Source organism: Puccinia triticina, chromosome 13A, assembly GCF_026914185.1.
Source record: "Puccinia triticina chromosome 13A, complete sequence".
NCBI classification, from domain to species: Eukaryota; Fungi; Basidiomycota; class Pucciniomycetes; order Pucciniales; family Pucciniaceae; genus Puccinia; species Puccinia triticina.
In genome coordinates this window covers 4,603,854-4,663,829 of record NC_070570.1, presented here as the reverse complement: position 1 = coordinate 4,663,829, position 59,976 = coordinate 4,603,854, and the positions used below count along the sequence as shown (strand labels likewise).

The following is a 59,976-nucleotide window of genomic DNA, read 5'->3' as shown; positions in this document are numbered from 1 at the left end:
CTGGTCTCCGGGCCCTTTCGCTTTCTTCTGCTGGACTGACCAAGGCCAAAAAATCGACTCTCGGATTTGTACCGGCACTTTTCGATATTGAAGAAAAGAACGAGAATGAAAATCAAGACTCTGATGGCTTAGAGGTTCAAGTTGGTCGGTTCCAAGAGAAAATACTAGACAATGGACCTTCAAACAGCAATGAAGATTTCAATATTGAAGGCAAACCAGTTGCGACAACATTGGAGAAGGTTAGCAATAATCAATCCAATGAACTGATTGTTTTTTTTGTGAAGCAGCTAACATACCCATTTTGCTGTTGTAGGTTGACTTCATTATTTCGAAAATCACTTCGTCGGCGGCACGACGATCCGAGTTTGACACGTGGTGCAAGAAACTCGACTACTCGGGGCCTGGCTTGATTGCGGGCCATGGGATTCGATGGAATATTAAATTCCAAAGCCGCGAACGGGCTTATAATGCTCGCCACGTGATCAACAAGCTTATCGACAACGAGAAGGACCGGCAAGAGAAAGACGATGACTCGAATTACTTTGACAATGTAGAGCTCGCTCGCTCCGATTGGGAAGTGGTGAGGAAGCTAAATGATACACTTTCTGTTGGTATTTTCATTTTGAATACATGATAGAGCGATCAAAACTGATTTCTGATTTGCTTGGCAGGAGTTTTATTTTATTACCAAAAGGATGGAAGGAGATATCTCCTCTGGTAGTATGATGCTAGGCGAATACTGGGGCATAACCTCGTTCCTCAAGAAAAAACTTGCCTCCAAAAATGAAGAGGAATTCCATCCTATGTTCGTCAAGATGCTTGAAAAAACAAGAACTTATGTCGATGAGGCTATCAAGTGCGACACAATTGTTCTTGCAACAATTTTAAATCCAAGTTACCGGCTTTTGATCTTCCGAGCGTGGTACCCATCCAATCACTCACATGCTGAGTCCCTAATTACCGAACACTTCAACATGAGAAAGATCGAATACGAAGCCAATCTGGTGATCAGTGAGCCACCTGCCTCGCTTGAACATTCTGAGTCAGACAAACAAAATCTTAGAAAGCGGGAACTTGAAGAGGTTGACTTGTTTCCGGAGACTGTTGAAACGACCCCCACCGACGAGCTATCGCTATACCTTTCGGGGAAATTCAAGCAGCCTACGTCTCAAGCACATGAGGCACTACAATGGTGGAAGGTTTGTAAAGCATATTCATACATTGTTCCACCGTCATAGTCAATTTCGTACTGACCTCAATCTTAATCTTAATAGGCCCACAGCCGTGATTTTCCTATCCTGGCACTCCTTGCGCGTGATTTTTTAGCTACCTGCTCAACCTCAGCAAGCGTTGAGAGGTGTTTCTCGGCAGCATCAGACACTTGTGGACGTGATCGTGGAAGTCTTTCTGTCCGAACCATTGAGAGGTGTGTGAGCTCCCACCAATGGTTGCTTCAAGGATTCAATCCAGATGGTGAATTTGAGCTTCCCAACAGTATATTTGTGCATGCCGAGCAAGAGCATGATCACATGAAAAAAATATGTCTCCCAGAAGAGTTGTAGTTTTCTTTGACATATATTACCTTTTTATTTATCCTATTTCTTCCACGCAGACCAAGAGTTTCCCAAAGAAACATAGTTTTTTTTATTTGTTTCTTTTTCTGTTTTCAGCAGGTATGACAGATACAGTACCAATAATGTATTGGTATTGTATTGCCTAAGAAATACATTACACAGTATTGCTTATCCATGTATTGGCTTTCCAATACAATGTATCTGTATTGTATTGGTTAGCCAATACATGACCAATGTATTGTATTGCCATGTATTGGCTAACAAATACAATACAGATACATTGACCATTATTGTATTGTATTGTATTGGTTTCACCGTTGCTACGGGGGGTAGGATGAGGGAGGTCTTTTCTGGTAGTGTATTATGCGCATAGTTATCGAAAATGGCTCGAATCCTATCTCTGGCAGGGGGTTAAAGCAAAACCATGAGCCCAAACTGTTTACAAAGTCGGTTGTTCAGAGGCATATGTGATATCAATCAATCTTGGAACTTGAAGCGTCGTCCTCCGTCTCGTAGTTGTCAGTCGGAGCTTGAGATATACTGGCAGCCGGACCTTGAGATATACTGGCCTCGTTCGGCGGCTCGCTGAGGATGAATTGCACCAATACCTTTTCAGGCATGTAATCCAAAGTGAGGAGTTTGGTTAGGCCGACGGCAATCCCAGGCAAGCTTGTGGTGTACTTCTCGGGTTCAAATCTGTCCACTTCCAACTTGATGCCTACGTCATGATCTGTCGGGTTAAGAGCCTGAATGTCGACCGTGTTGGCCGCCCTTCGTACGACCCAAACAGTGGTTCTATAGGTCCCGGCGCTGAGCTTGTGTACAACGAAGGATCGATGTACATCGGGTTTCACGATGTGCAAGTGCGAGAGTTTCAGCCCATCCGGATTATCCTCGACCTCGCCAAGTCTAAGAGCAGACAAGCAGATTCCAGTAACCGCGAAGAGGACGAGGAGATAGGTAAATCCAGTACGGGCTCTCATCTAATAATTGAAGCCAGAAAACTTATCAGAAGGATGAAGTAGAACACGGACAGAGAAATATCATCACACACTTTTTTCATTTATTTATTTGGGTAGGGCTATGGTTCCCGGTGGACGCGGACGGCGTAGTGGCAGAGACAAGTGATAATGGCTGAGCATGTTCATCCTTCCGAAGAGAGCAGGAGGTTACATGTAGACGATTGAAACATTTTCTTGGGACCTGTCCAAGGGGCACTGGTTGGTATCAAGGACAGAATGAAGACCCGTTTGGCAGCACCATGGGACTAGTATCCGTCCCGATTTGTCTGTGTTGACCTGGTCGATGAGCTGACTGAGTATCAGTACCATACTAGCCCAGGAAGGATAGCAATCGCGCCACCTGTTTTTGACTCCCACTTTTGTTTTGGACATCGGATTTCACAATTCCTATCCGGAGATGGCAAGATGCCAGTCGCAGTTCCTAACCTAGCATCTGTGCGTAAATAGCAGGAGCTTGCAATATGCTTGCAATCCTTTGCAATCGCAAAATTTACTGCATGTATACCCAAACTAAACACTACACTAGCAAAGTGTTTCTTCTCTAGACTTCAGTACCGAAGCAAATAGTCTAGTCTAGAAGGTCTAAAATTCCTGTTTCACCATAAACCTTTTTCCGGCGACACCTTCCTTCATTCACTTAATGAAGCTCCAACCAGAAACTTGTTCCGAACAAAAGGGACTCAACCTGCCACGGTGAAGAATCAAGTGTCGCATTTTTCCGTGCGACACCCAGACGAGCTCACGCGCAGTTACTGCGGAAGCGGCACAGTTACTGCGGATGCAACCCCAACAAACTTGTCTGGGTGTTGCAACACTCACTAAATTCCTCACCGCGTGAATGAGTATGTAACACAAGTGATGATCATAGATGGCAGAAGGAGAAGGCCTGATAGGCTTCTGACCTTCAGTTTATGTAGCCATCCGATTCCTCTCTTTAGACTCCAGGGCCCTCACTACCTCTTAATAAGGGAGTCTGTCTCCTGGGCTCGGTGTGATTGGCTTGATACTCACTTCTTGCCCCCCCCCACCAAGAGTGAAACCCCCTAGTATTGACAGCAGGCTCCCCTTATCAAGTTAGGGTCTGTCATCACTTGTGGCACAATGAGGATTGCACTCCGACCATCCCCTGGCAGGTTATGGACTTTGACCAAGTGTTTCACTTGCTCCACTCATGGATCTCCGCTACAATCCCGCAACCCCAAATAAATTCACGACCATCTGCTTGCTCCTTGGAGAACAATCTTGGGAGAGATTGCAGGTTGAATTGTTGCGTGATTTGGGCACACATGTGGGGACAAGAGCTGACCACAGCCAGAGGACATGAGGTGTTACACATTGTATTCAAGGGTTGTATGGAGTTATGGTGTTCAAAATTGAATTTGCATAAATCATAAAATCATAAATCTTTTTTGCAGTAGATTTTGGATTTATGAAATTATGATACACAATTAACTTTGAGCACCCCGCTGGCCTGCATAAATCCAAGGCACTACATAAATCCCAATCATGCCTTGCAAGTCGGAACGGAAGAAAGTCCTGGAGGGCATGGAAATCATGCTTGTCGGATCCCTTTGGAAGATGAAGATGGCCCATCAAGCATCCAAGGTGATCCAACTCAACCCAACACAACTCCTCATCTTCAACTTCCTTCTAGCAGCCGGCCTCCAGCTGAAGAAACTTCTACCCAACAAACTTCGACTGGTCAACTTCTATCTGGCTCTGGTCAAATTCCATCTCATGAGATCATCGATCACGCTGCAAAACAACATCACCCAGCTTCGTCTGAAACACTCAAGAAACCAACTGATGCTGCTTCTCAATCTGATTGACAAGCTTTGTTCAGCCAGATACATGGTCCCCAGGAGTCCTTGTCCCCGCATCGCTAGCCTCAGAAAGACCTATGAAGTCTTGATGAGTACAGGCGGGGATGTCTTCATGAGATGGGTAGGTAAATCTACCTAGTATGTGTTGATGCTGATGCTGATCTGATAACAACACAGGCACAAATGACCAGGAAAAGCTTTTTTTCTTTGGCCGACGCTATCAAGGATCACACAATTTTTTTCAACAACTCTAACCACCCTCAAGCCCCTGTTGAAATGCAGCTTCTTGTTGCTCTATCGCATCTTGGCCTGTACAGTAACGGTGGCTCCCCTCATATGATAAGCCAGTTCTGCAACATCAGTGGTAAGTATTTTCATCTTATCCATATATTTTCTGTTTGTTTTTTGATCCTAAAAGCCCTGCATACTTCATATTTAGAGGGATCTGTCGAGAACTATACCAACTGCTGTATCTTGGCCATCATCAAGACCTTGGAGAGTCGACATGTATACTGGCCAAATGCTCAAAAACAAGCCCAGCTCTGCTCAACACTTGAGGGAAAAACTGTATTCGATAACTGCATTGGATTTGTCAATGGGACAATTTTCCCCTTGGCTGCCGCACCCACAAAACACAAGGAAGATTACTGGATGAGAAAGATGGTCTATGCGGTCAACTCGCTGATAGTATGTGATTGGAAGCAGAGGATAATCTACGCAGTACATGGATGGTGTGGGAGCGCTCATGATCAAAGAGTTTACAAGAACTCAAAAGTATGCATGATTTTTTGTGTTCTCTTGGTTACTGTGCTGATTTCGACTACCTCCTCAGCTTTATGAACATCCTTGTTGCTTTTTCTCACCAGGCCAATACTTGTTAGCGTACTCGGCCTACACCGCGACCGATACCATTGTTCCAGCCTTCAAGCGTACAGCTGGACACGCACTTCCCCCGGAGAAGCAGCAATTTAACTACAAGCTGAGCCATAACCGAGTGATCGTTGAGCACACAATTGGAATGCTGAAGAGCCGCTGGCAATCACTCAAATTGCTATCAATCCAAATCCTTGGCAAAAAAACAGCCAAACAGCTCAATGCTTGGCTCCAAGCGTGTGTGGTGTTGCACAACTACCTGATTGACCTTCGCAAGGTTGAATGGGACGAGCTGAACGCCCGGGTACCTAATTTTGACCCTGCGGAGGGTGTGCCTGCCGCAATCAGATTTTCCAGCGCTTCTGCCAGCTGATTTCAACTCATCGCTAGGATCCTCTTTGTATCAAGCTCTCTCCAATATTTACATCTATCTGGATTGTTTTCACCTTTTCAGTCTCTCCCCAAAATCTCAATGTTTCTCAAGTCATTTACCGCACTCAGGCATTGCATTAGAAACTAGAAAGCAACCCAGCATGAATGAATTTCCATGAATATATCTAATCAGTTTTGAGAAAGTAAGAGTTAGAAACAGGTGCTATCTTCTGAGCAGTTTGAGCTAGACAAAGGTGGTAACTGGATATCTTGCAAGAAGGTTGAGCTAGAGAAAGTAAATGATGCATGGGAGGAAGTGGGTAGGTAAAGAAACCAGAGAAAGGAGATCATGGGGGGTTCAAAAGGCCTTGGGGCCTATAAGATTGTGCTGGATCATCGGAGGTGTCCATACGTTCTGGTTGTGCTGAGATGAGTTCAAATCGCCTCGGGGCCTAAAAATCTTTCCGTTGTAAGACTCAAAAGTGGTTGTGAAACCCTTTTGCTGAATGGAGAAGGGGATGATGGAGGTGCAAACTCTGCCCTTCTATACTATCAGATAACAAGACCCACCAAGCTAAGCTTGGCAAGTTTTAATCAAGTGATAGGTCTGGTCTAGTTCCAGATGAAGTTGTTTGATGACAGGTATGTGAGAGTTGAGAGTGAGTTCAGTGGTTATTTGCAAATATGAGGGCTGTGGTGAGGTATAGTGGTGATGGTAAGTGTGAAGGTGATATGTAAATAACTGGGGAGTACTGAGCTGAGGGAGAAACAACTGGGGGGGAGAGAGCTCCTTATATAGACAAATGTGAGGGATTTTAGCTACAAGGGGGACCCTGGATGAGGGATTTTAGCTGGTGGGCTCCGTACAAGTGGTGTCAGAAGATACTAAATACAGGCAGAAAGTGGGGTGAGAAATGAAAGATGATGTCATACTGATGCAAGGACCGCATAAACGAAGCAGGGAAATGTCAAATACAGGGGTACCTCATGCAAGGGGTGCATGAGTGGTGTCAGACTAATGCAAGGAGTGCAGAAATGGGGTCAGAAGACTGCATGCAGATGTAAGGAGTGCTTAAATGAGGTGGGGACATGTCAAATACAGAAGAAATGGGGTTGGTCCCCTGCATAAGCAGTGGAGATAAGAGGGATAGAAAAGAGTATGTGTTTGGCTGGGGCTGAGTATGTTTATACCTGGGAAAGGGGACTTGAGGGTTGTGACAGGTTGATGACTGGGGCTGGCCGTGTCCATGAGGGTCCAAGAGGGTGTAACTTCCAATTCAGCGGGGTTCCAGTGACGCTTCCAGTGGTGACTAGGGGTAAGATTGGCCGTAGAATCCATTTCTGAGGTCCATTTGGTGGTATCATGAGGCGTATTGTGAGTAATTATGTAGTATAGAAAAAAACTTTTGATTTTTCACTTTTCCGTCTACCACACTGTCATCCTGAGCGCCTCCTCGGGATCCAACCCAAATCGGATAAAGTCTTGAACCATCTTTGCCTGAGCAAAAGCGGCACCGGTAAAGCGCTCGGCTTTCTTGGCTTCCAAACTTGCTCGGATGCAAGCAATTTCGATCTCACGGTACTCAAGGTCGAGCTGCATTTGACGGGTCTGTAACTGGTTGCTCTCCGGATCACCTGATGCTCCAAGCCCTTTGCGCATTACAGATGCAAGTGCAATACTGGCATCCACCATCCAAGCGTCGGTGTTCAAACAATTGTGGTTCAACTCCATTTCCGCAGTCGTTTGCGCAGCCATCTCCTCACGAGTTGGAAAGATCTGCTCGGTGATTTGTTCAGCGTGTTTCGGGCGGCGCTGAGCTTGAGGTTCTGGGCGTTGAGAGGCAAGAGTTGACATTGCTGCGGCCCAAGAGGAGGGATTGGGTTCGGCTGGCATGCCGGTGCCTAACGGAGAGGCTGGAGTAGCACAAGCCGTTCCAGTCAACGTGAGGTTGGGCCCCGCGGTGTTGATTGGTGATGGGTTTCCACGGTCCGTTTGGCTCCATTCTGGTGGGGTGGTTGGACCTTCCTGGCTCGGCTCTAGGTTGAGAGCCCCAGCAAGGTTTTTGTCTTGATCTCCTAGCTCTTGAGAATCGAGGGGGATCGCCAAGGGCCTATCAATCATGATAGGTTCAAGCTCATAGTAATACTTGCATATTTTTTTGGAGTTCAGCCTCTGTGCGAGTTACTGCATCCGCAAGAATATCTTTGGCATTGCCATCATCGGGGTTGTCTCCAAGTTGGCGAGCAAGCTCATTGGCTTTGTCTAAGATACCCTGACCAGTTTGGTTTCTCCACTCTAAGGCCCGGCAAAACTTTTGCTCAAGGCCTGAGACCTATTATAGATGGCATGACCAAAATATCAGCTTGTGTCAGAATTTTTCATCATGGAGGAGTCCCAGAAAATACTAACCTGCTGTTTGATTCCACGCCACTGTCTTTCCTCAGCCCCGTTTGCAGTAAGATATGCATTGATCTGTTCAGCAACCTCCCGCTTGCTCACGGTACTGTTTTGCCAGAGATCATAGTTGCCTTGGTTGGTGAGCCATTTGACAATGAGATCGAGGGAGGACAGCCCATCCCGGTTGGAATCGGAAGTCCACAAGCGGTGAGGTGCTTGAGTACCAGGGGTATGATTACCACCACCGCGGGCACAGCCACCACGCCCTTGCAAGCCTTGCACACCTCGCGATGCACCTCGTCTTCCGCCTTGACCTTGAGATGTAAGAGTCTGCTGAGTTTGAGTTTGAGTTGGCTGGGTAGAATTGACATCCGACATATTTACTGTTGCTTGTGTGTTGTTTTAGAGTTGGATGGATGGACTAGGGATGATGAAGGGAGAAAGTGGGAATTTTTGATGACTTCTGATGTTGATGGGTGCACGACTTGGCAAGGAAAATTTTATGAAGAGATTTTATGGACAGGGGAGTGTCCGGGGGGTGCATAAATTTTTTGGGTGTTTTCTTTATGAATTTATGAAATATGCATGCATAAATTCAATTTTGAACACCATAAGTGAAAAGGTGGACATCCATATTACATGAGCGCTCTCATCCGGTCCGGAGGCTTTCAGCCCTTCAAAGTGTGAGTGATGTGCCCTAGCAATATTGACTGACAAATTGTGGATTACTCAAACCATTTGCATGCCACTGGTGATCATTGGATTTCACAGGAGGATTGATTTCAATGAGAATAATCCAGCTGAAATGTGAGATGAGGCTAAATGCTTACCTTGTCGTGAACCTTTTGGCTAACCTTGCAGCAAGTGTTTGCCCAAGCCGGATCAACGCACGTTGCGTCGCCCGTTTTGGGATCGTGGTTCGGATAATAAACTGGTTGTTGCAAAACCGAACAAGCAAAGTATCATTAGTAACTGAGTGCCGATGGAGGCCCACACCTGCAAGAAGACAATCACAATGCTGAGTGGCCGACGATTTCCAGCATGCCTGGTAAGGGCGGGCTTTGGGGCATCTGAATGCATTTGCAGCCCCGCAAGCAAGAGCAATCAAAAGAGTGATCGATATTAAAGAATGCATGTTAGAGTTGCCGGGGTAAACACAAGCTAGGGAAGAAGAAAGCGGCGGGGAAGAATCAGTGCTCTGGGAGCTAGTACTCCATCCTTGGATCACTTTTTAGCAGGGAGGGAGGGAAGAGTGGCAAAGAAAAACAAACTGGGATGAGGGCCGATGAAGGTATCTGTGGCAGGGTTTCGGAGTAGGCAAACAAGCGGTTTCGTGGTGGCACATTGAAGACGGCAAGCAGGTTCGTATAAGTATTTATGGGCCCGGAACGGACGGTGATATGATGTTTGTTTCCCATTGTCTTCCTTTGAGAACTGAACTGGGGAGATATCCTGCTTCTGTCATGACTTGCCATGGTCAGGGGACTATCCGACCCATCCGATTGGGTAATACACGGCAGTTGTGGGAAATGGGGAACTTGAACTTTGGGCTTTGAGTCTTATGTACACGGCAGTTGCGCGGATTAAGGTTTCGGCCGTCAAAACTGCCGTCAGAGACAACTGGTCGGTGAGATTTGTTGTAGCACGGAGACGTAATACGACATTACGTCCCATACTACAGTGGTTGACGTAAGTCATAGCGTCATGACTTACCATAGACATGGGACTATCCCATGTTACTCGACTCGACTCCTGTTTGTATTTACATAATCCATGTATATAAATACAAACACTATTTCTCTCTTTTGTATATCCTCATTCATTTTCCTTTGTCAATTCACTCGTATACACATTTTCCCACTGTCAGGCTCCAATAGGTTATGAGCATATTCTCGTCTTAAATAGTTATCTACGGAGTTCTGCTTAAAGTTTTACAGAATATAGTGCAATAGTTTTTTTCTCTTCTACGGATTTCTCTATTCTACGGATTTCTCTACTCTACGGATTTTTCTGTCTACACGTTTCACGGGTATCTCTACGGTTTTTTCTACGGTTCTCTTCTCAGTCGCATATTTTCGCCATTAGCATAAGTTTCAAAACAGTAACATCTTCTCCGATAGTCATACCTTTCACAAATGGCACCTGTCAACCGTTCCCCTAGCTCCATCGCCACCAGGTCCTCCGGTTTGGGTCCAAACGCAGGATCCAGCAGCAACGCCGCCGGTAAACGCGTAGCAAGCAGCCCCACGGGATCCGATGATGAACGAGAAACGGTTCGAGCAAGTCGTGACTCAGCTCCTCACATCAGTTCGACCTCCCGAGCCATACCTGTACCGGCCGCAGCCCCTTTAGACGAAGAAGAACCTGCCCCCGATTTTTCTTACGCGGTGGATAATCGTCATCGAGAACCCATCACAAAAAACGCATATCTTCGGTTCCCTGAAACCTTCCGGCTCACGTCAAGCGGGGCTAACTACCGCGATTGGCTCAAGGATGTTCAAGATATGGCCGATTTCAACTTGGAGTACAAAGAGTACTACTTCAAGGACTTCTCTCGACACCGCGTGGATAAAATTGCCAGGGCGATTCTCTTAATATCTCTATCCCGGGAAATCAAGGCCGAAGTCGATGGATTGGACAGCAGTTTCGAGATCATGAATGCTATACGCCGTTGGTTCACCACATTCAGCCGGGCAGCTCAGATGAATCGATGGGATGATCTTGAGTCTATTCCGTGTGATCTGTCGACCCCGGCTACTTCGGTCGCAGCCACCTATCAACGACGATTCTTAGATTTTACTGAATCTGGCGCCGTTCTTACCAAAGACTTTCTTTTTGGCGTACTTTTGCAAGGATCACTCGGTCACAATACCCCGCTACGACAAGAGTTCGACTATCGAGTCGATCAAGAATTGGCTGCAAGACGTCAAATACCTCTTCTTTTTGTAGAAATGATCGACATCCTGAACGACTGCCAAGAAAAGATCAAAGGCCGCGAAGCTGCTCAACAACGACGCATTGCTCCCGGTACCTTCGCCGCCGAAGCAACGGCTCAAGCTGAGCGAAGTATGTCCATCGAGAGCCACCCCGACAACGTGTACACCTTGGCTGGTCGACCAGCAAACTTCAAATCACCGGCCCCTTGACATTGCTTCCGGTGCGGTTCCGGCGATCATCTCATTGGCGTCTGTCCTGTACCAGCAGCGCCAAATCAACAATCCAACCCGAATCGGAACCATCATTATCCGACTCCACAATATACAGCTTACTACCCGATCCTAGCGCCTCCTGTTCCGTCTACCGGCTTCCACCCACTGCCGGCAAAACCGACTCCGTCTCCGACCTCGAACCTCCGCCCAGCGGACATATACAGGCCTGTTTACCCAAAAGACACCAGGGCGAGCTCGAGCCAACACCCAGCCGCAAGAGAAGCTGAGGTCGAGATACCGAGCGAACAACCTTCAGCTCAGAACATGGAGGTTGACGGGATTGATGGCCAACCGATGTTCAGCGACTTGAATTTTTCCGCTGTTTCCCCCTCCGTGTACGCTGCTTCCCCTGCCCTGTTTGATACAGGTGCTACCCACCACCTTACTGGTGACATAAAAGCTCTTTCGAATGTTCAAACGCTGAAATCTCCTGTTCCCCTTCGCGTTGCAACTAACGGACCCTCCCGTTTTATCACAGCGAAGGGAACACTAACTTTTCCTGGGGCGAATTCAACGCTTACGGTCATCAATGATGTGCTTTACTGCCCGCATGCAGCTCACACGCTCATTTCTCCAGCAGCTCTGCGATTAGCAGGTTTTTCTTTCTCCTTCGATTCCGACTCATTTCACATTTCGCACGGCAAGCGATTCTGGACCAGCTCAGTCCTCAACCCCGCTAATCGGAAATGGGAGCTGCCTGCGCCTATTAGGACATCTAAATCTTCCCCGGCGCCCTCTCTCTCGGCGACTGTTTATCAACCACTTGTGTCCTCTTCCCCTGTTCCCCACCCCACTACTGTCATTACTGTTCCATCCCTACCCTTTTCTCACTCGAAGCCCATCCCACCGCTGTCTGTCGTTTCTCACGCTGTAACTACCCCATCTGTGTCTTCCTCGTATGGTCTGTCTAACCCTTCCGCGCACGTTGTTCATAATCCCACCGCTGTATCCACCCCTCATGCGAATGATACTCGTAACGCTGTGCCATTTGAATTCTCGGTGCCGGTTGCTACTTCGCGGCCCTTTGAGTTACCTAAGCTTACTGCAGATGAAGCGCTGTTACTGCATGTGCACCGGCGTTTTGGGCACGCGAGCCTTTGTACCATTCGTCGAATGATGGCTCTTGGAGTAGCACTGGGTTTGCCTAAATCTCTGCCAAAAGGCGACATCCAATGTCCAGCTTGCATGATATCGAAAAGCGTGAACAAAAATACTCTTACTTCTGACCGACGTGATTTCCGCCCTATGGACGCCTGGAACGTCGATCTTGTGGGCCCGTTTGAGGTACCGGCGATTGGTGGAGGGCTCTACGTACTGACTATTAGGGATATTGGGTCAGGATACGCTGAGGTCAAAGTTCTGACGAAAAAAGCGAGGCCGCCACCGTACTGAAAGAAACCATACTCCGTCTGGAGCGCAGGACGGAGAAACCATTGAAAATATTACGATCCAATAACGGCGGCGAGTTCAACAGCAAGGCATTTGGTGAATTTCTGTCTGCCAAAGGCATTACCGCAGAACGAGCGGTTGCCTACCATCACTATCAAAACGGCACTATCGAGAGATTCAACCGAACCCTTCAAGACATGGGTAGAACCATCCTTCTCGACAGTACGCTTCCCAAAGAGTTTTGGGGTTTGGCTTTTGTATGGGTGTGTTATACCCTTAACCGCATACCAAATGCGGCCAGCGGTGACATCACTCCTTACAAACGTTTCTTCGGTATCCAACCGAACCTCGACCGTATGCGTCCCTTCGGGTCGGTGGCTTTTGTGCATGTACAAGCTGAGAAACGACGCAAACTGGATGACCGGGCTTTACGAGGTTACGCGGTATTCTACCTACCTGATTCTAAAGGCTGGGGGTTTTGGGTTCCTGAGTTGGGTTCCTACTGCCACTCTGCCGTAGCAACTTTCCCAAATTTTCCTAGCAACATCGAACTTTCGCCTTCCTTCTCTTCGGCCGACGGTTTTGCGTTACAACTAGGAAATTTCGAGGATGAACTTCTGGTACAGTCTCAAGACATACTGGTGGATATCGCAATCAATTTTTTACCGGAAATAATGGACGCTTCGGTACCCACGACATACAAACAAGCAATGAAGGACATCGACGCGGCTAGATGGAAATCTGTGATTGATGAAGAACTATCCAATCTAGACCGGCTTGCCGTGTGGTCCCTCAAACCTGTGCCCCCTGGGATCAAGATTCTACGGGCTAAATGGGTCTTCGTTAGAAAACTGTCGGCGACTGGTGAATTATTGCGGGTTAAAGCTCGGTATGTTGCAAAGGGATTCGCGCAAATAGAAGGCGAGCATTTTAACGGGACTTTTGCACCTACCGCCACGTTTGTGTCGATGAGGTTGATTCTTTCGGTTGCCGCACTCAACGGATGGCCGGTACACACTTTTGACTTTGTGGCCGCATATCTTAACTCCCCTATCGACGAAGAAGTCTGGGTAGCTGCTCCTGAAGGACTAAACGCACCAGCTGGGCACGCATGCCTACTGCACAAAGCGCTATACGGTACCCGACAAGCGGCTCGATGTTGGTGGCAACATTTGTCTAGCACCCTTCGCCGACTGGGGTACATCAGCTCACAATTCGACAGTAGTATCTATGTCCTCAGCAAGTCCGATGGACCTTCTGTGATCTGGATCCACGTTGATGACGGGATAGTCACCGGGTCCACGGACAAGATTCTTCGGGAACTTGAATCGGCTCTTTCTGATTGTCTCGAAATCAAATGGTCGTCGTCACTGTCGGATATTGTCGGACTCAAAGTGACACGCGGAACCAATAATTTCTCTCTGAGTCAACCTAAACTAATATCAAAACTACTCTTGTTACACTGGGATGGTATCAGCCATGCGAAAACCCCATTGCCCACTGGGAATCTGCCTCTGACGGTGACTTTGTCCAACGGCATCGACCCCGGGAAGTATCTTTCCATTATTGGTTTTCTCAGTTACCTATCGGCAGGATCAAGACCAGACATTACGTTCGGGGTTAACTTTCTATCACGTTTCTCAAAGTGTCCAGGCCAGGAACATTGGAACTGTATCAAACACTTGGTCAACTACGTGGCGGCTACGCAGGATCAGGTCCTATGCCTTCGACCTGATTTGAAAAGCCCCAGGCTAACGTGCTTCGCCGACGCAAACTGGGGGGGAGAGTTTTCAAGATCTAACTACGGCATTCTTATACTCTTCCATGGCTGCCCGATACACTGGATTGCGAGGAGGCTAGCTACTATTGCGTCTTCCACAGCCCATGCAGAATACATGGCTTTGGGACACGGAACGAAGCAGGCTCTATGGATCAGACACCTGCTCACTGACATGACCGGCACTGAGACCGTGGTTAGGATGTACTGCGATAATCAAGCAGCGGTAAAAATTTGCTCAGATGAAACCTCCAACAAACGAACTCGACACACAGATAGGGAATTTTATATTACTAACCAGGCGTTATTCCGCAAGCAAATCTCACTACAATGGATCAACACTAAACACCAGTTCGCGGATATTTTTACCAAGAACTTGCCTCCAGTCACTCATCAGTTTCAAAAGACCATAGCGCTCGGAGCGGTCTCGTCGAGTGGGGGGGTGTTGTAGCACGGAGACGTAATACGACATTACGTCCCATACTACAGTGGTCGACGTAAGTCATAGCGTCATGACTTACCATAGACATGGGACTATCCCATGTTACTCGACTCGACTCCTGTTTGTATTTACATAATCCATGTATATAAATACAAACACTATTTCTCTCTTTTGTATATCCTCATTCATTTTCCTTTGTCAATTCACTCGTATACACATTTTCCCACTGTCAGGCTCCAATAAGATTGACCGCTCACTAGCGGGTCTCCCGTCAACCGTCAAAATGACGGGCGAATTAACCGCGTACCCGCCGGCACTTGACTTCAGGCAAGTTTAACATAACTTGCCTGGGGTCGGTTTGCCGACAAACATGTTTGTCCTGACACCCGCCGGCGGGAACGCAAGATGCTGTCAGAACAGCCCTACCCCAAAAGGCTAGCTTAACTAAGCCTCTTGAACGGAGGGTCCGGGGGACCCCGCCCGGAGGGCTCTCCGCAGGAGAGGCTTATGAGTTATGTCTTGATTTAAGCAGGAGCAGAAAGGATCTGCTACACTAAAAATCCCAACCAATATGGAAAAACTGAATACACAGAGCTGTAGGCTCTGTTCTTGCAATCAATTTGAGCCACTTATCTATCTTGTAGCCAGAAAAACAACTCCTGGAGTCCCAAACAAGTGGAGCCTCATTTGGAAGACTTGTGCATTTTTGATCTTTTGAAAAGGTCAGCAGATTGAGATAGAAAAAATCTGAGTAGACCAAAATGTAGAGAAAGAAAAGTAGCATAGGGTACAGATAGGGCATATTGGTGGAGAGGCTGGGGGAGGAGCTATAAAATTTTTAAAAACCTCTCAGCCAAATGAACTTTCTGCTCCCGCGTAAAATTTGGGATAATGCACAAGTCCCTCCCTGCGGGAGGGGCGGCTTCGCCGCCAGCCACAGCGCTCCCACCAGGGGGGACTTGTGTTAAGTTAGCCAAAAGGGGCCCAAGACAACTCTGCTCATCGGAGCTCATCGGAGAAACGTCACCCTTGGCCCTTGAGTGCTCACCCATCCGCACTCCTCGATTTTTCCAAGTCCCCCGTCACCCTCCATCTCCCCCACCCTCAGCAACCCACAACCTCAGCCAACTCTCCTTGTGACACATATCTTCGGCCTTTTTTGGCCTGCACCAGCAGCTTCAACCAACCACCGCTCTATTCCTCTGACCCTATCAGTATCAACAACCCATGGGGCCCCCAACCGACGTTCTTATCAAGAAGACAAAGGTGATTTTGCAAACAAAGTAAGTCAGTTCCTCAATGAAACTTTGATCCAGTCCCTATACCACGGCCGATCCACCAGCTCTCAGAGAACTCCACCCGGCTCCATCTCAGGAAATTCCCCATTGACTGATCTTTACTCACACAACAACTAAATATCCGCTACCGAGGAGTTTGCTCGTCACTGCTGCGCTGGCCACCTTGACGAGCACGACATGATCCAAACCAACTCGGTTGAAGGAGTTCTCTAGAACCAGTCCACCATGTATCTTCAGCGGCTTCTTTCCCTCGGCAACCGCCGTCCGACTCAGCCAGTCGGCGACGGCCAGGATCGAGCCCAGGTTGTCGGACAGATGGCCCCATTCGGCCGCAAGGAAGCAGTCGTTATAGTCCAGCCATCGGATCATTGTCCCGATATTGAATGCCCCCCGGATTGGATCCAAGACAGACGCCGTCCCAGGAACTCGTGTGCCGTTCGGTACTACCGTACCCTCGACAACTGGGCCAAGCAGTTTCGAGCAAGTCAGAAAGCGGAGAGGCTCGAGCCCACATCCAAGTGTATCGATCAAGCATAGTCTGGCGGTTTCGTAGGCCAGAGCCGGATCGTCGAACTTGGGATCATAGACATGAATTTCTCTTCCTCTCTCACCTTGTCTCTTCTCTTCCTCTCTCCCCTTGCCTCTTCTCTAGCCAGCCATAAAAGCAGAACAAACAATCAGATAAGAAAAACAACCAAAAAACACCCACTGTAAACTGCAATAAAAACCAAAAAAAAAGTGCCCAGGTGGCCATAAAACCCAATTGAGCATGTCTTGTGAGTTGACCGGAGGGTGTGTGCCAAGAGCAATCGGAGAACGAGGGATTTTGGTGGTTGAAAAGTGGGCAAACGGCCCTGATCGATTTTGTAGGGGGGCTCGGGTTCGACGGCAAATTGCCGCTGGGGTCGAGCCACCCTTACTTTTGCCAGCCGCTTGTCCAATTGCACGTTGGCGAGGGTGCCGCCAGTTTGGCGGTCCACTTGACGGTTGACGGGAGACCGGCTTGCCAACGGTCGGCAATGAATGGGGGAGGTCCGTCAAATTGACGACCGAACTTTGGGCGCTTTGCCGGCGCCACGCAACTGCCGTGTAGTCGCAACCCCCTTCCCCGGACCGGATACGCTCTCTGCACCGGATAGTGCGGATACCTCGATCGCCGGTAGTACTCTCTTCGATGGTCAACAGGCACTCTCCCACCGAAACCAGCCAGAACCCAGCACCAGCCAGCACCCAACATGTCCAGCGCCAGCAACAGCAGCAGCCCCGAGCAGCAATGGCAGGTCGTCCTGCGCCAGTCGACCGGCAAGGTCGTTCTCTACCACTCCACCTCAAACAGACTGTCGGTCCACCACGCCCACCAACAGGATAGCGAGCTCCAGCTGGCAGCAGCATCCAGCTCGCTCTCAAGACTCGCCAAGAAGAACCAGCCCCCCCGCTACTGCCCCCTCTGTCTCCAGTCCCTCAACATCCAGCCCAGCCCATCCAGCAACAGCAGCAACACCCAGTCCAGCACGCCCAGCGCTCAGCCTGCAAACTCTGCAGCCCTCACGCCCTCCACCAGCACCACCATCCGCCACTTCCCCCGCCCAGCCCTGCCCGCGCATCAGCCGATCACCGACTCCCAACTGTCCACCCACACCGTCACCCAGCAGTCGTACTTCGATCTGCTCTCCCAGAGCAACAGCCCCCTCGCCAGCCGGCCCCTCTCACCCATCGAACTCTCCCCCGCCCGCTCCCCATCCTCCTCCGTCTCCTCCGATCCCGACCACCTCGCTCGCCCTCGCCACCCGATCCTCCCCGACCTGGACCCCGAACCCCTCGGTCAGGATAAACGCGTCGACGGATACTACGAGCGCTTCTTCATCGAGGTCATGAAGCTCGGACGGGGCCAGAAGGGCTCCGTCTTCCTCTGCACTCACACCCTCGACGGAAACGGTGCGCACCCCACAGCTTAAAACTGGCTGCTATCACAACCAGTCCACTGATTTTTAACCGTTCTTTCGACTTCTCTGTAGCCCTTGGCGATTATGCTATCAAGAAGGTGTGCGGTTTCGTCACTGATCATCATCATCATCATCCTCAGGTTTTCCCTGACTCTCCGGTCCACCTACCGCCCAGATAGCGGTTGGCCAATCGAGCCACGAACTGTGAGCGCGTGTTCCTGCCCCAGCACCACCCGCCGATCAACTGACATCTTTTTTTTTGAGATGGACAGCATGCATGTATTGAATGAAGTGAAATTTCTCGAAAGCTTGCGCCACCCGAACATCACCCAATACCACCATGCATGGATCGAAAAGGCCCAGCTATCGCGCTTCGGCCCGCGGGTCCCGGTGCTATACGTGCTGATGAACTACGCAAACGGGGGGACGTTGGCGGCGCACATCGCACTCCGGAAAGGCTCGAACGCGGCCGGGGCTGACTCGCGGTCCTCGGACGACGAAGACGTGCGGCGTCGGTCGCGCCAGAAAGCCCGCTTCCGCCAGCGGAGAACTAGCCCCAAAACGCCCATCCTGCCCGGCTTGATCGACTCTCTCTCCGCCTGGAAAGCCACCCAACGACTGGCGCCCCAGAACGCCGACAAGACGGGCGGGAGGGCCGTCCATCTCTTCGGCTTCGACGAGATCTTCAGCATCTTTGAGGATACCTGCCGCGGCCTCGGCTTCCTCCACTCCCAAGTCCGTCTCCAACCGTCCTACTCGCTCTATAAAAATGTATCCGTGCTTACCCTGCTCTGTTTTCGATAGGGCATCCTCCACCACGACTTGAAGACCGAAAACGTCCTGCTCCATTGGGCCTCCGAGGACGCAATGATGTGCGTCTCTTCCGTAACACACACCCACACACATCCAGAGCTAACCCGCGAGAAGGGGTGCGTTTTTTCTAGTCCAACGGCCTTGATCTCCGACTTCGGCAGCTCGATCTCCCAGTCAGAGAACTGGAGTCGGGAGCGAAGTAAGTAACCGTACCCTCCCCTCAAAGAAATGTAGGCCAAGATTGGTAATCCTGTGCAGGGACAACGTGTTTTATTTTCAGCGGGTAGGACGGGGACGTTGGATTGGGTGCCCCCGGAGTCGTTGAAGAAGGACCCAAAGACGGGCAAGTTACATGAGGTCACCCAGAAGGGCGATCTTTGGCAGCTCGGCCTCGTCCTGCATTGTCTCTGCTTCTTCAGGTATGATGTCCATCATCCTGCGTCCCTCACAGACCTTGCTGATGAGCACATTTCCCTTAGGTTGCCTTATACGCATTCGGAGGACATCGACCTGTTGAAGGACGAGATCACCCAATATCCAGGGTACTTGTTTGCTTACTTTCCCATCCCTGCTAGAAAGCCAGTTGACCTATGAACGGCATTTCGTCCAGATTTCTGATCCACGATTACCCCCCAGACCACGGGGGGACGAAGCGGAAGATGCCCGCGCCGGGCCAGCAGCACTCGAGCCGCTCGGACCTGCCGCGGCCGCTTTTGCAGCTGCTGTCCGACCTGCTCTGTCTCGACCCGCGGCTGCGACCGAGCTGCGAGCGGGTGCTGCGGCGGCTGGAGAAGCTCCGGGAGACGCTTCCGCACGACGCACTGGGACCGCAAAAGCCGGCCGCCGCGGGCGGGGCGGCCGGTGACGACGCGCTCGGCCCGGCGACGGGCCCCGCCTCGGCGCTCGTCAAGCGGCGCCGCATCTTCGTCGACTCCGCGGAAGGCGAGACGCCCGCCACCGCGCTTTCTGCACCCGACTTCGCGGCCCGCAATGTGCTCTCCGTCGGCCCGGGGCCTTCCCCGTCCGTCTATGGCCGTCCCCAGCAGGTAGGGACACACGCCCCGGCCCCGCCCGCCAGCTCGCATCGCCAGCCGGAGGACCACCCGCCCGGATCCCCGCGCTATCTCCCCCTCCCGAGCCCCTCCCCTCCCCGCGCCCCTCACCTCCTCCCCCGCCCATCCCGCTCCCAGACCCTCGTTCGACGCGGCTCCTGCTGCAGCCTCCCCGGCCTCACCTTCCTCGACCGCTGGCCCCGTCGCTGGGTCGCGGGGACGATCGCCCTCTTCATCTGTCTCAAAGTGCGTCGCCCCACTCCTTCTGCCAACCACTTCGTCCTCCCATATCGTGGCTCCTCTCTCATCAAACACATCCCTCTGATTGTGTGTTTGTGTGCCCGGGCAGTCTGTGTTCCTGGTCCGGGTCCTGAGCACCAAGCCGCTGCCCCGTCTTGCCGCATACTACCATCACCAGTCCAACACACCATCCCCTCAGGATCGTGATCCCCCTCTCGACCACTTGCTGGTGATGGTGTTGGTCGTCCTGAACACGCTCGAACTCTTGCTGTCAGTCCCTCCCACCCCCGCGCTTACTGTGTCTGCCAAAAACCACAAGTGACATGCGTTCCGCGGATGGCTCACGTTTCGCGATCCATGCAGGTGTCACCCGGCGGTCTCGGTGGGCCTCACCGCCGCAGAGGTACGTGCTCCCCTCCCTCCCCGTCTGCGCGTGTGTCGCTTCGACACGCTCATCCGCTTTTGTGGGCCCCTTCGGCCGCACGTGGTAGGTCGTGTGGGCTCTGTAAGGCCCGGTGTCCGCGGCGGCGTGCGAGCGCCGCTCTCCGAGCGCTGCCACGACGCCGGTCTCCCCGTCTGGGAATCCGTGTGACAGCCTTGATCCTTCTTGTCGGCGGACACAGGGAGTGGCTCTGGTCGTCCTTTTGCTTACAGGTTAGTGTTTTGGTCCGAGGGTATAACGGGATGGATCGATCAGAGGGATGCTGTAGGCACTGGTATCTGTTCATACACTCCAGCAAGAACTGCTTCGTAGTGGCCCATAAAGCAGGAGAACTCAAGTCACCGGGGAAGTTTGCTTGCTCCTTAACTCATTCATAGGTCTGGTTGCATCTCTGATAGATGCTGTGTTGGATTCAAGTTTGTCTGCCACAATGGGCCCTTATGTGAAGTGGAATCATACCAGATGTGTTGAGCAATAGGGGGGTCATGATTGAAATTTACAAAACTTTGGGACACATTTTAAGGTGTTTATGAACATTGGTTCTAACAGTTGATGTGGACTGGTTGATCAGGACTTCTTGCTGCTGTGCATTTTCCCAAAAGTTTGGAATTTTGTTCATAAGGGCCTTCAATTGAGCTCCAAAGTTCAGTACAATTCAAGGGTGAACCCCCCTAATGGATGTGTAGATTGTGTGTCTTGGCTATGCTGAAAAACCAAGGCTAGGTTAATGATAGGGTGTACTTGATCCCCCATCTTGACCCACACCCATCAGGTTCTGGTAATCATGATGATTTTTGATTGCAGATTTCTCTAAAACTGTTTTTTTTTCAGGGTGCATGCCAACAACCTGCCAGGTTGTCTTCAATTGCTTATGCTACACATCATTGAAACTGGGGATGGAGTGTAGTTGGAGGTCTGAGAGCATCTCCACCACGCAGGACTGAATCCCCAACTTGTGCAACTGTGGTGCAGTATTAGTCCCCTGCCCAAAGACTTTTCCACACCGCTGAGTTGCCAAAATAGTACCTCCAGGTCGTGAAAGGGGCTGCCCCCAATTCCCCCTGCTCCATGACCAATCCTTGGAAGGAGAGACCCCTGTCAATGGCCGGTACTGTCCCTATCACGAGAGATGCTATCGCCACTACTAGTATTATAAACACCACCTTTGTATCTATAAACTCCTTTGTTAGTGTCAATAGTGCCGTCATAATTGAAATCTTTGGTAGGGTCATCCCAGTACTGACCAGAAATTGTCATACATCTCACCACCCCAGCCATTGATGGCCAATATCAATGTACAGTCAGTAGAGGAGAGATCTCAAACCAATATGTTGTATTGGACAAATGAGGAAAACTCAGAACCCTCTCTCTTCTACTCGGACCAATCTAGCACCATGGAAAAACTGAGAGTAGGTGGTAGGTGACGTGAAGCTAACTCCAGCCTTGACTCCAACCATACACTTATGTAAAAGTTGTAGAGCCCCCTGATGATGATAAAGGGACAATTGTTATTCAAGGGGAGTAATGTTGGAGTACCACTGGCATTTCAGCATATTTTACTGAATGTCACCTGACACCCATTCACATTGATTTTTTCATGATGTCGTTGTATCAGTCAGAGAGGAAGGGCAGGATTCCTCTCAGACCGAGGATATGGGATATGGTTGAGTGGAAAGATTTGGAAGAATACAGGCCGCGGGGCTGCATCAGAAAAATCTGTCTGTTGGATTTTCAGCCTAGCCCACCTGCAAGCTTTTTTGCTATTTCTGTAGGACTAACCAGGCTAAGGAGGAGAGAGCTCCTCTCAGAGCAATACATAGAGTGGGTAAGGACTGGAACCCTCTCCCTTCCTCCTGTAACAATCTAGCTTTATTGGTTGGGAGAGGAAGAAGGATAATTGATATTGAGAGGTATGTATTGATTTCCAGTACCGGACATTGAGAGGTACATATTGATGGCTGGTACCGGACATGAAGAGGTACTTGTTTAGGGTGTTCAAAGTTGACTTTCATAAAATCATAAAATTCTAAGCTGAAAAAAATATGTACACCCAAACACTCAAATTAGAGCAACATTTCTAAAATGGTACACATAAAATTGTCATTTGAAAGTTTTATGATTTTATGATTTTATGTAATTAAAATTTTATGATTTCAACTTTGAACACCTTAATTGATGTCTGTTTGGTACTGGCTATCAATGCATATTAGTCCTCTCAATGGCAGTGGAAGCCATTGGTAGTACAATTTGACTTCTGTTTAGCGGAGTATGTAGATACAAATTAGCTTGGTTGGTACACACATCAAGAGTGTATGTGGATGTTGAAGTTGGGGATATTGGGGTTTGTGTGCAGTGAGGAGTGGAGTATTGCAAGCCTCTGGCTGTGTGATATGTGAGCCAGAGGGACTATGTGGGGAGCTATACTGTTCTAGATTTGGGACTGGTATAGGGCCCGAATGGGTTTTTCCCAGTTTAGGACCTCCTTCAGGGCCTCCAGTGGAGGGACTAAATTGACTTTGGGTAGCTACTAGCTAAATTTGGTTTAGTCCCCCAATTTAGGGCCTGCGGTGGAGATGCTCTGAAATGGCAGAAAAGCTTGCCAATGTGTGTGGCTGAAAATCATTTCTGCATTCCAGTCAAAGGCCTGTAAATCTCTTTGAACCCCATAACACCAGGAAACAAAAGGAGTCACTGGCAAGTGACATGATGCAGATTTGGGCTCAGCTCCAACACTGCTTCAAATTTGCTCCAGTTCTGCCTCAACAGCACATTTTGGGATCACATGACTGCAGCAAAGCAGTCAATTTTACCCAACCAGCTGATGCTCAGTGAGTCAGCTTTGGCCATGGCCCAGCTAATCCTTGGATTTTGCCATTGCCCAGATGATCTTCAGCTGAGCCAGGGCAGGGCCAAAGATGAGCATCAGCTGAGCCCTGACTGGGACAAAGCTGAGAATCAGCTGGGAGAAGAGTGGGGCAAAGCTGACAATCAGCTGGTCCATGACTGGGCCAAAGGCTGGATTCTAAAGCTGAGAGTGTGCTGGGCCCCAAACCTGAGTATGAGCTGAGCTCTAAAGCTGATCATAAGCTTGGGGCCAAAGCTGAGAATCAGCTGGGAAGAAATGTGGATCAGTTGGGCCCAGTTGTAACTGAGAACCCCCTGCGTAGAATCTGGAAGCTGAGGAGATGGTTGGCAGATTGGGGGAGATAGTGGTTAGATATTGAATAGATAGTGGGTAGCTAGCTTGAGCTGGCATGATGTCACTTGTCATCAACTGATTTTTTTTGTGTTGTAATTGTCTTGGCCTATTTTACATTCCATAGACACCACCAAAGAGGTGATTTCCAAAATTTAACCTGATTAGTGCAGAGGTGTGACAAGTAGAACATTAAATATTGGGGATTGGACAAAAGAAAAAAATTATATCAATTGATATAGACATGAGAAAATCCAGAAAGCTAAAAGGAGAGAAGAAGAAAACTGAAAAGGGCAGAGGTAAACTGATTATACCATTTTTTGAAAGGGTAAGAAATGTTTAGAAGGTATATGCTTTGAATTATATACCACAATCCTGTTGAGGAATGATTAAGGCAGATTCTTTTAATATGAAAATCTGAAGGAAATATAATAGTTTCCTTTTTCTTCTGATAGATTTACATCATTTTTAGTTAATTCACTCAACATCCTAAAACTACAGAGTGAAGAACATGATGTTCCATTGAAAATCAGTTTCTTTTTTTCTATCAATAACTTATCTAAGCTAGCTTGGATGAATAAGTTGACTTTGAAAGTGTTCATTTGATTGTGCCATTTTGAGCATTCTATCTAGATCAGCTGTAAGGCCATCAATTCCATAGTAGAAAAGATTATTGACAAATGATCTTGCCACGGGCGTCACAGTTTCATTACTTTTCATGTGTATCTTATCCCAAGGTGTTGTGTACTTGGATTCCAGCCATATTGCCAAAATATGCCAAAGAATTTGATTTGTGAACTTTTTCAAATTTTGGAAACATAATTCAATTCTTTCCAACCTCTTTTTCCAGCTCAACTCATCTCCTTGCAATCTATCAGGGTTGATCAGAAGCTCTTGAATTCTCTCAAATATCTCACTGGCCTCCTTCAGTTCTTTGCTGTAATCAAATTGACCTTCTCCTTGTGAGCCTCCTCTTGACAGGGGAGAAACTGTAATAAAGATTTGTACATAAAATAAAAATACTGGAAAGATTACTGCAAGGTTATGGTATTTAATCCTTTGACTGCAAGTTTTGAAATCAAAATCTGTTTTTTTCTTCCAGTATTCATACCACAGATTTTGATACTTTTGAAATGCATATATCTTATCTCTAAGTAGTGTACTTTGTGATGCTACTATAAGATTACTTGGATTCTTCCTCCTGAAATATTCACATACAATATTCACCTGATATCTTCCTAATGTAATGTTTTCCTCCGCAAGTTGTGGAACCTGGTCAAGCATAGATCTCATGTGAGATTTGTATATATCATGCATACCTTTGCATTCCATGAAATCCTTCAATGTTAACATTGGTAAATTATTGGCATGGACTTTGTAATTTTTGTCATCTGGGTTTTGATTTGTATGTTTTGTGAATTTCAAGCTGGTTTGATCTGCCCTTATGTGTGAAACTTGATTACCCTCACCTTGGTCTTCTGATCTTGGTAAGAAGGCTTGGATATCTTGGGAGGAATCCGAAATTCCTCCTTCCTGTGATGCACCTGAAAGACCATTTCCAATTTGGAATTCAGAATGTGGATGTGAGCCTTCTAAGCTTCTGTGATTTTCAAGGCCCTGAAATTGAAATGATTTATTGTCAGGTTGATTGGGTGAATTGGAAAATGAAATTTTCAACAATGCGGAATTCTTTCTTTTGGTACCCCTTTGGAATCCATTGTTTTTTATTAATTTTTGTTTCTGCAGAATATTCTCAGTTTCCATTGAATTGGATGGCAAATCATGCAAAATGGATGATGTTATTGGTGCTTCATTGTTTGAAACACTATTTGATTGATGACTTTCCTTGTGTGATATGGGCCAACTTTCTAATGTAGTTTGTGTGTAACTGAACAAAGAAGATAGTGAGTCCTCACTGTTTATGAAAGATTTTTTGTATGCTTCTTGGTTTCTTTCTGATTGATATTTTTTGGCCTCTGTTTTGGATTTGACCAAGTCTTCCAATTGATTAAACCCAAATTCCTGAGTTAATGCAGAGTTCTCCCAGGAGTGTAAAGTCTGTGTGGCACAGTTTTCCCATAGCTCATCTTGGCTAAAAGGGTTTTTAGCTTCCAAAATTTCATTGGATGTAAGATCATTATTTGTTTCATGTCTTTTGAGAGATCTTGGGTTCATCTGGGCTTCCTGATTTGTCATTTTAAAAAGTGTGTCATCATTTTTATTGTGAGAATCTTCAGCATTCATTGATTGGGGTTGGTGATATTCAACCAGAGGGTTTTGTCCAGAATCAATGACCTCTTGAACTCCTCCGCAGCCACCTGAATGAGATGAAAATGACAAATTATTTTCCCGCAGATCAAGAAAGCTGCCGGCTTCATTTGATATGATGGGATTATTGATTGCAGATGAATCTAGGGAGTGCTTGGGAGATAAAGCACCTTTGTATTTGGAACTGGCTGTTCTATTCTCATCTTGTATTTTTTTCTAATGAAGATGGTGTGTCATCTTTCCTAAAGTTGAGCCATGCAGCTAAGTGGTCAAAGTCAAAAGTATCATTTGGTTCAGAAGTCTCCCAGAGCTGAAAAAGCTGGGTGCCAGGATTAATTGGGTCCAACTTTTCATCTTTGTTCAAAGCAATGTTGGCTTCCATATTGTTGTTGATTTGAGAATTGGTATTTGTGACATGGGCATGGAATGCCCTGTTGGTCATCTGAGTTGCCTGATCATTGGTCACCGGAGGAGATGTGTGGCAATTTTGGGAGTGGGTTATCTCAGGCTTCAGTGAGGCTTGGGGAATGTGGGCAAGGGAGGAATCTTGGGAACCAAAGGCCTCATGAAGCTCTCCATAGCTACCAGGGTAAGTTGAAAACAGTAGGTCGCCATTCCACGGGTTGAGGAAATCGTTGCGCTGGTTGGGTTGAAGAGGATCATTGATGAAGTCTGATCCTGAATGCTGAGTACGCGGTGATTCCCAAAGCTCTCCAATAAAATGAGAGTCATCATTTGCACTGGCAGCATTAATGGCTAAAAAAACAGAAAGCAGACAGATGCCCCCTTGCATGCTTGCTGAGCTAACGGCCTGACTGTGTATATGAACGGAAAATTCTACTAGTAAGTCCTTCGACGTTTGGGATTAGTGGAGGAGACTCGGGTAATGGGTTGGGAAAGTTATCCGATAAGCTGATAACAAGTGACTACGAGGAATGATGATTGGGGAAAAAAATGGCCAAGCCAGCGAGAGCACAAGGGAACAGCATACATCAGGGGAGAGAAATCTCCAAGTACATATTGGTTAATCTGGAAAAAACTGGTGACGTCGATAACACAAGTAGGGTTCGAAACACAAGACATTTCTGAAAAACTGTTTAGTTCGCGTTCCAGCGGCATAGAGTTAACAGGGATTGGAGGAGGCTCGAAAACACGTCCCAGCATTGAAGAAGAAGACACCGATTGCGCACACATTGTCGTTTATTGAAGGCGATGGAAACTGTTTATTTCGAGCGTTCAGCCGATGGCAAAATGGCAGCCAAGAATGGTGTTGAAGGACTGCAACGCGATGGGGCGTTGATCTCACGGAGATAGCCGGCCTCCTGCTGCCTTTGGGACCCATCGGTTGTGTTGGAACAGACCAATTGGTGAGCGGTTTCTGAGGAGTGATTGCTAGTCTCCTGCTTCCTGTTGGACTGATCTCGGCAAAACTCTTGGGCCAATCTGTTGCATCGGCATGAGAGGCCGCGGAGAGGAGTGCCGAGTGAATTTTTCCTCAACCCTGCTCCCGGAGCAATGGGGTGTCGGATGGGTGGTTCACAGAACAAATGCTCCAACAAATAAGGGTGGCTACTGGCTCGTCGGCAGGCTGTCCCAGGGTGTCCCCTCTGGAACGGCTTCCATATTCCAAGTACAAATACATAGGGTTTCGCCATCTCCATCGGCACATGTAGCTACATCCCAGGGTCATGGAGGCTGCTGCCTGATTGGATTTGGAGGATGCGCCAAGGACCCGTCCGAGTTGGACATGTAAGACGGCTGGTATCATGATGAGTGACTGCAACGCCCAGTCCACTTCCCCCCATTCTTCATTTCCAGAACATCAATCCATCCGACCAAGTCAACCATGCACTTCTCCAGCTTATTGGCCCTTGTCACGCTGCTCTACATCCAAAGTCAAGCTACCCACGGCTCGATGTTCCCCTGCAACGATACCTCCAAACCACACGCCAAGGGCGTCTGTATGGCCAAGATCATTGTACCCGATGAGAGGGGAAGCTCGGGTGCACCTTCGTTCCCCATTGAGTGGGATGGCAAGGAGTGGCTTGGTGAGTGTTCGGCACGGCACTTTTTCGCCTGGAGAGCAGCAGCTGGAGCAGCAGCTGATGGGATTTCCCCTGGTCTAGCCATTGAGCCTTGAGGCCAAACCGGCGGGCAGAAGCTTCACCTGCGACAGCCTGCTTATCGAGGACAAGGCCACACAGGCAAAGTATTGCTGCACCCTCCAGGTCGAGCCATACACGACAGCCCATGGCAAGGTGCGTTTCGGCTGCTATGAAGGTCCGAGTGAGCACAACCACTGATGCCGTTTTTTGACGCGGAACAGGCCACGCCCTTGACTAAGAAGGATGTCGCAGAAAAATGCTACAGGCGATGAACGGACTCCCCGTCCAATCCCGCTTCATCGCCGCCGATTGTCCCACCAGCCCCAGATTCTCTCCAGCCATGCAGCACCACAGATCCGCCTTGCATTTTCCACCCCAGTTCCCTCCCCGTGGCCTCGTCGCCATGTACATATCATCGCTGTTTTCCCGCTTGCCGGCGGCCTGCGAATCTGAAGGGCGCGCTTGTACAGTGCCCTACAAGTGGCCACGTTTTGCGGCCTGTGCGTCTAGCATCAGCGCAGCGCCGATGGAACTGCACTAACCTATGCCAAAATGTAGTGCGATTTGCTGCACTATACTGGGGGCGTACATAGCTGGCCGAGCGGTGGCCGAAACCAGGAAAAAGCTACTTAACCAGCCGCTCCTCAGGCCTGGGAGTGGACCTCCTCCCCGTCGATGATTTCCTCACCAACTGTGTCCCAGCCATTCAGGCAACCTCGGCCCAGGGCCATCGCCTTCCCCGTCTCTTTTCTGATCTCAAGAACACTCTCTTCGTGCCCATAAAAACACGATTTGGCGGGATGCATCTTCAGAAGTACCCGGAATTACGGCTACAACACTACATGATAAAGAGCGCAAATGGGCTTCCAAAAAAAGTGGAATAAGATGCTATAACAAAGAAATGCGGGAGAGAAGGAGCGGCAAGATCAGGGGGAGAAGTGCCAGCAGATCTGGACATTGGAGAGGAGATTGAGATGGCAGAAGTCGATCTGATGGTTGTCGAAGGTCGTGATGTGTTCTCCCTGATGATGATGATGATGGTGGTGGTGGTGAGGGTCGAAGGAGCTTGTTGAGCTCGACGAGGCGTCGGGGACGGCGGCGGATGCGGCGGAGGAGGAGGCCGAGGGCTGTCTGGGATGGGCGGGCGACGCGGGGTCGTTGGCGTGGAACGCGGGGATGAACCCTACAAAAAACGCCCGCAAGCCCTGGATGCCCGGTCAGCAGCAGCCGAGGCAGGGATGAGGAGGAGACGGCGGACAGAGATAGCCCAGCGAGACGACGTCGGTCATCAGGGACGCGTGCTTCGAGCCCGTCGACCCGACCACGAACTTGCATTGGACCTCCCGCGTCGCGTCCAGCCGGACCCCGCCCAGCGCGTCGATCGCCGCCCGGCCCTTCGCCTTCCTCGCCAGCCCCCTCGCACTCGTCGCCGACTCGGGGCTCGGGTACAGTCGCACGGGCGTCAGCAGGCGCGAGCTCCCGTCTTCTTCGTCATCCGCCGCCCGACGGGCTGGCCAGACTGCCTCGCCGGGCCCCATATCCGTAGACACACTGCCCGGCCGGCCGCTGGTCGTGCTCGAGTGCGTCCCGACCGACGACGACCCGTCGAACTGGACACATCCCGTCAGAACGCGCACCACACTCCCAGTATGGACAGACGCACCACTGAAGCGTCGGCCGAAGACGCGGACGACGGGGGGGCGGGGCGCTGGCCGAAGGAGGCGAACTTGACGACCAGGGCCGACCCGTCCTGCCACTCGGAGTCCGGCGCGTGTGCGCCCGGGCTCTGCGCAGCATCGGCCGGGCCCGGATGGGCTGCAGGACTGCTGCCGCTCGAAGGGGCCAGGAACTGGGCCCTCGGGAACCCGTTCGTCCGGTGCAGGGCCTGCTCGGCACGCTCGATGCGGTCGATGTACGAGCTCTTGTAGTGCGCCAGCTGGCAGGAAACACGCGTGAGGGTCAGCCCGCGTCGCCGACAACACATAATCGCGTGGGTGTCTCGTACCTGGACAGCGATCTTGGTGTTGAAGGAGACCAGATTGAGGTAATGTTCGGACGGGGTGAGCCGGATCTTGATCCACTTGATCACGACATGCTTCGGCGCCGGCTGGTCAAGGAACCGCCGGGCGTCGTTCCCGGCGAGCACCGCGCCCCAGTACTCGAGCCAGCGGCGCTGGGACGGAATGCTCACGCCGTCCCGGCTCGCGCTCGGGTCCGCCATCCGCCGCGCCGTGTGGTACCGCAGTAGGGCCCCGATCCGCGCGCGCATTCGCGCCCCGTTCGTCGCCGGCGCGGGGCCAAACGTCGGGCCCTCCGCCGGCCTAACACACACAGAAATCCGTCAGGTCCGTGCGGCTTCTCCCCGGGACGGGCGCAGGAGTGCTTACACCGTCGGCGTCTTATCCGCGTCGCCCGCGTCCGGCGTCGCTATACCACCCCGGCCCTCCGCATCGCCAAGCTGCAACCGCCCATCCGCGTCATGGCCTTCAGCCGGGAGATCGATCTGAGAGTGTGGAGCGGCAGTCAACGAGGACGCCATGATCCCTAGTATGTATGTATGTGGGAGGAAAGGCACGCACCAGCGCGTCTGCGATCGTCGCTCGATTGGCCACGATCACGCCTGCATAGGGCGCAGTGGCCGACGGGGCGGCTTTCGGCGGCGGATACGCCGGAGCGACGAGCTCGGGCGGGCGCGGCTTCGGGGCCTCGGCGGGCGCGGGGCCGGGCCGGGCCGGCGCAGCGTCCTCGGGCACGGCGTCCAGCGTCATGAGATACGAGATCGACATCGTCCCCGAACGGCCCTTGCCCGCTGCACCGTCCATCAGCTTTCTCCGCGTGACCAGGGGAGCAAGGAAGAGAGGGAGGGTACCTTTGCAGTGGATGACGGCCACGTTCGCGCTCGACCCGGCCAGGAACGCCGCCATGTCTGCGACCTGTTGGCGAATACGTGGGCAAGGATGGGTGTCAGAGGTTTGGGCGGGGGATGGGCCTGGATGGCGGGGCGACTGACGAAGAGGGGGATCATCGAGAGCGGAGGCGGATGGTGGTCGGGGAACGGGAAGCGGTGGACCTGGTGGTGGAAGTACTGGCGAGCGCGCGCGGGCGATTCGCGGGTTCAGCGCTCTGGCGACTGGAGGGGAGCGGGGAGGGGCTTAACTGCGCTGTCGTAGCCGTTCTCGGTGAGCGGACAGAAGTTGTAGATGCGGTAGGCGAGCGCGTGGCGGGCCTCGAGCCAGCGCTTGACCTGCTTGCTGTGGGTCTCTCGTCAGCCGGTGTGCGCGGCCGCTGGAACGGAGGAGACGCGTACCGGGAGTTCCTGTAGAGGGTCTCGATCCCGCTGGCCGGGAAGCCCATCCTGCGAGACGGGCGAGTCAGGGGCGGGGGCGGCGGGGAAGCGGGCAGCGAGCGACGTACAGGATGATCTGGGGGGTGAGGTAGCACAGGTCGAGCTCGACGCCGACCTGGGCGTCCTTCAGCCGGGTCTTGTTCCCGCTGACGAGCTCTGTCCGGGGCGGAGGCTCAGCGCGGGCCGGCGGTCACTGGGAGAGAGGGGAGACACTCAACTTCGGATCGCGTTCAAGTTCATCGTTGGCTGGCTGGGCGGGGGCTGCAGGCGTGGGCGGCCAGCTTGGGGGCACTCGCCGGGCGTGGGTCTGTGGGTCGCTTGGGCGCTGGACGGCTATCCATCCAGACTGGGGGCTTGGTTCTGCTGGGCCCAGGCGAGGGAAAACCCGTCGGATGAATGCTCGGCTCTCAGCTTCTATCTATGTACATAAGCAAGTCCAGCATCGGCAGCCTCGGGAGGGCGTTTGCAAGATGACTGCAGCATACATACAGGATTCCTGAGCTTGCGATTCCACCAAGCCTTGTCGCCGTTGACCGCTTGGGGTACTAGCTGACTTCTTGGCAAAAGGAAACATGTTTTCTTGAGCCTTATAGGGTTCATGGGATGTGGTTTTGATGACTGTGCCCATTTAGAGTGGCATCTAGAGGCCTCTACATGCCAAAGGGACCCTTCTGCTCTGAGGTGCAGGGGCGGAGCGTCTGCGGTGTGCAACGGCCAAAAACCGCGGTGTCCTTGCTATCCATGACCCCTGGTGTTTCCACCACAAATTTTGGATAATCTACTACCGGCCCCACTTCTTCAAAAAGCATCAAAAACTCAACTGTTTGAGCCATCATGGGTTGTTCCCAATACCACTTTCAGCACATTGTACAATTGGGCACCAGCAAGACACAAGAAGAGCAACCACGGCCACCCCCAAGGCTAAGCTGCACAGGGGATTGCAGGCCCTATCCTCAACTGTGTTGAAACACACATGCATACAAGCTCAACACATTGGCCATTGACTACCTCCACATCTGCCACCCAATCCAGGCATGCCACTAACAGTGAAACTGATGTGATACAATGCAGTATTGCCCATTTATTGGCATCACATCACGATTCCAATCCACCAGATTGTCCATCCCCTGAGGCTGTATCACACCACAAAACAGATGGATGGCATTGGCATTGCATCAACAGTGGGTGAGAAAACCTAGCATTGCATTGTAGAGACATGCAATTCAATGCAACCAATACATGCTATTGTATCTAAAAAAATAACACCTTTTCTGGGCAATTGGTGCTCAATCCAATGGGCCCTCTCAGCAACACACTTGTATTGTATTGTATCAGAATGTATTGGCAATACAATACCATGGATTGTATTGGTTTGGTGACTTGATCCAATGCCAATACAGTGTAGTGGACTATAAAAATACCAATACATTTACTGTACCGTTTCACCATTGCTAAATGTGTGCCCCTCCAAAGGACCCTGGAAACCCCCAACGTAGGTGGGTAACCTAAATGTATGAATTTTTACATTTTTTTGCAAAATGTTAGGAACAAAAAAGGGATGAATGGGGTTTGAAACCCAAAAGGGTACACACCAAACATGACATTTACTTATGAATTTCTGCTGATACTCAGTTATTGTCTTTTCCAAGAAGGTTGGACCTTTTCCAATCCTTTTTGTTTTGGTGTATGGGTTTATTTTTGATTTTTAGATTAACTTTTGGATGTAGTATCCCACAGACCTCTTGTCCTTTGCAGGTTGTGTGACGGTCTGGTGCTTGGTTGGCCCCTCCATTTGGGCAGAGGGCAGCGGTCTTTCACCATGCGCCGTGGTTGGAGGGGTCAACAAGCAGCCTTGGTTACAAATATGACCTCAGTTTTTCCTGAAGTCTACTCCAAGACCATCTTCTCAAGGATGATGGCTCTGGGTTTCAATTTAGCCTTGGGCTGTATCTGGCACCTGTCAAATCAAAACTTGGAGTATATATGAAAGATATGTGATTTGCAAAGGATTTTTGAAAACATTTTTTTTAAAATTCTGTCCAAGCTTCTTGGAAAAGACAATAAATCCCAATGCTACCTAAGCAAAGCAAATCTAATTTGCAAAAGAAATTGGGATGTAGTCCACACTAATTGTACTTTTCTGCACACCCAAACAGCGCGGGACTCATCTACTGGCTTCTGGGCGCAGGCAGATGCAAGGTTTAAAATTGAGCGTTGATTTTATGGTAATCAAGGGCAAAGTACCATCAAAGTACTATCCTCTCAATAGCTGCACTGCAAAAATAAAAGGGTCCACTGTAAGCAGTTGACATGCAGGAAATTGAGGGAGGCTTGTGGTGTTACTTAATACTCTAACCTTTCTCAAAGGGTTTGCTCAACCAAGCTTCAATGCCCAGTGACTGGCACATTGCACAGTGATTGCACCTAAAAGGCAATTAGGTAATCACAAGTGGGGTTACAATGGCAGCTTGGTTGGCGCACCAACAGTCTTCCTCCCTCTAACTTCCCGGCCCCATCCATTAATGTACCCCTGTCTTCTTCCTTTTTTTTTGCGCGCGTGTGTGTGTGTGTGCAGGGACAATGTAAGCGTTTGGCTAGAGCCAGATTTTCCCCACTTGTTCTTTGTTGGTTGTTGTAGAAATGAGAATAACAAATCATGATTACTTTATCCATCTGTTTCTCTCAAGTGACGGCAAGGCTTTTGCCTCTCCAACAGCAAATGTAAACACCAAGTTTCAACCGCATTCATGTGCAACCAAAAACACATGCCAATGGGTCCCAGAGACTCCGCATATATGAAAAAAATTAAAGTGCAAGTGCAAACACATGAAATACGCTGTTGCCACAGCCTATCATCCCCTCACTCACCACCCTCCCACATTCTGTCATCCATCTCACCACCCCAATCCTCCTTGGTTGACAGACTTTACAACTTGTTTTACCTGCAACTGCTCTTGTATCTAGTTTAGTAGTAATGCTTGGATATATACTACTATCTTTGTCCAGCTTGCTCTCTAGGAGAGAACCCCGGCTGACAGTCTTGATCCTGCCCGCCGCGGCATCCAGTGAGGCTGTGAGCCAACTTGGTAGTTTCCTGCGACCTAATTGGCTTCCGGCTTCAACAACATGCTTTGTGTCCCGTTGGAATCATCAGCTCCCGTTCAATTACTCACCGTCCTCATCAATATTTGTTTCCAAACAAATTGTCATCATGCTCTAATCTTCCCCATGGGACGGTGCAGAGCACCGATGCGAAACATTCCGCGTATCAGCAGTAGGACTCGTGCAGCAGGGAAATGGGCATCACCAAGGCAGTAAGTCTCTCCTAGCCAACCAAGAACTCCGTCTTCTCAGCACGATCCAAGCTGGCAGGCGGGCTCGGGTAACTAGACATCCGGAGCGAAGTGTTTGATCAAGCACATCTGAAGTAAACCTCTCCTAATTGGAAGGGGTTATATCAGCGACACCTTTCGCGAAACACTTGAACATCTGGACGGAATCCAAGCAACTGTAGTCAGGTCATCCGGAGTTTGCATGTTTGAACTGTATCAAGACACCCGTAGTCGTACCCGTTTGTGTGTTTGCTTCCTGTATGTTTAGCGCTTGGTTTTGTTCTCATTCATCGCTTATTCCTCACTACCGCGCTCATCGGAACCTTCTTTGCCTTTTTCTCTCTTGAATCCCAAACTAAGACCGTCTCTGACAGGATCTTACAAACACATGATTTCAAACAATTTTTATTGACATTGCACTGACTCTTTGACTATCTTTTCTGATAAATCACATTGGCTTTATATACTTCCTTTAACACCACAAACTTACAAAGACAATTTTCATCCATCTGACATCTTCATTCTCTCCAAACAATCACTTTTCACACTTCACAGGTATAATTTTCCTTTGAATAAATCATCATTTGGGACAATATACACACACAGAGCAGAATTGTATCACCAACTCTGCAGAATACCTAGATAAATATCTCATTGAAGATGGATAAATTTTCATTCTACAAAATCAAATGGCTCAGTGTTGCAATTTTCATGTTCTCGACTATTGGATTAACGACTCAAACCCCAGTTGAAATAGTGCTACATAATGCTGCTCAAGGCCCTAGAGTTAAGCGTAAGTGAACCTGATGTATGATCCAAAATGATTGAATACTTACAGAATCTATTTTCTATTAGCTGTAATGGGATGGAACTCTTTCTATCCTTTTGGCTGTGGGAAACATGTAAAAATTAAAGGTCTAAAATGGCAAGCGGACTTGATGGCTCAGAAGGGTTTCATAAAAGCTGGATATACAACTTTTATCATTGAATGCGGATGGGAGGCTGGGTCCACACATATTCCTTTTGCACCACATTATGATCTAATAGTAAGTGATTGCGGTATTTCTTTTTTAATTGATGATTGGACCCAAAATTGTTCTCATGGTTATAAATTATTCCACCAACATAAAGTACAAACACAGAGTTTTGGGAAATTATGCTCATTTTCGAGAAGACTTCAGAGGTAGGCAACTTCGTCTTGGTTTTGGTACTTGGGCAGGGTGAGTTTGATATTGCTGTGTTTTCTTGATAAAATGCATGGATGAAAAGAGTTTAACTAATTGTTTGCATGATTTGGCAATTTTTAGACCACAAATATGCCCAAGATATGAGGGTGAAAATTCACATGCAAAATCCAAAAAGAACCTTCAGGCATACATGCATGTTTTATTTAAAGCCCTTGGTGCAACCTATATATCTCACAGGCCGTCAGTTAAAATATTTTTCCAAGAAACACATATATGCTTTGAGATTGCTGACTTAAATTTCCATAAATCAAAAAGTTGTGACTGGGCAAAACCTGAAATATTGCAAAATCCTGATTCAGCCAATCAAGTGAATGTATGTCTAATTCTAAAAAATCTTAAAAGGGCCATAGAAAGCTGATGAATGTTGAAATGAAAGTCACGCTACATTGAAATGGAAAGTGAACTAGCAAAGACTGGTTCCCGGAATGAAATATTTTATGCGTGAGTTGAATGGTCCTTGATATTTCAAGAAATCAGTAATATGTTCACTTTATTAACCATCCTTTGTGAAACTAGCACTGGACAGTGGGGGGCTTCCCCATCAGCTAAAGATACCAAAGCCAATAGCTGGCGAATAGCTGATGACACCCTAGATAACTGGAACTCTTTGTAAGAAGCTCAACGACTCATTGCAAATTTCTTGCACTTCCAGCTGAATATATCTGTTTATTTAAAAAAGTATCAGGACATTAAATGCACTTTACCCATATTCCCTCTCAAACAAAGGCCCATATAATGACCTAGGATTTCTCCAATTTGGTGAAAATAAACTAACAATGGCAGAGAAGAGAACACAATTTTGCTTTTGGGCTGCAGCAAAGTAAGTTTTATTCCTACTTCTTCTTTTAAAACTCATCTAGATTCCCCAAGCACACAATTAACCTCAGATACCTCTTGAATAAAATTATCAACATCCCAGATCTCCCCTAATCATTTCAACTGATATATCCCGCCTCAGTCAGGAGGAAATAGAACTACTGACAAACCCCAGGGCAATTGCCATCAATGTGAGTAGTTTTCAAAGGAGCTAAATTTAAATCAATTACTGATGCAAACACTTCCTCTTTTTACACAGCAAGACAACCTGGGGAAAAGTATCACCCTAAATCGCCGATACCCTGCTGACATGGATATATGGAGTGGGCCTCTCAGTGATGGTAGTACAGTTGCAAGTAAGAATTTAATTTCCTCCAAGTTTCTATCTAACTTATATAGGTTTCTTAATTTTGAGACTAATCATTTTAATGAACTTCGATTACTTTCTTCAACCCAGTCATAATAAATTGGTCTGATGATAGCTCACAAAAAACCATTCAGCTTGAAGATTTGGGTTTTTCATCTGCACATGTGGTTGATGTACTGACTCAAAAAGATCGGGGAATTATCAACAAAACGTATGTTATTCAAAATTTGGTAATTCACATCTATTGCTGATTAAAGCTTTTCAAAAATTTCTTGTACCACAAATTCTTACAGTCTAATCACCACAATTGACAAGCACGGATGTTTGTTAATCAAGTTAACTGAAACCAGGCCGGCTCTCAAGAGAAATTTCCAAGATTTCCCGGTTGAAGTAGCTGAAATAAAGGGTTCTGCCACAATAAAACTGACTTCTCAAGGTGTTAAAGTAGCAGGTAACCTCATGCCTGATGGTAAAAGTGGAGTGCGCTGGAGCAAAATTCCTGGTTCAAAGAATGGACCCACTTTGGTCCGCTTGAGTTACATCAATGCAGATCTGTCTCCGGGGAACATGGATGATTCAAAATTAAACTTCAAGCACACAGCTTTTATCATAAATAACAGTGCCCCCTATTATGCAGATTTACCTATAACTGGACTTGTAAGTACATTCATTTTGAAAAGGAAAAAAAATCCAATCATTGGGACTCTGGGTAACACTTCAGCTGATTGATTTTGACATCTGGCAATCTTTAATATCTTGAATGTAACAGACATGGGATGATATGGCTGAAGGATTTCTTGTAGCACTTCCCCTTAAAGTGAGTGTTGCAAAACAATTCACAATGTAACCTAATTTGATAGCCCCAATATTTTTGTAACTGATTATTTGATTATTTTATCCATTAGCCTGGAGAAAATACAATCTTTATTCAAGGAGAAGCTGGTCAGTATGCCCCAGACTTTCATAAATTGTCAGTTGAGAAAACAGAGTAGGATTCTTCTTGAGTCAGAAATCCACCTTTGCAAATCCATCCACATGTATAGTACTACATATGTAAAAACTTTCCCTCAAAATGATTTGTATTGGCTAAAAGCATATCCACAATCTTTCCACTGGCAATATTCAAATTACTTCATCCAATTTTTCTCACAATCTACCTGATTGTTATTTCTTTACTCTACAAAGCATACTCCTGCTAAATGTAGACAAGGATTTCAATCTATGAGTCAAATCAATCCATTTGATCAGGAGTTGAGGTTACCCAGTGATTTGTGCTTGGGTGCAACTGCTGCACTGCGCTGACAACAACGGCACTTCTGGCGCAGCGCAGCGGTTTAATCAGTGCTAGCGCAGCACTCTGACCGCTGCGCTAGCATGAATTCAACTAAGAAATGTTCCCAAAATCCACACATTGTTGTATTAGAGATCGCCAAGTGGACCCGGGTACCCGCCGCGTGTCCGGGTACCCGCGGTGTTTTTTGTGATATTCAGACACCCGTACCCGTACACGGCACCCGCGGGCGGGTACCGGCGGTACTTTTTGCGGGTACCGCGGGTACTTCTGCTTTTTTTTATCCAACACCCTCACTCGATGACAGCTACAGACTGTTCATCGGGAGTGATGGTTCCTCCCGATGACCGGGCTCTGTCCCAGTCATCGGGAGGGTTGTTTCCTCTCGATGACCGGGGCAGATCCTGGTCATCAGGAGTGATGGTTCCTCTCGATGACCGGGATAGACCCCGCTCATCGAGAGGCTTGTTTCCTCTTGATGACCGGGGTCTGTCCCAGTCATTGAGAGGAAACAACCCTCTCGATGAGCGGGTTCTTTCCCGGTCATCGAGAGGGTTGGTTCCTCACGATGACCGGGTTCTGTCACGGTCATCGAGAGGGTTGTTTCCTCTCGATGACCGGGTCCTGTCCCGGTCATCAAGAGTGTTGTTTTCTCTCGATGACCGGGTTCTGTCCCCGTCATCGAGAGGGTTGTTTCCTCTCGATGACCGGGATCTGTCCCGGTCATCGAGAGGGCTAATTCCCCTTGATGACCGAGATCTGTCCGGGTCACCTAGAGAGTTCAATTCCTCTCAATGACCGGGGTCTGTCCCGGTCATCGAGGGGGTTGATTCCTCCCGATGACCAGGATCTGTCCCGGTCATCGAGGGAAAACAACCCTCCCGATGACCAGGACATATCCCGGTCATCGGGAGGGCTGATTCTTCTTGATGCGGTCATCGAGAGGGCTGTACTATTCCTCTCGATGTCATCGAGAGGGCTGATTCCCCTTGATGACCAGAATCTGTCCCGGTCATCTCGAGGAATCAACCCCCTCGGTGACCGTAAAAGCGGGTACCCGGGTGCCATGAAGACCCGCCTGGCGCGGGTATTTTTGGCGGGTATCCGGGTACCTTGTGCTTTTTTGCCAGAAATCCCGCACCCGGACCCGTACACGGCACCCGCGGGCGGGTACCCGACACTGGGTCGCGGGTACCCGCGCACGGGTGCCAGGTACCCGCCCGCGGGTCCTGACGGCGATCTTTATGTTGTATTAGGGGGGTTCATGATTGAATTTTATTGAACTTTAGAGCCACATTTAAGGCCTTTGTGAACAAAATTATGAAATTTTGGGAAAATGCACAGCAGCAGGGGATACTGATCAATTGGAGCAACTAATCAAGTTTTTTAAAAAATGTTCATAAACACCTTAAAATGTGTCCCAAAGTTTTGTAAATTTCAATTGTGAACCCCCCTATTCCGTTCATGCAAGTATTGTGCATATGCCCAGATGATTTGCAAGTTATCTTATGCATTCTCTAATGATCTAAAGGATGAGGATTGAATTGATGGGTGGATAGACTCACAATTTTATCAACATCAGCAACATGGGCCCTTAGTTGATTCGAGGTAAAGTGACAAGTGGTGAAAATGCGCCGCACATTTTAAACAATCCGCAGGCAAATCGAAAGTCACTGCGGAGTCATCCAGGGGCTCTTAAAGGACCGCACAGCCAGATCACATGTTACATGACAAATTGCGCGGTGGCTTGTACAACGCAGCACATGGGGGTTACGAATGGTGGCAATGAGATTACACATTGTATTTTTGAATGTGTACATCCTGTTTTTCTCTGTAGCTCTTATGCGCCGCCGCCGTGCGGCGCCCTGCAACTATCAATTTCAACCAAGTGCCAAGGTGGTCACGGTGAGTGTGACTTGTTCAGTGTTGGTTGGTCAAGATCCAAGAAGTAGCAAGAGGTTGCAAGAGGTCTGCATCTTGATATGCACACTACATAACATAAATTTATGTATGCGTGGTTACGCCTACCGAGGTGCGGATTCTGCCGCCAGCATCGATGGACTGTTTGCGTGGAGCGTATAAGCTTTTGTCATTAGATCTCCATCCTCGTATTCTCGGTTCAAATTAGGTGGCCGTCTTGTGAGCACTTGCCGGCGGTTCGCTGCTGAGGTCCGTCGGCTTTGTCGAACACCGCATGGATGGTGGAGTGCTGCCGATAGCCGACGTGAATGATTTGATGATCGAGATCAAACGGCCAGCTGCTCCAAGGGTTACCGAGAATCGGAAGCAATTCATCCAGGTGGGAGCAAGTGTCGAAGTGAATCGACGGGAGCGGCAAACAAATCACTGATGTTGTCCGCACCCCTGGGTGGAAGCCAACTTGACAACTGGAGTCACCCTTACAAGTTACATCCATCCCAGACTCCCGATTCACAACCCTGAGGTTGTCCTTATCCGCAAAGAGTTGGGCGGCCCATCTCAACCGATGTCAGTCTCTAAGTGGTCCCCGGGGCCGAAGCCACACCATGTACATTTAAATATATTCCCCCCCAACCTCGTTGCCGAAGACGCCTGGTGAAGTAATGCTTCACTCAAGGGGCGGCCCGTGTAAATGACGCTGGCGGCTGGCTTCTTGGGCTGGAAAGCGTTTCCTACAAGAGTATATATAATTACTTCCATCACCCCCAATACAGAGCTACCAATACATCTTATTCTTTTCTCCTTGTTACTCCACCTAATTCTTATACAGCACAATAGAAATATTTTGCCTGGATACATACATATAACACCCTCGAGGCGAAAAACATTTTGTACACTCACTCTTTTCGTCGTCAAACACCTCTATCCGTACGAGTACCCCTCTTCACTGCATCTTTCCCCTGATCTGAGTCCTACCATATCGTAGAAAGCACACATACCGGGTCATCTGTCCTTCTAGTTTGTTATTTTTTTCTTCCTCTTCAACTTTCAGATCAAGCATCTTCTAGATGGGTACCTCACTACTCCGGACGTTGGTCGTCATTTGCCTCACCACGTTACCTTTCCTCTCAGAAGCCCAAAATAGTGGGAGCGGAGCTTCTGGTGGAGATCTATCAATCGGACCCATACCATCTACTAAAACATATCCTGCCGGAACCCAGTCGCCGATCCCAGGCGCACCCCCCCTTCCCGCTGTCTCGATAGACTCGAACCAATACCCTCCGCTTGATAAAATTCCTCCAACGGATTCGGAAGTTGTGAAAGCATGGCTCTCAAAAATCGATTTGTCTAAAGCACCTACTTCCAAGCCTACTGGGCTTAACGGCTGCTCGAACACGACCTTCAATGCTGATGCCATTGCCAAAGCCGGGCCGGAGGGTAACTGTTGGTGGTCTTGTGCCGGATGCACTCGATCTACTGATATCACAACCTGTCCATCCAAGGGCACTCTCGGGGCTTCTTTTGACGACGGACCCTCGGAATTTACGCCAACCGTACTCCAGTACCTGGCCGAAAATAAACTCAAGGCCACCTTTTTCATCGTTGGTTCTCGCGCCATAAGCTTACCAGACGTCCTTCGAGCTGAATACATGGCGGGGCATCAGTTATGGTCTGTCTTCCCTCATTTTTAACTAGCAGTCCCCTCATCATTTTTGCTGATTTGTTCAATCATCCTATCAGTCTTCACACTTGGTCGCATCCGTCTCTGACCAGTCTAACAAATGAACAAATAGTTGCTGAATTCGCTTGGAGCTTGAAGGCCTTCAAAGACATCCTTGGGATGGTGCCTAATTGTGCTAGGCCTCCTTATTCGGGTAAGTTCCTGAAAATCAACTGTCATTTGAAATTTCCTGAAAGTAATGGCAAAATCACTGGTTATCTTCATTCAGACATCGATGATCGAGTTAGGTATATCATGAATGCCATGGGGCTTAAGACTATTCTGTGGACGCGCACTAGTACCACTAACTTTGACACTAACGGTGAGCTATAACAGTCGAATGAAATCTATCATTGCCTTTTTTCCAAAATACAGAAGAACTAATCATAATTGTTCGCGCAGATTGGAAAGTGGTTGACGGTATCAATCCTGCCTCAACATCCATCCAAGCATTCCAAGGATTCTTGACCGCCGCGACCACTCTGCAAACCGGTTTCATAGGTACGCGCGCATGAATGATCCAGCACTAAAAGTATCGCGGTGCTAAAACCAATTTCACTCCGAATCATCAGTTCTCACACACGACCTGTTCAGCCAGACGGTTGCCTTATCAACCAAGCATTTCTTGCCGACTGCGCTGAAGACCCCAGGTATGAAAGTTCAATCAATATCTGACTGTCTGGGCCAGTCACCTGGCGCATCATACTTCGAGACCGCTGGAACCGCCGGAGGCGCAGCTTCCGGAGGTACCGCTGCCGGAGGTACCGCTGCCGGAGGTACAGCTCCCGGGGGTACGGCGCCCGCAGGCAACTCGACCTCTGGGCAAAATGGAACCGGAAAATCAGGATCAACTAGTCCCGCCACCAACCAACCTGGTAGCCCGGCAAAGCCGAAAGATTCGGGGGCTTCTCGAACCAAAGTTTTCCTCTGGCAGTCCGCACTGTTCCTCGTCATCATCTTGGTTTTGGTCTGAAGATTCGATTGGAATCCGGATTTTCCTCGTCTTCTGACAAATTATCACGACATAGTTTACCGACTGGAGACCGATTAGTTCGATGTTTCTTGCGTTCTTTTTAAATGACAATCTTTCGATTCACTTAGAAGGTTCAGTGACCAAATCTCAAGGATCTGTGGCTCGCTTCGTGTCAAATTAAAATCATCACATCTCTTGAGTTCCAAATCGACTGATCCATCTACTCTTTCAATCTCATTTTCCATGGCCCCATTTCTTTCTTCTCAATACGTAAGATGGTTTTTTCCCACTACCTTATCTGCCTTTTCGGAATTTCTTGAGGACAATTTTTTAATGTTTTGTTGAGAAGCAAGTAGTCTATGAGTATTGTGAATTTTCAAAAATTAAAATATCTGATTGGGTCACCCACTCCACCACCTTTGGCTACCCATTAGCTCTAGGACTTTGATGAGTTGCCACACGTAAAAGCTAGAATATCTAGCATTTACCACACAAGATTTGTTCCCAAAGGAAACCCCAAAAGATACTCTCCAAGGGTGAATTTTCCCCTGCGCCCAAATAAGAGAAAATATCACTTCTTGAGATCAAGATCAAGGCTGTTTACTTACTTCAGGGATGGGGGCCAGTTTTTTTCAAAGCAGTACGATAATCAAATATAGTACGATAATCAAATATTCTTTCATGATCCCCAGCATGTTTTGAAGGTGAGACCTTGAAAAATTAAAAACCAGTTTATTTTCCTTCTTTTTCTCTCTTCCAATACAGGTTCAAACTTTCAACCAGGGTTTATCTGTTACTTCTATTGTGTACCTCAACCAGAAAAGTATTAGAATATTGGATGTACTTTGCGCACTGCAAAAAACATGTCGCGCACTGCAGGGGGCGTCCACCCGACCTCCCAGCTACAGTGCGCAGTAGCTCAAAATGCTTCGCGCACTGCAAATGAAAACCATGGAAATTCCTCTTTTTTTTCTGCCAACCGGTGTGGTGGACAATCTGGTACACGCGTAGGATCAAGCTTTTTTGCCGCGCATGGCGCGCGCCGGAGGACGTCAAGATTCAAGGCATCAAGACCTCAAGTTTTATCCTCAAGGCGTCTCAGGTTTCTCTTCCTTTCTTTCTTTCCTTTTGTTTCTGTTCTCCTGGTTCTATTTTTCCTTCATCATGTTTGTTAATTTCTTTTCTTATATGCGCGCCTTGGTTAGGTTTTGGATGAGGAGGGTTGGTTTTTGTCTTGTTTCATTTTGCTTTGTCTTGTGTCTGCGGTTTTGTTCGTTGTAGCGCGCGCGTGCGCGCTAGGTTGTGATGAGATGTCTGCTACATGTCACCAACTCCAAGGTTTGAGTTCAGTTTGAACTCAGGCTTTGGAGCGGCATGGACCTACTCTGAACCGTAATTTTCAGCCCTCCATCAAAGTTTAAGTTATTGTCTTGGCGCCTTTTTGCCCGCATTTTCACACGTCTTCTGAGCTTATTCCCTCAACGCCGATCTCCTCCACTTCTCTGGTTTAGATCACAACCCCGCCGGCAGTATCCCCGGCTTCCTCTCAAAACAAAACCCGCCGACGCGCATCTCCAGCCGTCGTAAAATCAACCCCCCCCCCCCACGCTTACACAACTCTCAGCGCTCCTTTTTGGCCAATCATCCCGGAGGGCATACGCAAAGCTACTCATTTCTTTTTCCATTCCCCTCCCCGAACTGCTGCCGGCCTAGCACCGGCCAGAGTTCCTCATTTGGTCCCCTGAGCCGGGATCAAACCAGCGACCTTAAGATTTACAGTCTCGCCGATTTGGACGGTTTTGAGATGCTTGGCGGTCTTTGTTTTTTTTAGTTTTTTCCTTTCTTTGTATATTGTTCAGCGGCGGAGGCACTGGGAGATAGAAGTAAGTCCTCCCAATTGTGCACCTCCGCGGGTTCTCTACTGCAAAGTTTTTTTTTTTTTCGCAACATTACGTCGCCACACGTGTGAGCCCTCGAACGTCGTCTGTTTTTATTTCTATCTCTCAGGACAACTAGCGGCTCTCTCGGAATGGCCGAAACATTGTCAAAATCATCTGACGGACGGATGGTGAAGATTAAACCACAGGACAAGTCCTTAGGTTTTGATGGCTCAAATGTGGAGCGTTTTTTGGCGGACTATCAGTTGGCAGCACGACTTGATGGCGCGTTGGAGATGGACATGGCTCAGCAGGTGCGGTTCTTCATTCGCACCGCGGAGGTTAAGGACGTAGTCGAGACCCTAGACGGATTCGACCCCCCCAACTGGACGCTCCTCAGAGAGGCGATGCTTTCTCATTGGGGAAAGATAGATATTGCTCGCTTTACAACTCGGGACTTGGAAGATTTGGTTCAAGAGTGGAAGGACCGGGGAGGCGTCAAATCGGTGGTGGACTTCCAAGACTTCCAGAAAGCCTGGCAGCCGATTCAGTCTTATCTTTTGCGCAAGGATCATATTGATTCCGTTGAAGAAATCAAGCGGTTGTATTATCAGTCTTTCTCGCTCAGCTTACAAGAGCGCATTCGTGACCAACTAATTAAGGACAAGACCATGATTACTACCCAGGACAACAGGTTTAAGCTACCGACTTTTGAAATCTTGAAGAAAGCCGTTGAAGAGGTGATGAAAAGTCAGACGGCACTTACCTTCGAAAGCTCACGCGCCGAGGTTCCGGTTCACGTTGATGCATTCAAGCAATCTAACGATGTAATGCTGAAAATGGAGACTGAACGTCGCCCCAAGGAAACCCCTAGTCAAGTTAGGGCTCCTGCAACCGTGGATGAGATCGAACGCATGCTGCAGTCGTTCAAACAGCGACTAGAGCAGAAGTTTACGGCTCAGGCGAGGTCGTCAACGCCGCGAGGACCCATGGTTTGCTACTATTGCCATCGTGAGGGTCACGGACTTGGTCGATGCGCGGAGCTGCAAAAAGACAAGGAGGCTAAGTTGGTGGAACAGCGCGGCGGCAGTTTCTTTCTTCCAAACAGAGCGCTGATCCCAGTGGACAACTCTCGTCCTATTTGACACGTGGTGGCATCCTACAGTCCAAAGGCCACAACTGCTAGTGCTTCAGAGGCGGAATTCAGGACAACGTGCGGTTCTCTGGATCCATGGCAGCCTCCGGCTATTTCATCACAATTGTTCTCAGGAGTGTATCAGTCAGACCCAGCAAAGAAGAAGCACGAGGCCCCTAGGCCTTTTAAGGCTCCTGAAGTCCCTCCCTTGACGGCGCGGCGGCCATTGCGTAAGGCTTTGGCTCCAAGAGTTGGATTGGAGGCGGAAGAGATGGACACCGAACCGGAGTTATTCGAGCGGATTCCCTCGGCTCCTCCGACTGAGGATTCATTGAAGGACGACCCAGCTGCGCCAGCTACGCCTGAGACGTCTCCTAAGGTGCGATTCAAACGCGGCGTTTCAAAGGATCATCCAAACACGGTGGAGGGCATGCTCAAGAAGATGTTCGACCTTCCGGTGCCTAACGTCACTGTGGCCGAGTTGCTAGCGGTGGCCCCGTCGGTGGCCAAAGGAATGAAGAAATGGGTGTCGCGCAGGCGTGTGGAGGTCGGGCCGGAGGAGCTGAAGGTGGCTTCTGGGACGCTGGCCGAAGACTCAGAAGGGGAGGGACAAATTGATGGAATGAGGCTCTATTCTTGTCCTCTGGGTCACATGCCCTGTTTGGTGGGCGACGAGGAGAGTAATGCACTTCCTCTGATAGATTCCGGCTTGCAGTTGAATCTTATCTCAGATTCAATGGCTAATAAGTTCAATATTAGCCTGCGTGTGAACTTCAGCTCGGCCGTTTACGGAATCGGTAATCAGGCGTGCGAGCTGGTAGGAGTCGCCAAGGATGTTCCTATTCGCGTGGGCAAGACCATCGTAGGATCCTGCCATTTTTGGATTACGCGCATGGACGGGCCTCTCATCTTTGGCCGGCCCTTTCTGATGGATTTTAACGCGACTCTCAACTTTGACAATCAAGTCGGTGAGAGGATCCTTTTACCTGATTCGACTGGGCGCAAAATCGAGGTCTTGTTATGTTCAGTGGATTCCGGGCGCTGGGAGCGCGAGTTTCCGGGGCATGGACGTAGGGCGGTCCTTTCTCATAAAGGAAAGGCTCGCGAGGACCCTTTGGAGGGTCGACATTTTTTGTAGATCCAGTTGATTCGGGAGGCGGCAGATCTAATCTAGAGTCCCAACATCTTGCCGCTGGATCAACTGTGCTTTTAGGGACTCATGGGCGCTATTTCTCTCTCTCTTCCCATGTGCATCAAGAAAATCAACTCAAGAAACCCGAAAACAATTAGAAAACTCGAAAAATTCAGAAAAAACGTTTCCTTTGGTTAATTCAGTCTCTTCTTTCAGCTCTTTAGGGGCTTCTCAAGTTTCTTCCGACTCCTCTCAAGTTTCAGATGCAGTTCAGGCTCCAGGAAGGCCCGAGGGCGGCAATGGTTTTGCGGGAGGTTCAGGAGGAAAGGATGTTGGTTGTCTGCGGAGGTTGAGAGAAACAAAAGTAAGTTCCTCCCAATTGTGCACCTCCGGGCGTGATGCTCTTAAGTCGTCGAAAACATTACATGCCACACATGTGAGCCCTTCTGTCGATCCGCTTTGCTTCCCTATTCCAGTTGGCCTTGCGCCCTATCAAGCACGCCTCCGCAATGAGGAAAAACTAGCGCTGGTTTTGACTTCTACTCGTCTCCGCAAAGAGAATAAACTAGGTCACAAATCTAGTCTCCGGAACAAGGATAAACTAGATACGTCCTATGGCGTTCTCCGCAACAAGATTAATCTAGTTCAGCTCCGCGATGAGCCTAAACTCCCAAGCCTTCGCGACGAGGGAAAACTAATGACCCTCCATAATGAGGTTAAACTATTTTGTTGGACTTTGGCGATTGAAGGAGGCGAGGTTAGTTTTGCACCACCGTGGAGGCCATTTGGAGTGAAAGTAAGTTCCTCCCAATGTGCACCTCCGAGGCGTGATGCTCTCAACCTAGTCGAAGCCCTACCTCGTGCCACATACGTGAGCAATGGATGCTTTTTTGGTTTCTCCTATTCAGACAAGGCTGCCTTCGAGGACCAACAGGAGCATCGGACTTGGCTATTGATGGAAAAGGGTTTGACGCTTGGCGGGCAGTCGGCTTTGGTCAAAGCATGGAAGGAGGAAGGGTTCTTAACCTTTGCGGCGAAGTATAAGCCGGTGGCGCGCAAGGTGAAGCCAGTCAACTTGCCGATGCCACAGCAGTTGAACCCCCCACTTCAAATGCCGCCTCTCTCGCGTGATCCCTACCGAGGTCTTTCTAAATCACTGGCCGGCCCCTTCATTCCGCGCGGTTGAGTGACGGAGGAGCGTCTGCGAGTCGTGAATTTCGGCCCCAACGGTTGGTTGAAACCGGATGAGCTTAATTTGATCAAGAACGTGCTATCGGAGAGGAATCGGTTGATTGCTTTCACCCCAGAGGAGCGCGGCTTGCTCAAGGATTCGTACGGCATGCCGTACATTATTCCGGTGGTCGACCATGAGCCCTGGCAAAAGAAGCGCATCCCTATACCGGCTGCAAAAATCGACGAGTACATCCAGATTATCCGGGAGCGCGTCAAGAACGGACTTTACAAGCAGTCCACCTCGAGCTACACCAGCCCCGTCTTCTGTGTGTTGAAGGGCAACGGGAAGCTGAGGGTAGTACACGATCTGCAACCCCTCAACAAAGTGACCATTAAGGACGCCGGAATTCTGCCGGCCACGGAGGAATTCGTTGAGTCCTTCGCGGGACGGGCCTGCTACGGCTTAGGTGACATCATGGGCGGCTACGACGAGCGCGCCCTGGACCCCATCTCTAGACCCCTGACGACTTTCGACACGCCACTAGGACGCTTTCAGCTCACGCGCCTTCCACAGGGTGCTACTAACTCTGTGGCCATTTACCAGGCGCAGATGGTCTGGATACTACAGGATGAAATCCCCGATCACGCCGGCATTTTCATAGACGATGGGGGTATCAAAGGACCCGTTTCTGATTACGACAATGAGCCCCTTTCTTGGCACTCTGGGATTCGACGCTTTATCTGGGAGTACGCTACGACCCTCGAGCGGATCCTTTTCCGCATTGAAGAATCCGGATTAACCGTCTCAGCTTCGAAGCTGGCCGCGTGTGTCCCTACGCTTGAGATCGTGGGACATGTGGTGTGCAAGGAAGGCCGAAAAATGGCGAGGACCAAGGTGAATAAAAGTCTCTCGTGGCCCACACCGGTAAACCCTACGGAAGTGCGCGGTTTTTTGGGCGTGGTGGTCTATGTACGGAATTTTATACCCCACTTGTCCGAGATTTGTCTCCCGTTGAGGCGCTTGACGCGTAAGGATTCAGAATGGGATTGGACTGAAGACTGCGACGAGGCCTTCAAGCGGTTGAAGATTATTGTTGGCCAGGACATAGTTTTGGTGAAGATCATGTATGGTCCGGACGCCGGCAAGCTCAAGTTAGCTGTGGATTCAAGCTTCCACGCAGCGGGCGCGGTTCTCACGCAAGAAGACGCGAATGGACTCGACCGGCCTGCCCTTTATGAGTCACTTTTGTTCTCCGACGTCGAATCCCGGTATTCCCAGCCCAAGCTGGAGCTTTGCGGCGTTGCACGTGTTCTGAAGAAGCTGCAAACAGTCCTGTGGGGACAACATTTCGAGCTTCAGGTTGACGCGCATTCTTTGATAGAGATGATCAACGCCCCAAGCCTACCAAACGCGCCCATGACGCGATGGGTTTCCTTCATACAGCTTTTTTCATTCGACATCGTCCACCGGCCCGGGAAATCTTTCACCATGCCGGACGGGCTTTCTCGGCGACCTTGTAATGACGAAAACTCGGATCCACCCTTGGATTTTGATGAGGAAGCCCCGCATGTCAAGGCATGGCACTCTTACGCCGCTAGCACAGATGGCGTCTACTCGGGTTATCAAGAAGGTTACTGGCGGAAAATGGAGGGGTTCTTAGCTACGCTTTGCAAGCCTGATGAGATGGACGCAAAGGAGTTCCGCACAATGAAGCGACAATCGTCAGAATTTTTCCTACAAGCCGGTTGACTCATGAAGAGGGGAAGTCCCCTACCCCAAATAGTCGTCACAATCCTGGCAAAGCAGCAGGAGATCCTCACCAAGCTTCACAAAGAATTGGGCCATCAAGGCTCAACTGAGACATATCGCCGGGTTTTGGAGCGATTTTGGTGGCCGTTGTTGAAGGATGCAGTGGCTAAGTGGTGCCAAAGTTGTGAAGCGTGTCAAAAGAAAGATCTTCGACGCCCGCAAGAATTGCGCTATCCCACGGGCGAGTCAACGATTTTCGGTCGGGTTTCCATGGACGCTGTGCATCTGAAGGCCGGCGGCGCCAAGTATTTAATAGTCGCGCGGGACGACTTCTCAGGTTGGGTGGAAGCAAAGATACTCAATAACTTGACGTTGGAGGCGGTTGCGGCATTCTTGCAAGAGCATTGGACGATGTGGTACGGGCTAGCTCAGGTGTATTCAACGGATGGAGGCTCCGAGTTTGGCGGGGCACTGGCGGCTATGTTGCGGGCTCTACCCGGCCAGCATTGTGTGTCTACCCCCTACTACCTCGAAGGGCAAGGTATGGTGGAGCGTGGCCACGGACCCCTCAAGGCAGCACTAGTGAAGTTGGCGGGCAAAAGCGGCAAAAACTGCTGCAAGTTCTTGCCTTTGGTTTTGTTTGCCAACCACATTTCAACGAAACAGACCACGGGCTACTCGCCCTATGAACTTGTTTTTGGCCAGCGGGCCGTGCTCCCTTTGGACCTGGAGATTGAATCTTATTTGGGCGTGGACTGGGACTCGGTCAAGACTACCGCGGATCTGTTGGCCGCGCGCTCCCTGCAGTTGGAGCGAAGCGAAGAGACCTGCGGCGCTGCCTATAGGAAAATGATGGATGCTAGGGGTGATTTGGTCCGGTACTGGGAGGAGAAGCAAGGCTTGAAGATTCGCGAACCGCTCAAGCCCGGTGATCAGGTCCTCGCCTACAACCGGTCACTGGAAGTGCAGTGTGGCCAGTTGTTTGCGCATCGTTGGAACGGCCCGTATCGCGTCGTTGAGCAGGTACAAGGGGGCTCTTATGTCTTGGCGGAACTGGACGGCACGGAGCTCAAGCGCCGCTTCGCCGCGGATCAAGTGAAGAGGTTCTTTTCCCGGGAGGACATTGCTGACCACAAGTAAGTTCCTCTCCAAGTGTGCACCTCCCGGGTATTTACTACCGCGATTTTCAAAAACTCTACTTCTTGCCACGTTCGTGAGCACCGCGGGAGCGCCTGGTTTGTTTCTTTTTATCTCTCAGGGCTTGGATTGTCTTTAGGCACGGGCATTGGACAAGCAGTCTAGGGACAGACTGAAAGTCGTGGGTGGATGTGGTGGACAATCTGGTACACGCGTAGGATCAAGCTTTTTTGCCGCGCATGGCGCGCGCCGGAGGACGTCAAGATTCAAGGCATCAAGACCTCAAGTTTTATCCTCAAGGCGTCTCAGGTTTCTCTTCCTTTCTTTCTTTCCTTTTGTTTCTGTTCTCCTGGTTCTATTTTTCCTTCATCATGTTTGTTAATTTCTTTTCTTATATGCGCGCCTTGGTTAGGTTTTGGATGAGGAGGGTTGGTTTTTGTCTTGTTTCATTTTGCTTTGTCTTGTGTCTGCGGTTTTGTTCGTTGTAGCGCGCGCGTGCGCGCTAGGTTGTGATGAGATGTCTGCTACATGTCACCAACTCCAAGGTTTGAGTTCAGTTTGAACTCAGGCTTTGGAGCGGCATGGACCTACTCTGAACCAAAATTTTCAGCTCTCCATCAAAGTTTAAGTCAAAGTCTTGGCAAACAGTCTGCCCAAAGTCTCACGTCTCTTAAGTTCATTACCCCGCCAACGCAGATCTCCTCCAACTTTCTGGTTTAGATCACAACCCCGCCGGCAGTATCCCTGGCTACCTCTCAAAACAAAATCCGCCGACGCGCATCTCCAGCCGTCAGAAAATCCCCCCCCCCCCACGCTTACACGACTCTCAGCGCTCCTTTTTGGCCAATCATCCCGGAGGGCATACGCAAAGCTACTCATTTCTTTTTCCATTCCCCTCCCCAAACTGCTGCCAGCCTAGCACCGGCCAGAGTTCCTCACCGGCAGAGGGGATTTTTCTGTCAAAAACCAAAACAGATGTGCACTATGGGAATTGAACCCATGACTCCAAACTTCATGAGTTTTGCTTTAACCACTAATTAGCTGAGTGCACTGATGCATGCTGGGCTCATTTAGTCTATACATTATCCGCCATTATGCTTGTATGTAATCCTGGGATGACAAGTATTATTGACATTGCTTATCACTATATCAGGACCATCAAGTCTAAAAAAGAGTAGGTGTCAGAATGCTTACAGCAGGAATGGAATATAAAATTTTATTGCCCCTCCTCCAATTTCTTGGAGTATCTGGACAACTCAGCTTGACACAAAAAATAATGAAAAAGAAATACAAAAAAAGCCTCAGCGCAGGCTCCCGCTCCCCTGGGAGCGCCCCCGGGGATTTTTAACCCCACATAGGGAGGGACTTTGTTAAGTTAGGTCACTGCCTTCCCTCTTCCATATCCGATGAGCCCACCACAAAAACACAAAACAAACCAAAAAAAAAAAAGCAGACACCCTTCACTCGTTTGGACAGAATGATGGTAAGCAAACCAACTGGAAACCTTCCAACATGAACAGACACACTCCTGACACCACAGAAACCCAGGGCCACACTCAGCAGGCTCCCCTCAACAGCCTACTTGACCATCTCATCTCAATCAGCTCACAGCTCATTGACTCATCAACAAACGCACTCGCATCGACCATCAACTCCAGAGAATGTCTCTCGACCCTCTCCAAGATTGAAAACGTACTTGACCGCTTGATCAGGATCCGGCAACAAGACCTCACCCGGAAACTGAACTCAATCGAATCACAGCAGCTCAAACTGGACAAGATTCAAGACCAACTACACTCGCTCTGGCCTCAACAACATCCACCTCAGCACCATCATCACCAGCATCTTCACTACTTCATCAATCACCATCCGCAACACCCTGTCAAACACCAACAACAGCCAAGCCTCAAACCTAGCCCATCACTCAAACTCAAACCGCTCCTCATTGATCCAGAGCCATCATCAAACCACCAGCCAACGCCAGAGAGCACCGCATTCCAACCAACCAACTCCTCTTGCCATCAGTCCCCTCGGTCCGCTCAGACCATTCCTCCATCCTACTTGACCACCACGCCCAACAGTCATCTGCAAAAAACTAATTGATTGGATACACAGCCCCTCAAAAAGGCAGAAGTACATACATACACACCAATGGCCATTTGCCATGCCAATAGCCGGCACCGGTGTGAGAATAAAGGCTGGTAAGTTGGTGGAAATGTCTGCTAACCGCCCTCTTCAAGAATATTTGTGTCTGGGCTGTGTGATTATTGGTGACTCGGCTCCGCACTGCTACTATCCGCTAGCCTTCAGCGCTCCTCTCTAAGCCTGATCTATAGCGTAATAATCTGCAAGTGAATAAAAGCTCCATACTCCGCAAGCACAGAATCCGCAAGTAGCTCTGAAAGTGTAGATAAGGTCACATATAACTCTCCTAATACTCTAGCACGTCCGTTTGTGTAAGTACAATAATGAGTAATCCATAAGATGATAGGCTAATAGGATGAGGAAAGAGAAGAGAAATCCATGAGCCTTTTCCCGTCCTTCCCTCCGCGCACTTCACCGTTCCCACCCGACCCCACAATTCTGACACTTTCCCGCACTAGTCCTTCAGCTCCGCCTGCTTTCCGCACGTCATTCTCCCAGACTCCACTCATCTTCCGCTTGACCTCCCACCGTTGTGGTGGCCCCTCTCGTGGCCAGCTAGTCAGGAACATCTCCGCCGCCAGCAAGATCATCAAGACTCAACTTCCCTCTCACGCTTCAAGACTCAAGAATCCACCGTCAAACCTCAAGATCCCTCTCCATCACCTTCTTACTTTCAACTGGCTCTATCTTCAAGATCTTCCCCTCCCCCTTCTCTCTTTCTACTCCCCCCTTTTCAACACTTTTTTCCCATTTCCTTTCTTTCTCAGTTTCCCAGCCTCTTCATCTTTCTTGGTCCTAACACAGCACCTGCTGTGGGTTTATTTCCTTGTTTGTTTCTGGCTTCTTTTCTTTCTGTTTGGTTTGTCTGGTTTGAGTGTTTTCTGGCTTTTCCTTTCTTGCTGCTTTTCCTTCTTCTCCATGCCTCTTTTCCTTCTATCTCATCTCACTGTGATTTCCTCATTTCTTTGTGTTGTGTTTCCTTTTCCTGCTTCTGTTGCTTGTTGTGTGTGTGTGCGCGCGTAGCGCGCGGAGGAGATGATGAAATATACGTGACATGTGGCTCTCCCGGAGTCCAAGTTCGCCGAACTTGGATGATGGGAGAGGCATGGCATTCTGATCCCCAGAATACGGACCATCAAGAGTATATCGATCATATCTTCAGAGTTCAAACCTTCGAGCTCAGCTCGCCGATCTTTCTTCATCTAGAGTTTTCGCAATCCCCCTTCTTTCTCTTCGTTAAGATCACCTCCTACCCCCCCTTCAACAACAACAAACAACCGCCGCCGAGGATCCAGACCCCGGCGAACCTCTCAAAACCACCTAACCCCAAAGCTATCACCGATCTCATCCGCGCTCACCTTCACGGACCATCACCTCGAGGGCAGCCTAAACAGCAAACATCCCCTCAACCGACTGCCACCGCTAGTACGGACAGGAGTCCCTCACCGTCCTCTGTCTAGCCCCCGCCAGTCGGTCTCTCACCACCGCCTCCACCCCAGTTCCACCTGCTGGTGGAACCCGGTTTGGCTGTCGTGGCTCAGCTGCTGACGCGCCGCTGCTAGCAGTCCACGTGTGTAGTCCGCCGCAGTCCAGCCCTGTCTTTACGCTCCGATCCAAATACCCAATCCGCGTGTGACTTTCCGTAAGCTTTCTTAGCGTGCTTTTCTGACATAATCCTCAGTGCTTATGTCACCGGAATGCACTCTGCCTGAGCCGCTCTGTGCATTCCCGCCCGCGCTATCCCCAAGTGGACATTCTACCACAAATGACTATATAAATCACCACACCGGCTGGTCCCCAAGCGCAGTATACCCACTCCCCTGATGGCAGGCTAGCACGCACGTGGAGTGCCAATCACTGGTCATTGAGGGGATTAAGAATTCCTCTTGATGACTGGAACGGTCCCGGTTATCAAGAGGAGTAAACACACCTCAGGACCCCGGAGAGCCCCTACCAAGCCAACATATGTTGCACGTATCCGGGGGACATTTTTTTGCAAAATGCTCCTGATGTAATTCAGCAGATATGTATCCAAATTGAAGTTTTGTCCCCAGATGATCCTGATGTGGCCAGTATCTTTTTGGCATTTCCTGGAAACCAAAGCCAAATATTTGGGTCTTGGTTGCAATTCCCACCCAAAAAAAGTGTTTTTTCTGCCCAATTGTTCCCTTTAGGCCTTTATTGTTGAAAATCCTCCTTATGTACACCGTATCTAAACCGGGTCTAATTGGGAAAAACCCAATTTCCCCACGTATCAAAAACCCGGAATTCTAGGAATTTACATATGCCGGCTTGGTCGGGGCTTTCCGGGGTCCTCACACCTCTCAATGACCAGAAGGGTCCTGGTTATTGAGAGGAGTAAACACAAAAAATGGTACCATGTGAAATTCAATGCTTCCAGAAGTTGTATCTTCAAACAATTCAACAGTTCCTTTTATTTTTTTTTTTGGCTTGAATCATTCAATGAGGGTAAAATTCCAGCAAGACAGGCAAAAAGTGCTATTTTTGGGGGTTCTAAAGCCACATCAGGGGCCAAAAAAGGGTGTCATTTGTAATCCAATGGCATACACAGGATTTCTATGTGTTGCATTCAACTCAAAAATAGAATGAAGAATCTGCTTTGATACAGTGCTTTACATGCTTCCCTAACTATTTGAAATATAGGGGAAGTTCATTATTTTTTAGTGCAGACTTGGAATGTACTCATGGTGGTTATAAAAACCTTGACACTTTTGAATTTCCACTCCTTATCTCTGAGCCTCCTACCATTATGGCTGTGAGAAATATTGATGGGATGACTAGTAAGGCTTTGGAGTTTTGGAGTTTATTAAGATAGGATCCTTTGGATGCAGGTAAAAGGGTTGGCTGACTCCTACTGTGAGCCTGTGCCTCTAAAGTGACAACAGTAAACAAGGAAAAAGAAGGGCACTGTTTGTATTTCTTGGGATAAAGACATTACAAACAGAAGGAGAGAAGGAAAGAGAGAGAAAGAGGAAATGATCAAGCCTACACTTTAAGTCTTTGATTATTATCTGAGCTATTATAAACCTGGAAAAGTTGTATGCCAGCTGTGCAAGGCCAAGAGAGTGAAACAGCCTCCACCCACACAAAGGAAAAAGTGGTGGGAATCAGAAATAGTGTAACTATTCTGCTCTGGTTTTTAGACTAAATCTATGTTTGAAAAGAGTGAACCTGATGATCTTTGATGGATTGAAAAGAGGAGAGAAACAGGGAGAGGGAAGTCAAGAGCAACAGATTTCACTCTGAGATAAACAATATCAGTGAAAGAGGGCGCTTACTGTCAATATCATGTGGTGATACTGGGAGTGAAGTAGCCTCTGTAAGGTGATCCTGGGGTGTCTCTGGGTGGTGGTTCTGGTGTGCTGAAGTATGTGGATTCTCCTGCTGCATGGGGGATCCTGACTTCAAAGAATTTCACAGTTTGACTATGTAATTGCATATGTACAAGTGGTTGGCCTGCCTGGTAGCGCTTACATGTCACTGCTGCGCATGCACACCACAACCAACAAAGGGTAGTTATGTTACTCTATGTTGTCCAACATTTTTGAGTAATGTAACTATCCCCGTTACGCACTGCGGTGTAGGACTCCTAAGGGATGGATGTGCGGTAATTGAAGTTCTATTGAGGGGGAGATAAATTGTGAATAAGTGGAAAGCCTATTACAATTTACAGGTGGTTTGAAAGACCTGCCCCTCTGATGGTACTACGCAATTAGCCAAGAGTCTTTTAATCAATATTTAAATGATGTGGCTCATTCCAAAGATAGCTCTTACTCTTGTATAGTAATCTCTATCTGACCTAGATCACTTGCATCAATATTGTGGCAAATCTTTTGTAACTTGGTTTAAATGTGGTGTTTGATATATGTTGTAAAATTTGTGATGATGAATTGCTGACACTATGTTGTTATAATCATCTGTGACAAAGTAAATATATATATGGGTTGGATGTTGGATGTTGGTTGGTTGGTTGTTGGTTCTACTCCTGTTTTTAACACACACTACAGTTCTCTACGCTACTTCACTGCTAATAACCACAATAAACAGACCTTCCTAGACTGCTAAAAACTAAAACTAACCACAGTGACCAAACCTTCCTAGGCTGATGGGAAAAAAAGGAAAAAATATAGTGGGGAGAGGCCCTCCTTTTCTGTTGGAGGATGAGGGATTTCTGCTGCAGGAAGCTCCTTGTGAGGGATTTTTGCTGCAGGGGTTCTCACCTACACAGCTTTTCTTGTAAACCCCCTCCCTCCCTTGGGGTTCACAAGGAACCATTAGATGTCACATACAGATACATAGCCTGTCTTCCTCTCTTCCCTGGCTCAGCAGAGAACTGATTGTCATTCTCTCTGAGTCAGGTAAGCTTCTCTCTCTTCTTTCTTTTACCTTTCCTTTTCTTCTTCCTGTCAGCAGAGAACTGATTTTCATTCTCTCTGAGTCAGTCAGCTCTTACTCCTGAAATACATGATACTTGGGCACTAGAATCTCTCAAGACAAATTCTCAGCGCCATCCTTAGCCTCTAGTGAAGAGTTCAAACGGGACTCTTACATTTCTACACACCCACAAATACAAACAACACAGCTTTGCTGTACTAGATACACTTAAACTCCACATCCAAACACTTATGGTATACAATCTGACAAACAAATACACAGCCTTCAGCAGAAGATTCTGTGAAGTCTAGACCAGATACACCCTATCTCCTCCTCCAAACAACACAGCCTCCTGATAGGCTCCTACTTAAACAAACAAATACACAGGCTCCAGCCAAAGATACTGTGCAAGCTGTGTTAGATACCTTCAAACTCCACCTCCAAACAACACAGCCTCCCAATAGAATCTTCCCTGAACAAACAAATACAAAGAAAAATGCTGTGCAGCCTGTGTTAGATACCCTCTAACTCCACCACAAAACAACACCACCTCCTGCTAGAGTGTCCCATGCTCAACACCCGCCTGGACTGAAACTACCCTTGCCTATCAAGAATTCTGGGGTCTGGGTCTCTCCTCCTATTCCTACTGTTCTTTCCTCCTGTGTGCTCCTCCTTTTGTTTCTGTTTTGAGATTAATTCCTCCTATGTATTTCCTCTTCCTTATTTGTTCCATTTTGCCTAGTTTTGATGTAACTTTATTGTCACAATGCTACTGTATGATTTTTGGCATTGTCACACAAATAGAAAACCACAGTGGCCTGTTACGTTAAGAGTAACGGGCTGTTTTTATGCTATCTGGGTAGCGTAATGGGGCCCACTTTGTATTTTTTCACAAAGTGTGATAAATTAACTAAGGATATGGACCTGTAATGCGGATAACACATTGGAAGGGGTGTTCCATCCCTTGCATTTGCAAGAATAGTCAAGAAAGGATATTTCTCCTGTATAGAGGCTGGGTGGCATGGATGAACCACCTCTAGGCTCTGTACGATTCATTTTCCCTCCTTCTCACCTAGGCCTTAACCGTCAGAAAGCCTGTTTTCCATGGATCCAACCAATCAACAGCCGGCTGAAGAAGTTGAATATAATAGTGAGCAAAGTGGTCAGCCCCAGGTGCATTGGTCTAGATGTGCCTCCTTGGAATCAATCAGACCAAACATGATCCCTACGTCTTCAGACTCTCAAGTACGGGCTGAGAGACCACAATCTCAGAAAAGGCTGCCGGCGCCTTTGTTGGAATCAGGAGATTCAGTTGTGACCAGTAAAAAATCAAGTAACAAAAAGAAGGCAGCTAAGAAGCCTCGGCAAGTTCCATCTTCTGGAGCTACCGCCACCGGTGCCACCAAGAAGAGGAGTATGGCTGCTAAGGATACTCCAAAAAGAAAGAGCAAGATGTCTGTTGGGGATAAAATATTAAGAAACAATGATTTTATGTGATATATGCCTTGTGTTGGAAATTGGATTAACATTTGATTTTATCTTTTATCTATCTTCTTGTTTTGAATTATCAAAAGGGAGATCAAGATACTGGTCCTGATGCTATTACCAATGTGGAGGAAGCTTTTGACTATAACCAAGTTTTGGACAACAACTCAGTCAAAATTCAATCTAGAGAAGCAAAAGAAAAGAAGGAAATGTTTGCCAATGTGGCTGACTTTTTCCACAAACCTTTTTCTAAGGAAAGTGAGGAAGAAAAGCAAACCGTGAATTACAAGTGTAGATAGTGTCATAAGATATACCGTGGTCATGGCTTGACAGACGGAAAGCTATTGATGCATCATGACGGATTCAATAAAGCGGGAAGGAATGCTAAGGGCTGCCCCAAAAAACATGAGGCCAAGGCTGCTGTCATGAAAGTACCACCTTCAATTGCTGAGAAGAGGTTTATAGATGCTAAGCAAAACCCAATGAGCACATTCCTTAA

The 59,976-nt window shown here is 48.7% G+C and overlaps 7 protein-coding genes across 7 annotated transcripts; 5 read left to right on the top strand and 2 right to left on the bottom strand.

The window, feature by feature from the left end:
* Window positions 1-2,047: 2,047 nt before the first annotated feature.
* PtA15_13A424 (uncharacterized protein) lies at window positions 2,048-2,557 on the bottom strand (the record flags this gene model as incomplete). The annotated part of the gene is made up of 1 exon (XM_053162621.1): window positions 2,048-2,557. The coding sequence occupies one exon, from the start codon at window positions 2,555-2,557 to the stop codon at window positions 2,048-2,050; it is 510 nt and encodes a 169-aa protein (XP_053026579.1).
* A 1,545-nt stretch (window positions 2,558-4,102) lies between these two features.
* PtA15_13A423 (uncharacterized protein) lies at window positions 4,103-20,734 on the top strand (the record flags this gene model as incomplete). The annotated part of the gene is made up of 14 exons (XM_053162620.1): window positions 4,103-4,376; window positions 16,588-16,661; window positions 17,458-18,112; window positions 18,193-18,218; window positions 18,296-18,324; window positions 18,393-18,855; window positions 18,925-18,992; window positions 19,065-19,132; window positions 19,214-19,352; window positions 19,413-19,475; window positions 19,544-20,231; window positions 20,335-20,495; window positions 20,589-20,628; window positions 20,717-20,734. The coding sequence occupies 14 exons, from the start codon at window positions 4,103-4,105 to the stop codon at window positions 20,732-20,734; spliced, it is 2,766 nt and encodes a 921-aa protein (XP_053026578.1).
* A 7,243-nt stretch (window positions 20,735-27,977) lies between these two features.
* On the top strand, window positions 27,978-28,271 carry PtA15_13A422 (uncharacterized protein; the record flags this gene model as incomplete). The annotated part of the gene is made up of 2 exons (XM_053162619.1): window positions 27,978-28,179; window positions 28,258-28,271. 2 exons carry the CDS (start codon window positions 27,978-27,980, stop codon window positions 28,269-28,271), a joined length of 216 nt encoding a protein of 71 aa, XP_053026577.1.
* An 891-nt stretch (window positions 28,272-29,162) lies between these two features.
* PtA15_13A421 (uncharacterized protein) lies at window positions 29,163-31,822 on the bottom strand (the record flags this gene model as incomplete). Its single annotated transcript, XM_053162618.1, has 12 exons — window positions 29,163-29,419; window positions 29,495-29,846; window positions 29,900-30,172; window positions 30,242-30,557; window positions 30,624-30,739; window positions 30,816-31,045; window positions 31,106-31,169; window positions 31,247-31,321; window positions 31,394-31,487; window positions 31,544-31,591; window positions 31,651-31,738; window positions 31,801-31,822. The coding sequence occupies 12 exons, from the start codon at window positions 31,820-31,822 to the stop codon at window positions 29,163-29,165; spliced, it is 1,935 nt and encodes a 644-aa protein (XP_053026576.1).
* Window positions 31,823-35,574: 3,752 nt separating this feature from the next.
* Window positions 35,575-38,336, top strand: PtA15_13A420 (uncharacterized protein; the record flags this gene model as incomplete). Its single annotated transcript, XM_053162617.1, has 14 exons — window positions 35,575-35,707; window positions 35,770-35,960; window positions 36,046-36,134; window positions 36,222-36,341; window positions 36,417-36,474; window positions 36,538-36,602; window positions 36,678-36,770; window positions 36,841-36,981; window positions 37,081-37,168; window positions 37,237-37,333; window positions 37,435-37,555; window positions 37,638-38,001; window positions 38,114-38,161; window positions 38,250-38,336. The coding sequence occupies 14 exons, from the start codon at window positions 35,575-35,577 to the stop codon at window positions 38,334-38,336; spliced, it is 1,695 nt and encodes a 564-aa protein (XP_053026575.1).
* A 3,286-nt stretch (window positions 38,337-41,622) lies between these two features.
* Window positions 41,623-43,248, top strand: PtA15_13A419 (uncharacterized protein; the record flags this gene model as incomplete). The annotated part of the gene is made up of 5 exons (XM_053162615.1): window positions 41,623-42,224; window positions 42,296-42,429; window positions 42,505-42,597; window positions 42,678-42,776; window positions 42,848-43,248. The coding sequence occupies 5 exons, from the start codon at window positions 41,623-41,625 to the stop codon at window positions 43,246-43,248; spliced, it is 1,329 nt and encodes a 442-aa protein (XP_053026574.1).
* Window positions 43,249-52,964: 9,716 nt separating this feature from the next.
* Window positions 52,965-53,517, top strand: PtA15_13A418 (uncharacterized protein; the record flags this gene model as incomplete). Its single annotated transcript, XM_053162614.1, has 2 exons — window positions 52,965-53,257; window positions 53,352-53,517. The coding sequence occupies 2 exons, from the start codon at window positions 52,965-52,967 to the stop codon at window positions 53,515-53,517; spliced, it is 459 nt and encodes a 152-aa protein (XP_053026573.1).
* Window positions 53,518-59,976: the final 6,459 nt, after the last annotated feature.